At 46.4% G+C, this 68,685-nt stretch overlaps 6 protein-coding genes across 12 annotated transcripts in view; 1 reads left to right on the forward strand and 5 right to left on the reverse strand.

Moving 5' to 3' along the window:
• The first annotated feature begins 26,592 nt into the window (after positions 1–26,592).
• On the forward strand, positions 26,593–28,022 carry LOC120709391 (glycine-rich RNA-binding protein 5, mitochondrial-like). 3 transcript variants are annotated; one of them, XM_039995024.1, is made up of 5 exons: positions 26,593–26,724; positions 26,808–26,967; positions 27,225–27,293; positions 27,374–27,480; positions 27,631–28,022. In XM_039995024.1, the coding sequence occupies exons 2-5, from the start codon at positions 26,832–26,834 to the stop codon at positions 27,676–27,678; spliced, it is 360 nt and encodes a 119-aa protein (XP_039850958.1). In that variant the 5' UTR covers positions 26,593–26,724; positions 26,808–26,831; the 3' UTR covers positions 27,679–28,022. The 3 variants fall into 3 exon arrangements, with proteins under 3 accessions (XP_039850958.1, XP_039850959.1, XP_039850957.1); XM_039995025.1 differs by lacking the exon at positions 26,593–26,724 and having other exon boundaries at positions 26,732–26,967; positions 27,220–27,293; positions 27,379–27,480; XM_039995023.1 differs by lacking the exon at positions 26,593–26,724 and having other exon boundaries at positions 26,732–26,967.
• Positions 28,023–28,289: 267 nt separating this feature from the next.
• LOC120709392 lies at positions 28,290–29,300 on the reverse strand. 2 transcript variants are annotated; one of them, XR_005689658.1, is made up of 3 exons: positions 29,073–29,300; positions 28,815–28,980; positions 28,290–28,459 (listed from the first exon to the last, which is right to left on the reverse strand). XR_005689658.1 is itself a non-coding variant. In XM_039995026.1 (2 exons), the coding sequence occupies exons 1-2, from the start codon at positions 29,157–29,159 to the stop codon at positions 28,882–28,884; spliced, it is 186 nt and encodes a 61-aa protein (XP_039850960.1). In that variant the 5' UTR covers positions 29,160–29,300; the 3' UTR covers positions 28,290–28,881. The 2 variants fall into 2 exon arrangements, 1 of the variants encoding a protein (XP_039850960.1); XM_039995026.1 differs by having other exon boundaries at positions 28,290–28,980.
• An 8,317-nt stretch (positions 29,301–37,617) lies between these two features.
• On the reverse strand, positions 37,618–39,697 carry LOC120709395 (probable aquaporin TIP1-2). Of its 2 annotated transcripts, XM_039995032.1 has the most exons (3): positions 38,671–39,697; positions 38,447–38,565; positions 37,618–38,320 (listed from the first exon to the last, which is right to left on the reverse strand). In XM_039995032.1, exons 1-3 carry the CDS (start codon positions 38,676–38,678, stop codon positions 37,695–37,697), a joined length of 753 nt encoding a protein of 250 aa, XP_039850966.1. In that variant the 5' UTR covers positions 38,679–39,697; the 3' UTR covers positions 37,618–37,694. The 2 variants fall into 2 exon arrangements, with proteins under 2 accessions (XP_039850966.1, XP_039850965.1); XM_039995031.1 differs by lacking the exon at positions 38,671–39,697 and having other exon boundaries at positions 38,447–38,664.
• Positions 39,698–39,954: 257 nt separating this feature from the next.
• On the reverse strand, positions 39,955–46,733 carry LOC120709394 (vacuolar fusion protein MON1 homolog). Of its 2 annotated transcripts, none has more exons than XM_039995029.1 (14): positions 46,292–46,733; positions 46,142–46,221; positions 45,970–46,041; positions 45,859–45,898; positions 45,635–45,736; positions 45,382–45,503; positions 45,157–45,289; positions 44,504–44,595; positions 44,346–44,427; positions 43,565–43,629; positions 43,168–43,455; positions 43,002–43,093; positions 40,346–40,410; positions 39,955–40,193 (listed from the first exon to the last, which is right to left on the reverse strand). In XM_039995029.1, exons 1-14 carry the CDS (start codon positions 46,661–46,663, stop codon positions 40,098–40,100), a joined length of 1,701 nt encoding a protein of 566 aa, XP_039850963.1. In that variant the 5' UTR covers positions 46,664–46,733; the 3' UTR covers positions 39,955–40,097. The 2 variants fall into 2 exon arrangements, with proteins under 2 accessions (XP_039850963.1, XP_039850962.1); XM_039995028.1 differs by having other exon boundaries at positions 45,820–45,898; positions 46,292–46,731.
• A 761-nt stretch (positions 46,734–47,494) lies between these two features.
• Positions 47,495–55,686, reverse strand: LOC120709393 (ABC transporter B family member 20-like). Its single transcript, XM_039995027.1, has 11 exons — positions 55,071–55,686; positions 54,898–54,952; positions 54,627–54,802; positions 54,335–54,535; positions 53,422–53,681; positions 53,014–53,324; positions 52,705–52,925; positions 52,272–52,612; positions 50,547–51,325; positions 49,964–50,205; positions 47,495–49,223 (listed from the first exon to the last, which is right to left on the reverse strand). Exons 1-11 carry the CDS (start codon positions 55,455–55,457, stop codon positions 47,994–47,996), a joined length of 4,203 nt encoding a protein of 1,400 aa, XP_039850961.1. The 5' UTR covers positions 55,458–55,686; the 3' UTR covers positions 47,495–47,993.
• Positions 55,687–67,713: 12,027 nt separating this feature from the next.
• LOC120709396 (probable LRR receptor-like serine/threonine-protein kinase At1g67720) overlaps positions 67,714–68,685 on the reverse strand; it is a 4,411-nt gene continuing 3,439 nt past the window's right edge. For both annotated transcript variants that reach the window (XM_039995034.1, XM_039995033.1), the window contains exons 9-10: positions 68,480–68,663; positions 67,714–68,387 (exon numbers count right to left, since the gene is read on the reverse strand). In XM_039995034.1, the coding sequence (XP_039850968.1) occupies positions 67,838–68,387; positions 68,480–68,663 (734 nt within the window). In that variant the 3' untranslated portion in view covers positions 67,714–67,837. The remainder of the gene's footprint in view (positions 68,388–68,479; positions 68,664–68,685) is intronic.

Below are 68,685 nucleotides of genomic sequence, written 5' to 3' on the forward strand. Positions count from 1 at the left end.
ATCTCCGAGTTCCCCGGATGGGTGAAACCTTGAGATAAACGAAATCTCCTGGGTCGAAACTTATTTCCCGTCTTTTCTTGTCCGCGTAGCTCTTCTGTCGAGACTGGGCTGCTTTCGGCTTTTCTCGAATCTCGGCAACTCTTTCTTCTGCTTCCTTTATGAGTGCGGGTCCAACTAGAGCACGTTCTCCCACTTCTGACCACATTAGGGGAGTTTTGCATTTTATCCCGTAGAGAGCTTCGAATGGTGACATGCCCAAGCTTGCTTAGTAACCATTGTTGTATGAAAACTCAACATAGAGTAAACTTTGCTCCTAATCCTTGCCATAGGTAAGGACACATGCTCTTAGCATATCCTCCATGATCTGATTCACTCTTTCCGTTTGGCCATCCGTTTGCGGGTGATAGGTGGAGCTAAAATCCAATTTGGTGCCCATGGCTTTATGCAAACTTTTCCAAAATCTAGAGGTGAATTGGGTCCCTCTATCTGAAACGATTCTGCTAGGCAAACCATGCAACTTTACTATATTTTCCACATAAAGCTTTGCTACCTTTTCTCCATCGTAATTTGTCCGTACGGGTATGAAATGAGCCGATTTAGTGAGTCGGTCCACTATTACCCATATGGAGTCATGTCCCTTCTGTGTCTTGGGCAAACCCACTACAAAGTCCATCCCTATCCCATCCCATTTCCAAACCGGAATGGGTAGGGGTTGGAACAGCCCTGCTGGCTTCTGGTGTTCGGCCTTGATCCTTTGACAAGTGTCACAACGGGCGACAAACCGTGCAATATCCGCCTTCATTCCATTTCACCAATATTTTTGTCTTAAGTCCATATACATCTTGGTGGATCCTGGGTGGATGGAGTAGGCTGAGTTATGGGCTTCATCCATGATTATTTGTCGGAAGTCTCCTTTCCGGGGCACACAAATTCTATCTTCATACCATAAGGTTCCCTCATTATCCACTCTAAAATCTGGCGCCTTATTTTCTCCAGTTTGTGTTCGGATTTCCATCAAGTCCTTGTCCGAACTTTGAGCCTTTCTGATTCTATCTTCTAGTGTGGATTGGACGTTCAGCACGTGGTTGGAGCCTCGAGGGACAATGTGCACATTCAATCGTGCCATTTCCTCTCGCAGATGATCATCCTTTGGTCCATAGGATTTCCGGCTTTAGGCATCGGCTACCACGTTATCCTTGCCAGGGTGGTAATGAATTTCCACATTATAATCCTTAACCAATTCTAACCACCTTCTTTGCCTCAAATTCAAATATGGCTGGGTGAAAATATACTTCAAACTCTTGTGGTCGGTGTAGATCTCACACTTATTCCCAATCAAATAATGACTCCAAATCTTAAGGGCATGCACTACGGCTGCAAGTTCCAAATCATGGGTTGGATAATTCTGCTCATGCGGCCTGAGTTGGCGGGAAGCATATGCAACAACTTTCCCGTCTTGCATCAATACGCAACCCAATCCTTGTCGGGATGCATCACAATAGATGACAAAATCCCGATGAATGTCCGGTAGGGTCAACACTGGGGCGGTCGTCAACCTATTCTTCAATTCTTGAAAACTTCTCTCGCATGACTCTGTCCAGGTGAATTTCTTCTCCTTCTTGAGCAGCTCTGTCATGGACCGGGTTATCTTGGAAAATCCTTCAATGAATCTCCGATAATACCCAGCTAATCCGAGAAAACTTCTAATTTCACTGACATTGGTTGGTTGCTGCCAGTTGGAGACTGCTTCGACCTTCTCGGGGTCCACTGCTACTCCTTTCTCGGTCAGAATATGACCAAGGAAATCTACTTTCTCCAGCCAGAATTCACATTTGCTGAATTTGGCATATAGCCTGTGTACTCTCAATTTTTCCAGTACTACCCGCAGATGTTGCTCGTGTTCCTGAACACTCTTGGAGTAAATAAGTATGTCGTCAATAAAGACTACGACAAACTTATCTAACTTGTCCATAAACACCTTGTTCATGAGGTTCATGAAATATGCAGGTGCATTGGTGAGTCCAAAAGACATTACGGTAAACTCAAACTGTCCGTAGCGAGTGACAAAAGCTGTTTTTGGAATATCGCTTTCTCTGATCTTAAGCTGAAAATATCCTGACCTTAGATTAATCTTGGAGAAGTACTTGGCTCCTTTTAGTTGATCATAAAGGTCATCAATTCTGGGATGGGGATACTTATTCTTGATGGTAACTTCGTTCAGCGCTCAGTAATCCACACACAACCTCATACTCCCATCCTTTTTCTTGACAAATAGGACTGGGGCTCCCTAAGGTGACGAGCTTGGCCTGATAAAGCCAATTTGTTGTAATTCTTCCAGTTGCTTCTTTAATTCTGCCAATTCGGAGGCTGCCATCCTATAGGGTCTCTTGGCTATAGGGGCGATTCCAGGGACAAGGTCGATAACAAACTCTATATCCCTATCTGGTGACATTCCAGAAAGTTCTTCCGGGAAAACATCTGGGTACTCATTTACTACTGGGACTTCTTCCAAGGACCTGGTTTCCATGCTAAACACCATTGGGTCTGACCCACTTACCCGGGTATGGCAGGTCACTCGTACTCCTTCCGGATTTGTTAGGTGTACCACCTTGTCAGTACAACCTATGAGACCATTGTGTCGGCTTAGCCAGTCCATTCCAAGGATCACGTCTATTCCCTTAGACTTAAGTACTACTAAGTCTGCTAAAAATTCTACCCCTCTTAAATTGATCCTTACCCGTAGAAAACCTAGTTGACACTTGATGTCACCTCTAGGCGTCCGGGTTATTAGGGGTGTTTTTAGTAGTACTGTAGGTATGTTGTGCTTTTCCACAAAACTCGAGGATATGAATGAGTGTGATGCTCCAGAATCAAATGATACTGTTGCAAGAGCTGAGCTGACTAGGTACTCACCGAGCACTACGCCCTGAGCTCCTTGAGCCTCCAGTGCATTGATGTGGTTGATGCGGGCTCGTCCAAATGAATGCTGGGGCTGCCTCATCTGCCGATTGTTGTTGTTGGTGTTGTTGTTGTTGCGGATGGGCACTCGGTTGGCACCTGATAAAACTGGCCTTGGTCCATTCACTGTATTGGAGAAGGCTGATGTAGTAGGCTTGTTCTTGGCATATGGGCAGTTGGCAATGAAATGCCTAGTCTCTCGGCAGTTGAAACAGACCCTAGCATTGTTGTTGGTGGTGGTGACCTGGCTTGCATTGCTCTGCTGGGCCCTCATGGTGTTCTGGCTCCTGAGCTGTGTGTTAGGGGCCTGTGGGCCTGTCACCTGAGATTGAGTTCTATACTGTATTGGGGCCTGATACCTTGGTGCAGTGTAGCTGAAGCTTCTTGGTTTCTGGAAGCGATCCTGCTGGTGAGACTTGCTTTCCAGGAACTTGCGCTTGTTATCCTTCCTTTCTTCCATTTTGGCCCTTTCTGTAAGAATCGCCTTGTTCATCAGGGTGTTGAAGTCCAGATAGATCTGTGGAGTAAGCAAGGTCCGGAATTCTGGGTTCAGTCCCTTTTTGAACATGTCCTGCTTCTTCTCATCATCATTCACTTCTTCTGGTGCATATCGGGCCAACTCTATGAACTGATGGGTGTACTCTTCCACCGACATGCTTCCTTGCTGTAGTGCGCGGAACTCATCCGCCTTGCGCTTCATGGTGGCCGATGGAATATGATATCGGCGGAACTCCTTCACAAACTCTTTCCATGTGATGGTGGAGGCATCTTCGGTGGCGGCACAGTAATTCTCCCACTAGGCTAAGGCAGTCCCAGTGAGTTGGTGTGCTGCCAGAAGAACTTTGTCCCAATCTGGGCATTCAAACGGCTCGAGCTTCCTCTGGATCACTCGAAGCCAGTCGTCTGCATCCAAGGGGTTGCTGGATCTGGCAAAGGTGGGCGGCTTGGTCCTCAGAAAAGCTGTCAGCTTGTAGTTCATGGTTTGCTCTCGAGGCCACTTGTTGATGAGTGCATTGGCCAGTGTTTCTAATATGAAGGTCTGGTTGTGGATTATTTATGCCAGGTCTCCGAGGGGTGGTGGTGGTGGCAGTGGCACTTCTCCTTGATTTTCTCCTCGGTTCTGGCTCACTTCATGTTCATCCTGAGGAGGGTTCTGTCCATTAGGCTGTACTCCCATACCAGTGACTGTAGGGTTCCGAATGCGGGAGGCCCTCGTAACGCTTCGGGAAGCCATCTGTCAATTGGGTAGAGTTTTTGGTGAGATTGGGATTAAGTGATGTTTAAGTTGTTTAATTCGTATTTTTGAAAAGGCAGAATCTACCTTCTCCCGATAAGCACACAACCAACAAGCACACAAGCATAGCAAACAACAAGCACACACAACTTTATTACCGTAAGGGAGGGTACAACTCTGGGCATGACTAAAACACATACTACACGTCCAGGTACAGGTTCACACTTAAGTTTACAACTTAAACCAGTGGGGCTGTGAGGGTGCAACACTAGGATGGCGTCGGGCATTCTACTCGCGGGGCGAGCCTTCTTCCCGGGCGGTGGGTGCAAGTAGTCCTTGCTCGCCGTCCTCTAGGTTTCCATTTGCCAGGGGTTGCGTAGCAGCTTCTCCTTCGACGGCGGCAGTACACCCTTCGGGGTTCTCGGGTAGGGCTTGTGGGGTTCCCAAGAGTGGTCCCCATCCTATGACAGGCGTCCCGAGTAGAATATGGCCTTCTCCTATTGCCGGGACTGGTGTTCCACTTCTGGTCCATTCTTGCAAACGCCAGTCTCGGGCTTGCCTAAGGCTCTCCTGAGCAACTGTTTCACTGCTGACTGCAGCTGCGGCTCTTGCCTCGGCTTGGGCTGCTCGTATCTGTTGCAGTCTCACCGCGAGCTCTGCTTGCTCGGCTCGATGGGTCTGCTCTCTCTCAGAATGTTGGCTTGCTCGTCAAAGAGCTGATCCAGGGAGGCTAGGTAAGTAGCCACCTGGTACAGTGGGTCTTCTTCATGGCGACGCCGTTCCAGACTTCTCATGCGTGCTTCCCAAACTGGGGTTCTGATGGCCGGCGGGAAGAATCTCATTGGTGTGGAAGCGAGGTGTCTTTCAAAAATTCGGCACAGGTAACGGAGTGCCTTTTTGATGGCCAAGGGATAGGTGTCTTGGTGCCTAAATCCTGTAGCGGTCACTCGCCATGGCTGGATGTCGGGGTAGCGGTCACTTCTGGCGATGACCAGGATCACCCTGCAGCGGAGGGTACCTTGGTGCTCGTACTCTCTACTGTAGTACTTTGGGCATTCCATAACACCAAGGCTTTCCAGGGCGTTGATCAATAGGCTGGGGAAGCCAGGTGCAGCTTGGCAAATGCCCTGGGTCCATCCTTCCTCAGCCATCTGAAAACAAAGATAGGGTGAACCAATTTTGCACGAGTACTTGGGTACAAAGGGGACAGATGATATTTATTACTGCAACATGGGGAATACAGATTTCATGGATACACGATTATTAGGATAGGGTTCTAGCTTGGAGTGCTACTCCTATCATGGGGACTCTTCCTCGACCCTGATAGGGCACTTCTTCAGTGGAAGACACTGATCCATCATATCATCTTCAGTCTGAGTACCCTTATCCCAATGGGTTTCTTCGGGTTCTTCCTCTTCGGTCTGAGTGCCTAAATCCCAATGGGTTTCTTCGGGTTCTTCCTCTTCGGTCTGAGTGCCTACATCCCAATGGGTTTCATCGGGTTCTTCCTCTATCCACCCACCTATTCCACTGCGAGCTTTGTATTCTTGCATTTGGGCTTGGAGAGTGGCTAGGGAATATTCGGCGCGTGCGGCTCTTGTCCGTTGTTCCTCCAGTTCTTGGGTTGCCTTTTCTGCCATGTGGATTTGTTGCTCCAATTGCGCCGCCTACTCGCGGCAAAGTTCATCCAGGCCAGTGAGGTAGATGGACAGGTGGGAGACCGTATCTTCCAGGTCTTCTTCTTCTCTTCCGAGTCCTCTCATTCAGGCAATCCATGTGCGTCCTCTTCCTTCGGTAGGCGGGAAAAATGCCATAGGAGTCTGCTGAAGGTGGTGCTTGTAGATCACACGCAGATGTCGCAGGGATTTATGAGCGGCTTTTCGGTAGGTGTCAGGGAAATGAAATCCAGTGGTGGAGATGAACCAGGGATCCACATCAGGGTAGAGGGTGCTTTTTCCCACGAAAATCATTACGTCGCACCGAAGAGTGCCCCTGGAGTCGTACTCCCGGTAGACGTACTCTGGTGGGTCCACCACTCCAATGCATTCCAGGCTGAGTATCAATAACTTAGGAAGGCCGGGCTCTACGTGACAGATTCCGCCAATCCATCCATTGCCAGCCATCTGGAACAAGGCAAGAACCAGTGGTGAGTGTTTGTGTGAAAGAAGGATTAAGGAAGGAAAAGTCCTAGTGTGAAAGGGGCTGAAAAAGGGTTTCGCTCCTAGGGTCACGTCCTACGGCCAACCTATGGCGTCCCCTCATAAGAGAAGACTTAAATGTGATATCAACATCAGTCCCAGGAGGCTGATAACACATTTATTACATCAGATGGTTCATCACCGTACAACTCTACGCGGTAATGGGCAGAGAAGCGCCACTATCGCGAGGATTACAACCCACACCCACACAACGATATTAATTATAAAAAGGGGGTCATCAGAGTCTTGCGCCATGCGGGATCTCCTGCGGGTGACCCTAATCCACAGGCAAGGTTGGGTGCAGGACGGTACCCTACTCGACGTCCTCGGGAACGAAGTCTGGGTCTTCCTCTGTAAAGATTAAAAATAGGGTGAGTACAAACGTACTCAGCAAGTCCAACCACACCCACGGAGGGGGAATAAACAGAATATAATACACATGGTAATTCAAGGATAAGGTTAAGGTTTACTTTTGCGGAAAGCTATATTTTATGCATGGGTTCATTTGAAAGCAAGCATTTCCAAAACCAGTTTTCCTGTATCGAGTAACACGAGGGGTTGATCCACACAGGATCCAAGTTTTAAGCTGCTACCGGACTCCTCATCCGTCGTAGCACACGGCACAACTGCCGGACACTTTTCCAAAACAACTCACGCCAACCCATCCCAAAATAAACACTAGTTATGTGACCACACCATAACTCGCCCAGTACCGTGGGCACGGCTATTCGAATAGATTTTAACTCTGCAGAGGTGTGCAACTTTACCCACAAGCGGGGTACCACAACTCGATCACCATAGTGTCAGTGCAGATCCCAACAAAGCCATTACCCACCTTAGCTAGACCTGACTAACCATCACGGGATGCACCAAGGGGTCATCGACCTATCACAGAGGTTTTAACCAGGGCATATGTCACACAGAGCTAATCCCTTCTCCTTGATCACCCGCTGCTCTCAGCTCTCCTGATGGCTATCAGACTAACTAGTGGGGTTTATGCTAAGTCGTTGCTCATTCAACAATCGAGTGATTTGCACGATAGTGGAGTTAGGTGAGATGACACACCAACTCGGTCCTTAATTGTGACAATATGGATATCTCCCTTCCTTGCTCTGCCACACAGGCACAAGCACACCAATCGGCAAGTCACACAGAAATGCCATCCATCCCGTCTAAACTCATCTTTCGAAAATTCACATTTTCCCCTTCCCACACACACATTTTCTTTATAAGACAAATTGTATTGTGTATAAGGTCCTAAGCGTTCTAGCAGCGATTAACGTCCAAACAAAACACATTCATGTATTAATCTAGGTGGTCAAGGAATGGTTATAACAAATCAAGGGGTGGCTATCCAACCGTGTTTTCAGCAGGCAAAACATATGCAATTTTATAAAATAGGCCAATAGGTTGTGTTAATAAAAACTGGGACAAAACATGCATCAAAGGGCGGGATTGAACTTGCCGTCTTCAAAGCCTTCCGGGAGGTCGTGGTCGAAGTACTGTCCTTCGGGCTCGGGGTCACGGAACTAGTCCTCATTCGCTTGCTCGCAGTACTGCTCGTTGACGGGCTCTCCTTCATTCACACCATGATCTACGACGTATACAAACAAACACACAATCAAGAAAAAGAAATAAAAGCTTTATCGTTGAGCTCGAATTGGAAACAATTAAGATATGGAGATAGAAGTAATATTTTAGGGCGGTTTCCTAATGGCATGGCCAAAACTATGTTAGGAATGACGTGGTAAAGTTTCAGGTCGATCGGGAGTTGTTTGGCGCATGAAATGATAGGTTACAGGGAGGTTTAGGGGTTAAATAAGGAGTCAGGGACCTATTTGTAATTAGTGAAAGGACTTTATTAGAATTTCGGGGAAGGTTTGGGTTACTCTGGAAAAGAGTAGGGTTTTACTTATAAATAAGTTTATATAGTGGGGGTTTTCTTTGTAAATATTATAAAGGGTAGGGCTTAATTAGCAAAAGGGCTAAAGGGTGGAGGGGTTCTTAAATAAAAAACGACAAAGGGCAGGGGGTATGGGCATATTTGCCCTGTCTTCTTCCTCCCCTCGCACTGAGAAACAGGAGAGGGGGTGGCATACGCCGGCGGCGGCCCTGGACCGGCGGCCTGGGGCTCGAGAGCGGCTCTAGAGTGAGAGAAAAGAGAGAGGGAGGAGGGAGGGTCCGATCCCCGGCCGCGGCTCGGCCAGAGGCGGCCCGAGGTGGCCTAGCCACGACGGCCGGCGGCAGCGGGCGGCGGGTGGCGCTGGGCCAGCGCCCCAGAGGCGTGGTGGCGGTCAAGGGGGTGGGGGAAAGCACTGGGGAACTCGGGGGCTCGATTTCCCCTGCTCACCTTGGATTGGAATGGAGCGGGGAGGTTGGTCCACGGGAGGCAGGCGCGGCGGCGGAGCAAGCTTGCGGAGGCGGCGCTGCGTGGCTTGGGAGAGAGCTAGAGGCGGCGGAGGTGGCTGTGGGGTGGAGGAGCGGCGCGGGGGGGGTCCCTTTATAGGGCGAGTAAGGCGGTGGAGCGGTGCGGGGCAGGTGGCCGGCTAGCGAGCATCGCGGGGTGCCATTAATGGAGCTCCAGTGTCGCGTCGCGGCGTGCAGTGGCGAGGATGACAAGATGGCTCAGGCGCACACGGGGAGGGCGGGGCACTGTGCAGGCACAGGAGCGACGGCGCGAGCGGCGAGGGCAGGGCGCCAGCGGCGGGCGGCGTGGCGTGTGGCGTGGCCACGCGGTTCACGTGCGCACGGCGGGGCACGCGGCATCGTGCCTCGGGGCGTCAGACACGGCGAGCGCGTGCAGAGGAGGCAGATGCAGTGCGGGTGCGTGTGTGCGGGTGCGGTGCAGGTTCGGTGCATGGGCAGGCGGCCGTGGCGTGGCTCGGCGCGCCGAGCGTCGCGTGCGCGCGTGCGCGTGCGTGGGCAGGCCAGGGCGCGCACGTGCACAGGGCGGGGAGCGGGCGGCTGCTCTGTAGCGCGCGGGAGAGGGGAGGGGGAGCCAGGCCGGTCTGCGCGTGAGGAGCGGCGGGGCTTGGAGAGCCGGGGGCCGAACGGTGCGGGCCGGGCGGCGTTCGGGAGCAGAGGAAGGAGAGCGGAGAAGGGAGGAGGGAGGAGAAAAGAAAAGGAAATAAAAGAGAAAATGGAAAAAGAAAAGGAAAAAAATAAAAAGGGAAGGAGAGAGAGAGAAGAGAGGGAGAGGGAGATTCGCGCCGCGCTGATCGCGGCGTCGACCGCGGGGCCGGTCGGCCGCGCTCAGCGGTCGCGTGCGCGCGCTGACGAGGCCACAGGGGTCGGAGGTGTTGGAGATCAAACGTTTGGAACAGAGAAAGATTCCGGGAATTGGGGTTCAGGGTTTTAGGCGGATTTTGAGCTCAACGATGAAAAGTTTTTGGAAAAAAATATTTTAGCGCGTGATTTAATTTTGTTAGATTTTTGGGATGTCACACCGCGCGTGTCGTGGAGTCGCTCCCTTGCGGGAGTCTTTCCGATGCGGTCGTGCACCAAGGGTGCCTTCGCACCGTGCGCTGTGGCTGCCTTTCCCTTCCCACCTAGTGGAGTGTGCACCAAAACCTCGTGGTCCTGCCGTGCAGTCCCACCGGGTTGCTTCGGGACTATCGAGCGCATGCGAGACGCAGAGCTCTCAGCCTGCTGCACAGTAGCTTGCTCGATGAGCACTTGTGCCTCGCGGCGCAGGTTGCGACCCGAAGTCGTCGACGGCTCGGGCATTGCTTCGAGTAGGTAGGCCGCAACGACGAGTTTTTCGCCGGCCATTTTCAGTTCCGGAGGTTTGTCGACGTTGTCATCGGCTAGGATCCGCTCCCGAGTAACGCGTGCCGCCGCCTGGACATGTGCACCACACGCGGTGCGCTGCTGCTCGAGTGCGGTGCGCAGCTCCTGTGTCTGCCGACACTGCTCGTTGAGCTTGGCTCGAAGCTTCTTGAACTGCGCCAGCTATGCCTGCCGCGCCGCCGAGCTTGACGAAGAAGGGGTCACGGCCGGCACCACTGGCTGGTTTGCCTGCGCGTCTGCCCCGCCATTCCCGTCATCGCCCGGAGCGTTGTCGTTTTGCTCGTCCGCGAGCTCGGCCATGAAGCACTCCCGAGTGGGATCGTAATCCCCCTCGCTGGAGTCCTCGGAGCAGGTGAGGCAGTAAGCCGCCGCGAGCTGGAACGAGCGGAAAGCGTCGTGGTCTCGGACCCTAGAGTAGTCCTTGGCCTCCTCGGCCGTGAAGTTGTCCATGAAGAAGCTGATGTCGTCGGCGATCTAGCTCGCCGTCTCGGGGTAGGAGTCATCAGGAGATGATGCGATGAGGTTGCAGATCGACAGGAGGCGTACTTGGCAAAGTTTGTGCTGGACGAAGAGGCGTAGGTGGCAGCGTTGCGCATCCCGAAGGGAAAGGGCGACGGCACAGTCGGGCCCCCCTTGGAGGCACTGGGGCTGCAGTCGATGATGGTGCCGGCGTAGATGACGCCGAGGCACGTGATGACGAAGCGGTGGCCTCGTCGGCCGCGACGCTGAGCTGGGACATGGCAACCTCAACCCACATGGGGGAGCTGAGGCGTGCCGCCCGGCGCCGCTCAATGCGCGCTTGTCGCGAGTGCTGGCCCGAGCGCCTGTTGCGCCGGGTTGGTGAAGTCAGAGTGTTAGGATTGTGTCTGGGCGAGAGGAGCTCCATGAGGTAACCGTTGCCGGTTGCTCTGAACTCAAGACTCCCGAACCAAATCACATATCCCGCTGGGAGCGGATCCGAGGCGCTCATGGGGTGTAGGATCAAGAACACCGACTAGAGGGGGGTGAATAGGCGGTTTAAAATCTAAAGCCAACAACACTAGAGAAATTTGATTAGTAACAAAAGAAAGCCCTATGTCATGCTATTGCTTATTTCTAGATGGGTTTGCAACCTAAGGTGACTCGATACAAATCAAGCTCTAGTAAAGTAAATTGCTCAAAGTAAAAACAAGAATTAAAGTGAGCAAGAGAAGTAACCAAGCTTGACACAAGAATTTATCCCGTGGTGTCGATGACTTGCCGGTCACCCCTAATCCACGTTGAGGTGGATTCCAAGAATCAACCGCTCCTCTATCAAGAACCTCTTGATCTTGAGCCGGCTTGAATCAAGGAACCGCTCCACACCTCGATTCCACTAGGGTTGCTCTTCACCACTCCGGTGAGGTGAGCACAAGACCTCTCACAACCGAAATCGGGGCTCCTCAACAATCTCCTTGGAGGAGCTCCACGAAATCCTATTCTCCAAGCTGTCTAGGGAGCGGCAACTCCCAAGAGTAACAAGTCGATGACGCTTGCTTGAAGTTTCCCTAGTGCCACAAAGCTCAAACTCTTGATGCAATGCACTAGGAAGCCCTCACACCCTCAAGAATGCAATCTCCAAGCAAGTGTGTGTGAGAGAGGGATGCCTTAGCTCTATGGTGTCAAGAATGTAGTCCAAATGGCCAAGAGCAACACCCAATGGCCGGGCATTGGGTATATATAGACAGCCCTTCAAAAACTAGCCGTTACACTCTTTTCTGCGAAGTCGCGGACCGTCCGCGGTTCAAAAACCGGACCGTCCGCCGCTAAAAAACCAGTGAGTAAGAGTGCATTTAATGCGTGTCAAAACTAGCCGTTAAACCCAGGCGGACCGTTCGCTCCCCAGGGGCGGACCGTCCGCAGTTAAGAGATCTGACTACCCAGAGACAAACATGCTCTCTGGTACAACTTCGAATTAGCCTGTGGACCGTCCGCGCTCCAAGGGTGGACCGTCCGCGCTCCAAGGGCGGACCGTCCGCAGTACACTTTTTATCCCAAACCAGAGAAACAACCTCTCTGGTACAAATCTGAGATTAGCCGGCGGACCGTCCGCTCCCCATGGGCGGACTATCCGCCGTTCAACTTTGAAGCCCACCAGAGAGACACCCTCTCTGGTACAGTTTTGGAATATAGTGGGGAACCGTCCGCCCACCTGGGCCGGACTGTCCGCCAGCCCACCAGAGCCTCTACAAGCTCTCTGGAACAGGCGCGGACTGTCCGCCTCTCGGGTGCGGACTGTTCGCCATTACTCAGTCAGCTCTCAAGCTTAGTCTTTTTCAAATCTTTTCAAAACGCCGTTAGCCCTCATGCATGCAACTAGACATTTTGAGTAAAAGGCACTAAGGACCTGTCAAGCATGAGTACTCGACCCCTCTTGATAGTACGGCTATCTATCCAACAAATCCGGTCACTTTTCGTCCTCTAAACTCCTTGTGACCGGTAAAATACAAAACCCCTATTTTATACCTTTGCCTTGAGCCCAAGCTTTGCTCATCATCTCCAAAAACTCCACACGTTCACAACCAAATCTCTTTCATCCGTGGATCAACCTATACTCATTATCTCAAAAGAAATCGTTAATCCACAAACCGTTGTCATTAATTACCAAAACTCGAATTAGGGGCCTAGATGCTTTCAATCTCCCCCTTTTTGGTAATAGATGACAATACTAAATTTTGGAGTGATAAAAGTGTTCAAGTCAACTTTATACACTAGGCATAAGGTGGACTTGGAATTGAACTATGGAAGAACTTACTCATTTTTCTTGAAAATTCAGAATATGGTATGAATAAATTCACCAAGTTCGATGAGTAGAGAGAACTCCCCCTTGATATGTGCATATAAATTTGCATGAATACCAAGAGCACACATATATATATTTGAAAATTTTGACGGAGCTTTCCCTACAAGTGGAAATCGAGGCATACAAAATACAAGATATATATGATATGAATTTTAGCTTGGTTAGCACAACCTCACAACCACAAGATGAACATAAATAGATAAGAGTAACACAAATCAACATAGTTCATCACACATTACAAACCAAATGTTCAAATCCAAACACAAGTCTCAAACCGAGTTCATGCAAGACTCAAATCATAAACATGTAACGCAGTAGTTCAACACAAATAATCATGAGTGGCAAGCGAAAGCCAAATGCGAATGAAGTCCATAAGAAGTCCATGAGCTCCCCCTAGATCCAAGCACTCCAAAGCTCCTTCTCCCCCTTGGGCATCAATTGCCAAGAAAGTCAATCCATCGGCGGCGGCGGAGGAGGTGGTGGTGGGTAGAACGGCTGGTGCGGGTAGAACTCTGGAGGCGGCACTGGAGCCGGAAATACTGAGTAAAAATGGTCAGAAAATCCGGTGAAGGCTGTGCTGAATGTATCAAAGCGCTGCTCTAGCTGCTCCTGTCTCTGCTCAAGCTGCTTAAACTGCTCAGAAGAGGGCAAATCCTCAAAGCGTGAATCAAGAGCTGCTATGTCTGAGTGTAAACTCTGCTGAACCCCCTGCATCTGAGCCATCATGGGCTGGAACATTTGCTGCTGCATGTTCTGGAAGTTGAGGTTCATCTGATTCTGCATCTGATCAGCCAACCCTGCAATCTGAGAGGACATGCTCTCCTGCATGGATGCAAAGTAAGGGTCAAAGTAGCCAGCTGGAGGAGCCCACTGCTGCTGTACTGGAGGATGCGGTGGTGGCATGGCATGCTGAGCTGCAGCTGCTCCCATATGAGCATCATCATCACTATCATCATCCTACCCCTGTGCTTTAGCATCCATATCATCTCCAGGGAAAGGAGTCAAAGGCCTCAAAAGAAAAGCATTATCATTCTTGAATGGCCTGAAAGGAGTGTGCTTGCTTTCACATATCCCTCTGAAGCTAGACTTAACCTTGATGATGGACATAATATATGGAGCAAAATATAAGTTCATCTCCATGTTAAGCCTTAAATCTGCAAGCTGATCCATGATAAGAGCAATGACATTTATTCTATTTCCGTTCATGACATGAGATATCACATTCCAATAGTGCCCTCTAATCTTGTCCTTGTTGCCACTCTTAGGCATGAATGTGACTCTGACAATCTTATTAATCACTGCAGGATGATGCCTCAGACCCTAAGTGCCCCCAAAGCTTCTAGCAATTCCAAGATGTGCAGGCTCATAGAACATGGGGTAGTCATTCTCATCTAGAGGGTTTTCTAACACAATATTCACACTTTGCTCACTAGTGATGAAATTATAATACAACTGATTTGCCTCAGCAAACTGTGCAAATGTAGCATAATAGGTTCTCTTGCCAGTTGTCCACCAAAATGTTTCCTCAACCATGTTGATCTCTAGAGTGGCATAGAACTGACGTATCACAGTTTCATTCCAATCACACCTATGCTGCAGAAAATTTGCTAACCCCATTTGCTGAAATCTATCTACTAGATCAGACATGACTTGTTGTTGTCTCATATAGCCTAGGTCAATGGTCTGATGTTTGAATACATTCTTCTTAACTAGATGACCAAAGTAAGCATCTTTTTGTACCTCAGTTTTGAAGAAGAGAATGTTGGTGTCACGAGGCAAGCTGAACTGATCCACTGCTCTTGCATTGGCATAGCTCTCTGCAGTCCACTGTCGGCTAGGTAGATCTAGCCCCATCAAATATGTAACATCATCCTCAATTCCCTCAGTCTCTTCCTCTGAAGATTCATCACCTGCATCTCCTACTGAAGATGCTGCAGCCATCTCACTGAGATTTGGAGCATAGTCCACATCATCGGAGTCATCACTGTCTCTTTGTCTTTTGGAAGTCATAGCCTTCTTGATTTTAGAAGCAGTGACCTTCATGATCTTCCGGGGGGGCCTGAGATCAAGATTTAACCATAAGAACAATTACTAAAGCAATAGGACCAATCCATAAGATATAAGTCAGTTCAGCATTCATCTGAAAAATCTGACACTGGCGGACCGTCCGCACTTCTGAACGCGGACTGTCCGCAGTTCATGAACTACAACTGTGGACCGTCCGCGTCCAGCAGGCGGACTGTACGCGACCCATCTGTTCTGCGCAGGAATACAAAATCGCCCTCATCTTTGATTTACCCATATTTTGAGTTTCGATTCAAATCCACCAACCAAATTTTAACTAGAGCATTTCCTCATCACTAGGAACAAGATCCCCAAAGTATTTTCAAGAATCCATGGTCCAAAAACACATCGGAGCATCTAACCCTAACTCTTTCCAATAAAGAAATCCAAGAACAAGAGTTAGGGATTCGTCAAAATACCGAGAGGACATGATGCACAATCTTGAGAAGAGTCCGGGGATGTTCTCGGACCGTCCGGGAACCATGCCAAAAAGCCTTGACCTTGTCGTCTCCCCCACGTGCTTGAGAGAGAAAGAGAGAGAACTTTTTGGATGAAGTGTGCGGTTTGGTGGGGGTTGTGAGAGGGACACCCATTATAAGTCAAGTCTGGCCGACCTCACCTTTCTGTCCATTCGCGGACTATCCACGATATCCTGGAGGACCGTCCGCCTATGAATTTTAACACTGACACCCGACTGAAACTGCCTCTAGAAAATTCTGCCCAACACATGCGGACCGTCCACGGTCCTTTGGCGGACCGTCCGCAGTGTATTTTTGCGGTTGAAAACTTTTCTGCAGAGCCTCTGGTGGACAAGTCTCATGAACGGCGGACTGTCCGCCCCTTACCCGCGGACCGTCCGCTGTACCAAATTTCAGACAGCCCTGAGTTTTGCCAACTTTCTCAATTCCAACTTCAATTTGGGATCATTGCTCATATAAAAATCCAAAAATCTCAAATCTTGCATGAAAACCTTCAAAAGACTCATATGAGCAAATTATAACAAGAATTCAAAAATAAATCGAGTAAAATCATGAAAACTCATAAATGGCTCAAAAATACCTCAAAAATTCAGAAAAATAAAATAAGGAGTGCATGAAAGAACCATATGCCACATGTGCTAGTTTTCAAGCCACATTTGAGAAGTCAATGATATTTAACTCATTTCTTATCTTGCAAAACTGAGATTCATCTAAAGGCTTGGTAAATATATCGGATAATTGATCATCCATGCTAATACCATCAATCTTGATATCACCCTTGTTCACATGATCTCTAAGAAAATGATGGCGAATATCGATATGCTTGGTTCTTGAATGTTGAACTGGATTAGTAGCAATCTTCACGGCACTTTCATTATCACACAACAAGAGAATTTCATCAAATTTCACACCATAGTCAAGAAGAGTTTGTTTCATCCATAACAACTGTGCACAACAACTTCCGGCCGAGATATATTCCGCTTCGGCGGTTGAAAGAGCCACGGAATTTTGCTTCTTTGAAGACTAAGAAACAAGAGATCTTCCAAGAAATTGGCAACCACCGGAAGTGCTCTTCCTATCAACCTTGCACCCCGCATAATCCGAATCCGAAAATCCAACCAAATCAAAATGAGCACCCTTGGGATACCATAAGCCAATATTAGGAGTATATTTCAAGTATCTCAAGATCCTTTTGACGGCGGTCAAATGACATTCTCTAGGTGCGGCTTGAAATCGTGCACACATGCAAACACTAAACATGATGTCGGGCCTAGATGCGGTCAAATAAGGCAAACTACCAATCATAGAACGGTAAAGCTTTTGGTCAACTGGGTTACCTCCCTCATCTAGGTCGAGATGCCCATTGGTGGCCATAGGAGTCTTGATTGGTTTTGCATCTTCCATACCAAATTTCTTCAAGATATCCTTCACATATTTTGATTGACACACAAAGGTGCCTTCCTTGAGTTGCTTGATTTGAAGTCCAAGAAAGAAACTCAATTCACCAATCATTGATATCTCAAATTCCCTAGACATCATTTCACCAAATTCCTCACAAAAACTTGGGTTAGTTGATCCAAAGATAATATCATCAACATAAATTTGACAAACAAACAAATCCTTACCAATTTCTTTGGTGAACAAAGTAGTGTCAACCTTACCAATTTTGAAGCCCTTAGAGATAAGAAAGTCCCTCAATCTTTCATACCAACCTCGTGGAGCTTGCTTAAGACCATAAAGAGCTTTTGAGAGCTTGTATACATGATTTGGCTTCTTGGGATCTTCAAAACCGGGAGGTTGCTCAACAAAAACAAGTTCACTAATCTTGCCATTCAAGAAAGCACTTTTCACATCCATTTGAAAAAGTTTTATGTTGTGAGAGCAAGCATAAGCTAATAAAATTCTAATAGCTTCTAATCTAGCAACGGGAGCGAAAGTTTCACCAAAATCCAAACCTTCGACTTGAGTGAAGCCTTAAGCTACCAATCTTGCCTTGTTTCTCACGACCATTCCATCTTCATTTTGCTTGTTTCTAAAGACCCATTTAGTGCCAATAACATTATAATTCTTGGGCCTCTCAACTAGATCCCAAACTTGATTCCGGGTGAAATTATTTAATTCTTCATGCATAGCATTCACCCAATCCGGATTTTTCAATGCTTCATCTACACAGTTAGGTTCAAGAAAAGATACAAAAGAATAATGTTCACAAAATGAAGCAATGTGAGATCGAGTTTGGACACCCTTACTAATATCACCCATGATTTGATCCACCGGGTGATCCTTTGCAAGAATATGATGAATTCTTTGAGGAGCAATGGGTTCTTGAGTTGATGAAGAAGGTGCATTAGATGAACCAACTTGATCTTGTACTTGAGAATCATCATTATTTGAATCTTGTACAATTTGTTGTGCTTGATCATTTGAGATAGAAGTTGAAGGATTAACTCTAATAGAGATAGAAGGACCATCTTCATCTTCATCTTCTTCTCTTGGTCTAACATCACCAATTGACATATTTTTCATTGCATTTCCCAAACCATCACTTCTCACATCATCAAGATTTTCTTGTTCATTATGAGAACCATTTGTTTCATCAAACTCAACATCATATGCTTCTTCAACAATGCCATGAGTTTTGTTGTAGACCCAATAAGCCTTACTACAAGATGAATATCCAAGAAGAAAACCCTCATCACATTTGCTTTGAAACTTTGATAACCGAGTTCCCTTCTTGAGAATATAGCATTTGCAACCAAACACTCTAAAATATGAGATATTTGGCTTCCTTCCAATGAGCAACTTATATGGAGTCTTGTTATGAAACCTATGGCAATACAATCTATTAGAGGCATGACAAGCCGTGTTGATTGCTTCGGCCCAAAAGCTATCCGAAACATTGTATTCAGAGAGCATTGATCTTGCCATATCAATCAAGGTTCTATTTTTCCTCTCAACAAGACCATTTTATTCCGGAGTGTACTTGGTTGAGAATTCATGCTTGATTCCTTTCTCATCACACCATTCCTCAACTCTTGTGTTTCTAAATTCACTTCCATTGTCACTCCTCACTTTCTTCACCTTGAGCTCAAATTCATTTTTGGCCCTTGTGAAGAATTTCTTGAATGTGTCATATGTATCGGCCTTGTCATGAAAAAAGAAAACCCATGTATATCTTGAGTAATCATCCACTACCACAAGACAATAGCAATTCCCACCAATACTTCTATATGTTGTAGGACCAAATAAATCCATATGCAATAATTCCAATGGTCTCTCGGTTGACATGACACTCTTAGTGGGATGAGTATTTGCAACTTGCTTTCCGGCTTGACATGCACTACACAACTTATCTTTTTCAAACTTCACATTCTTCAAGCCAACTACTAAATCATGCTTCAAAAGTCGGTTGAGTTACTTCATGCCAACATGACCAAGCCTTCTATGCCATAATCAACCCAAGGATGATTCAGTGAACAAGCAAGTAGACAAGTTTGCCTCTTTGGTAGCAAAATCCACAAGATATACATCCTCATGTCTAAATCCCGTAAAGATGTAATCTTTTCCATCCAATCTAGTCACTACCACATCATTTTTAGTGAAACTACACTTATATCCAAAATCACAAAGTTGAGTGACCGCTAAGAGATTAAACTTGAGAGAATCTACCAACAATACTTTTGAAAGAGAATGATCACTTGAGATAGGAATTGTACCAACTCCTTTGACTTTGCCCCGGCTATTGTCACCAAAGATGATGTCACTATAGCCACCCACATTCTCATCTAGAGAGGAAAACATCATTGGATCTCCGGTCATGTGTTGAGTGCATCCACTATCAAGCACCCAATGTCTTCCTCCGGACTTGTAATTCACCTACAAAAAGGAGGTAACTCTTTTAGGTACCCAAACTTTCTTAGGTCCTTGAACGTTAGTGACCACGTTAGTGACCAAGACTTTTGACACCCAAATGACATTCTTTTTAGCACCATTTATAGGTATCCCAACAAATTTTGCACTAACATTGCCATTTGAATTTTTCATAAGCATGTAACTTGAATCAAAGGATATGACTTTCTTGTTGGTGCAATTCTTCTCAACATGACCAACCTTCTTGCATTTTTCACAATATGGCTTACCACTACTCTTCACAAAAGTAGTTTTGGTTTGCACAAAAGCCTTCTTCCCTTTCTTAGGAATATATCCAAACCCTTGCTTGTTCAAGGTGAACTTTTGGCTTACCCAACAATGATTAAACTTGGCTCTACTATCATAGCACTTTCTCAAATCATTAGTCAAGTAAGTAATCTCTTTCTTTAACAAATCATTTTCCATAATAAGAGATTCATTGCAAGATGGGTTATCAATTTTGGTGCAAGAAGAACTAGTAGAGCTAGAGCCACAAGATTTATCATCAATTAAATCACAACTAACACCAATGTTCAATGTTGCTTTTCTTTCATGATTAAGCAAGGTATTGTGAGCTTCCTCAAGCTTTTCATGAGTTTCTTTGAGATTCTCATGAGAAGTCTTTAGCTCCTCATAGGAATCTTGAAGAGAAGTAAACTTCAACTTCAAGTCCTTTAACTTAGCCTTTTCTTTTGTCATGAATTCATCGGCATCATTAAGCATTTCAACAAGATCATCATATGAAAGTTCATCAAGTTCACCATCTTGTTGTACCTTTGCACCACCCTTTGCCATAAGACAATGTGGTGTAGAGAAGAGTGATGGAGCCTCCTTGATGGCGATCCTGGCAACTCCCTTGGATGGCTTATCATCATCATCGGAGCTTGCATCAGAATCCCATTCAACAAAATAAGCTTGGCCATTCTTCTTTTTCTTAATGAACTTCTTCTTCTTTTCATCATTTTTCTTGTCCTTTTTCTTGTTTGGACAATTGACAATGATATGACCTACTTCACCACATTGGAAGTAAGTCTTGTCCACAAAAGGATTTTTTTCTTGATGATTGACCTCTCTTGCCAAAGTTCTTCTTGCTCATCATTCTATTGAATCTCTTGACAAAGAGGGCCATCTCCTCATCCGATTCTTCTTCTTGGCACCCACTTTCTTCTTCATTTTTGCTATCTTGAGCTTTGAATGCCACACTTTTCTTTTTCACATCAATTTCTCCACCATGAGCTTCATCTTGAGATTTCTTGAACATGTCATGGGTGAGAATTTCTCCCAATATTTGTGTGGGAGTTGCGGTCTTCACATTTGACCTTACAAGTAAGGTGTCATATCTTTCCGGAAGACATCTAAGAAACTTGTGGTTGAAATCCCCATCCGGTACCTCAAATCCAAGTCTCTTGAGGTCATTCACAATGTCATTTAGCCGGTTGAACATCTCGGCTATACTCTCATCCTTCTTCATGGTAAATTCACTAAAATTGCCCTTAAGCAAATATAACTTGGCCTCTTTCACACTTGATGTGCCCTCATTAATTTCCATGAGCTTCTTCCATATGTCATTTGCATTTGTGAGGCTCTTGACTCTATTAAATTCAGTCACATCAAGAGCACTAAAGAGCACATTAACCCCGTGATCATTTAGTATCTCATTTTCCTCATCTAGGGGTGACATTTTTGTTGAGTTCAAAATGACATATCCATCACTTACTACTCTCCATAGCTTTCTACTCATTGCTTTGAGATGAGCCGACATCCTAATCTTCCAATAATCACAATTATTCCCATCGAAGAACGGTGGCTTCCCAACATGAATCCCATTATCACTAGTCATTATTCTACTCCAAGATGGTTAAATCCGTAATTAATGGAGTACTTAGCTCTGGTACCACTTGTAGGATCAAGAACACCGACTAGAGGGGGGTGAATAGGCGGTTTAAAATTTAAAGCCAACAACACTAGAGAAATTTGATTAGTAACAAAAGAAAGCCCTATGTCATGCTATTGCTTATTTCTAGATGGGTTTGCAACCTAAGATGACAAGATACAAATCAAGCTCTAGTAAAGTAAATTGCTCAAAGTAAAAACAAGAATTAAAGTGAGCAAGAGAAGTAACCAAGCTTGACACAAGAATTTATCCCGTGGTGTCGATGACTTGCCGGTCACCCCTAATCCACGTTGAGGTGGATTCCAAGAATCAACCGCTCCTCTATCAAGAACCTCTTGATCTTGAGCTGGCTTGAATCAAGGAACTGCTCCACACCTCGATTCCACTAGGGTTGCTCTTCACCACTCCGGTGAGGTGAGCACAAGACCTCTCACAACCGAAATCGGGGCTCCTCAACAATCTCCTTGGAGGAGCTCCACGAAATCCTCTTCTCCAAGCCGTCTAGGGAGCGGCAACTCCCAAGAGTAACAAGTCGATGACGCTTGCTTGAAGTTTCCCTAGTGCCACAAAGCTCAAACTCTTGATGCAATGCACTAGGAAGCCCTCACACCCTCAAGAATGCAATCTCTAAGCAAGTGTGTGTGTGAGAGGGATGCCTTAGCTCTATGGTGTCAAGAATGCAGTCCAAATGGCCAAGAGCAACACCCAATGGCCGAGCATTGGGTATATATAGACAGCCCTTCAAAAAATAGCCGTTACACTATTTTCTGCGAAGTCGCGGACCGTCCGCGGTTCAAAAACCGGACCGTCCGCCGTTAAAAAACCAGTGAGTTAGAGTGCATTTAATGCGTGTCAGAACTAGCCGTTAAACCCAGGCGGACCGTCCGCTCCCCAGGGGCGGACCGTCCGCAGTTAAGAGATCTGACTACCCAGAGACAAACATGCTCTCTGGTACAACTTCGAATTAGTCCGCGGACCGTCCGCGCTCCAAGGGCGGACCGTCCGCAGTACACTTTTCAGCCCAAACTAGAGAAACAACCTCTCTGGTACAAATCTGAGATTAGCCGGCGGACCGTCCGCTCCCCATGGGCGGACTATCCGCCGTTCAACTTTGAAGCCCACCAGAGAGACACCCTCTCTGGTACAGTTTTGAAATATAGTGGCGGACCGTCCGCCCACCTGGGCCGGACTGTCCGCCAGCCAGCCCACCAGAGCCTCTGCAAGCTCTCTGGAATGGGCGCGGACTGTCCGCCTCTCGGGTGCGGACTATCCGCCGTTACTCAGTCAGCTCTCAAGCTTAGTCTTTTTCAAATCTTTTCAAAACGTTGTTAGCCCTCATGCATGGAACTAGTCATTTTGAGCAAAAAGGCACTAAGGACCCGTCAAACACGAGTACTCGACCCCTCTTGATAGTACGGCTATCTATCCAACAAATCCGGTCACTTTTCTTCCTCTAAACACCTTGCGACCGGTAAAATACAAAACCCCTATTTCATCCGTGCCCAAGCTTTGCTCATCATCTCCAAAAACTCCACACGTTCACAACCAAATCTCTTTCATCCGTGGATCAACCTATACTCATTATCTCAAAAGAAATCGTTAATCCATAAACCATTGTCATTAATTTCCAAAACTCGAATTAGGGGCCTAGATGCTTTCATGGGGAATGGGTTGGATCTATTCGCCATCCCTGGAGATCAAATGGGAACAAAAGAGAAATGTCACGCAGCCCCCCAACCTGGCGCGCCAACTATCGGTATCCTGACCCGGCGGTCCGGACCCAACTAGTAATGATGCTACGTGTTTCTCATCCCAGATGATTGATGCAAGAGGCAACACAGTAACGCACGGGTTTATCCTGGTTCCGGCCGCGGGGCCGTACGTCCAGCAAAGGGGTGTGCGAGAGCACTATACTGTCTTGCACCGGGGGTGCTTGTAGTAGGGGGTACAAGCGAGGCGAGAGAGGGAGGGAAGCTCCCAGGTCTCTGCTAGAGAAGGAGTTGATTGAGGCAAGTGCCAATATCGGAACTCAGAAGAGCATGTGTGCTCTGTGAGTGGTGCTAAGTGTTGTGTTCTACCGAATGGGCCGACCCCCTTAAAGGAAAGCCCGCCTCCTCCTTTTATAGACACAAGGAGGGACGGTGTACATGCACATGGGATCGTGGAAGTCGTCGTCTTCTCCCCGAATCGTGGGGGTACAGTGGTCGAGCACTGTGGGAAGTACACTGTGGGGTATGGCGCCGGGCGTGGCAGTCGTCCTGGGCATCGTCCTTGGTCTTGCGGAGATCGCGCCGGCGTCCTGGCGGCTCCAGCGGGCGGCGTGGTCGTTGCTGTGGGGGTACCATCCTCCAGGCGTGGCGTCGCGGTGTTCCGAGGGTCCTATAGGCCAGGGTCTTGTCCTGGTCAAGGCCAGAGCCGCTTCCGATGGTCGTGCCCATGCTATTCGAGGGCTCCGCAGAAGGGAGAGTATGAAGGAGGTATGGGGAGTTGACAGTATAGTGGCTGGAGCAGTGCCGAGCACGTCTTGCACTGCGTCGCAGGTTCCCACAGTGCCGCCACAGCGTCCGGAATGGCGGAGCAGTGACCGGAGTTGGCGGACGAGACTCCAGTCACAGCCACTGTGGGGAATGGCGGCCTGACGCCGTCTGACCCGGGCACTGTGGAAGAGCGGTTGGCATTTAATGCCTCTGTACGGCGGACAGGTGAGCGGAAGAGCCGTTTGTCCTTTCCATCGAGGGGTGGCCTCGAGCGAGGCGGAGATGGCTTGCCCCTCCGAGGGTAGGCTCGCTATCCTCGAGCGAAGCGGAGGCTCGGGGCGCGGTCGAGGGCTTCGGCAGGGAGCCCTCGAGCGAGGCGGAGATCACCCCGTGGGTCCGAGGGGGGTGCGGATGGGCCGTACTGCGTACGTGGGCCGCGTGTTGGGCTTTTTAAGTCATTTCCTTTCTTCCAGATTGGAAGGAGGCTGTAGGCTTTCGTGGGCCCGGTTGCCGAACACGTGTTTACGTTTTTAGGGCGATTTTAGTCTCCTGATTAGGGTGCCACTAATCATGGTACCCGACAAGTTCTAAGCCTGACATATTTGTACCAATTAATTATGCAATGAGGATATTTGTAAAATAAAAGGATATACGACAATTACAATCTTTTTCTTTATTTTGCTGATGTATACCTTCCAATTCTCTGTATACTGTTCACCTCCTCCCATCGTCTGGTTCGTGGCCGCCGGCGCTGCTGGAAGCTCTGACCCAGGTAATTATGAATGCAACATTTGAGATGGAATATGCAAGATGAAAAGAAAACTCTACTGCAAATCATGAATGATTTAAGACGAAAAGAAAAATCTACTGCTGGAAACTCTATCTGCTTTATTCTATACTGAACAATTGTTACCTATATTATTATACTAATTGTATTATTTTTATATTGGAGCATGTAGGGTTACCAAAGTATCATAGATGGCTTTGGTGAAAAATAATAGGGGTCGCACTCCACTTGCACTTGTGTTTGAAATTTCAGTTCACTATACTGAGTTCTCATTAACACATTGTGTAGGTACTGAAACAGCCATTGCATACCTGTTGAAACATTAGAAAATTGAATTAAATATGCTGCAGGTTTGCCAAGGTAGTCGAGGAGGCAGAGAGCAGTGGGATCGCAGCTGCCCGTGTTCTTGCGACAGACCGACCTAAAGATTCAATTCTATTGTGGGATGTAAATGTGTAATACACACCAGCGGGACGGGTGGATTCTTTTTTTCCCCTGCTCGGTGGATTTGGATTTTCTCATGCTATAATTCTTTCACTTTTGTGCTTGCAGTGCGCGCGAGCCTCGACGAGTATGTGGTCTACTGGTTCGGGCTAGATCATTCATCTGGCATCCCATACAGACACTGACCATCCGGCCAAGGTACCAAATTCTCAATCTTGTACAGTTGCGGTGTAGTTTGGTGTTGCCATTGAGATACATACAGATACATGCTTAGTTTTGAACTTGCAGCATATAAAAGTGCCAATATTAATCTTTTCAACCAGCTGATATATTGCAAATTGCATCATGAGACACCCACATCTAAAAGAATAGTTAGTGGAACAATATTTTCTTGATATCACAATATAGAAACTCATGATAAACAATGTTAAATTGTTGAAGATTAAATTGACTGGTTAACGTTCAAAAAATTCATGCATAATTAGGAGCCAATAGCCCCAATACGATCGTTGTTGAATTGGCTGCATCTGGTTTATGATTTAAGAGTGTGTTGTGATCTGGAACTGGAGATAGGAATTGTTTCAGGTTACCACATTGCATAGTGGATCATTGATTAGTTTGGGGACAGGAATGACCGAATAAGTCGGTTGTTGTTGAATTGGCTGCATCTGATTTATGATTTAAGAGTGTGTTGTGATCCGGAGATAGGAGCTGTATCAGGTTACCACATTGCACAGTGGACCATTGATTAGTTTGATAATATGAATGGCCGAATAAGAGAGTTTTTATTCCTTTAGTGGAGGTGGAATATACCTGTTGACCCATAAAGTTCAGAAGCTGAAACCTTTGTGTGCAAATGGCCTAAACTTAAGTGGTAGGGTGGCTAACTATTTTGTGTTGAGCATTCTGCTAGGACGATGTCGTTATTTCTTTTGGCAGATGCATGGAACCTGAAAAACTACTGAAATATAGTTGCTAATATTTCGCATGGAAACTATATGAGGAATAGGTTTGATCTGTTTAAATACTTCTTGCAGCAATTTCTGTTTTGGTACTATCACTTAGCAATACTGATTTAAGGTCTGACACAATGTATTCTGCTTTGGCAGGACCCATCCTCCTTGAACCCATGCTGCCCATCCAAATACACAATTCGCTTTGATCTGTTTAATTTTAAAACTACTATGTATATGATTCTGTGTGGATACTAATAGACCTTAAATGCCATGCCATATGTGTTCTGATAATCTTTGTATTATGCGAAATTATTTTTTTATCACCCGTAGCAACGCACTAACACACACCTAGTAGAATAAAATAATAGTAATAATAACGATGCGAGCCCCTGGTCCGACGGACGGCGGCGGAAGCGGCGCCCCCGCAGCCGCAGCCGGTACTGGTGCCGGTGCCACTGCCCGCTGCCGCCCAATTGAGGACCATGGTGCCCTCCCATCACAATTGCAAGGAATGGAATGGAATCCCCGTTGGATTGGCAGTGGCAACGAGGATCCGACTATGGCAACGAGGATCCGACTAGTACTCATTTTTGTCAGCATTGCATTGCATTTATCAGACAAGACAAATCCTCTGAACCAAATTCTCAACGCACAAAAAAAAGCATCCAAACAAACAAAGCATATGGATGGGCGGCACGGCGCTGTAATAACGAGGTTGCACTGGGTGTCAACTGCAAAAGGGGACGTTCCCGATTTGGGGATCAGATTCAGATCAGGGTTTCGTTCCTTCTTTGCAGAGCAGAGAAGAGAAGACACAAGAGATGGCACTACTGAATCGGAGAGGATGGACGACGCTGCGCTGTGCTGCGATTTCGTTCCAGTTCGGGAAGCTGTTTAATCGGACCGCCGCCGCGTCTTCATCTGGAACTGGATGCACCTCCAAACTGTTCGTCGGTGGTAAGTAAATGTAAATCCTTAGCTCTCCTTTCCCCTCCTCTCTGATAGTATATGATACGACGATGATGATTTCTCCGATTGCGGATTGCTTGCTGCTACCGGTACCTGAATCATATATACTATGACTATGACATGTAGTAATCTTCTGCCAGAGTCTAGTAGTAGTAAGTTGCTAATCGCTTAATCTTCTGCCAGAGTCTAGTAGTAGTAAGTTGCTAATCGCTGCCTTCCGTTTCTTGTACCAAATTAAAGTGCAGGTCTTTCTTACGATACTAATGAAACAGCTCTCAAGGACGCTTTCTCTCAACATGGTGCTGTTATTGCAGGTAGGTATTCTAGTAGCTTAGTGTTTCGTTTGTGTGGATCACGAGTCGTAATCTGAATGATTCTTGAATTTGCACGGCAGTGAAGGTTGTATGCCATCCAACGACGGGCAAGTCAAAAGGGTTTGGCTTTGTCACGTTTTCTTCACAAGATGAAGCAGCAAAGGCAGCGCACAAGATGGACGGTGAGGCAAGTCATCTTCTTCACTGCTATATATCTCTCTGTTGATTTTTTTTTTCTCTCAAGCGGTCAAGCCCATGCACTTTGCCTCTCTGTAGTGTAGTGTAGTGTAGTGTAGTGTAGCTAACACACATTTGTACTGCAATAATTGTTGAACAGGTGCTTGATGGGAGGAATATTCGGGTGCACTACTCAAACACTGGATGATCTGCCACTGCTTATGTTAAGTCCAGCCTACAAATAGACAGTCTGCTGATTTTTCAGCACAGCATCAGCACAAGGTTCCCTGAGCTGAGTTGTTCCTCACTTTATTTTGAGACTTAAAAGATCGCAGGACCACCTCATCTTTAAACCGTTTTCTTTCACTGGCACGATTGCATGAACATGTAACAGTGATATTCCTAGATCAGCATGCGCTAGTTTAGGCCTCAGGCCCTATTTAGTTCGCGAAATTGTTTGAGTTTTGACACTGTAGTACTTTCGTTATTATTTGGCAATTAATATCCAATTATGAACTAATTAGATTTAAAAGATTTGTCTCGTGCTAATCAGTTAGACTGTGTCATTAGTTATTTTTTTCAACTTACATTATTGTTCCATGCATGTGTCAAAAAATTTGATGTGACGGGTACTGTAAATTTTTTTTAGAAACTAAACAGGGCCTTCAGTGTCACCAATAACACACTTGGATATCCGCCAACATCCTCGAGCTAGCGACCAGATCATGGAGCAACAGCCTATCTTCTCAGGCGGCCTTCAACAATTCAGAGATGCCTGTAAAGCAAAACGGTACCACAAGAGCTAGAGCTCCATGCAGATAACTCAACATTCAGTTGTTGACAGTAACAACAATTCACACATAATTGAGAATCATAAGCAGCACTAGCAGGTAGCAAGTCATTCACTAGCCTTGTTTTTTATTTTCCCGGTGCATGTACTAACTCAGAAACAGCAGCTGTTGTGAGAGCCAGCTATAGTAGAATGCTAGGGGTGTGTTTAGATGAAACGCAAAAAAAAATTGCGACGGAATCTTACTAATTTGAAGTACTAAATGAAGTCTATTTACAAAACTTTTTGCACATACGTGTTGTAAATCGCGAGACGAATCTAATGATGCTAATTAATTCATGATTAATTAATAATTAGCGAATGGTTACTGTAATATCACTGTTGCAAATCATGGATTATATAGACTCATTAGATTCGTCTCGCGATTTACAGCCCATCCATGTTAAAAGTTTTATAAATAGACTTCATTTAGTACTCCATACATATGTCGAAATATTTGATGTGATATTTTTTGCGTTTACGGGGTTTATAGAGTGGGAACTAAACATGGCTAGATAAGGTAGCAGAGGTTCAACAGACAGACTGACAACCCCTAATCTGGCGCATCCGGTGGTAAAATTGCTAGGTAGAGGAGGAATCCAAGGAGGAAGAGGCGTCGGAGGCGTCTGCGCCAAACTTGTGCTTGAAGGCTTCCTGGCGCTGCATCCACATCATGTGGCCCTGATGCCGAGGAAGTGGAATTTTTGGATTAGGAATCGGAGGCGGATGGGCGATTGAATTGAAGGCAAATTTCTCGATAGGAAGCTAGGTACCTGCAGCGCGGCTGCCCATGCGACGAGGAAGGAGGCCACCCAGAAGCGCTTCTCCTTCACCAGCTTGGACAGATCTACCGCCGCCATCGAGGGGGGATTGGATTGGACTGGGCGCCTGTACCTTACCCTACCTTCCCTTCCCTTCCCTTGGTTGAGGTCTTGAGGTTGAGGGCGACGACGACCATAGAGGAGGAGGATGTGCTCTTCTACGGTCCACGGGCCAGGCTTGCCCTCGTGACGCGGGTCGGGCCTTTGTTCACGTTTTCTGTTTATAGTTGTCCATTCGAGTCGCCCGGCCCGGCACGGACCCAGGCTGGCCCGGGCACAACTTGATCGTGCCTGGCCGGGCACGAGGAGGCAATTGGGACGTGTTGTGCCGCCCGGTGTGCTGGGGAGCCTAGGCACAAGCCTACGGGCCGTTTTCGTGTCGGGGCCAGCCCATGAAACACGGCCGCAAAAACGTGCCCAAGTTGACCCATGGCCTGTTGTTTCATCCAACATTTCACCAACTTCACATTTCATTTTACATTAAAAAAATGGACAGAAAAAATCACAATCACACATAATTACAATCACAATCACACAAGCAACCAAATAATCAAAAGTGCACCCCTTCATAATATTAAGTTCATAACAGTGGTGTTGGATGAATTATAGATCTGTTTTAACACTTGATCTATGTGATCAAGTGTAGGTGCTTCATTAAAAATCTTCCAAGATAAAACTCACCCTTGTGAGAAACCCTAAGAAAGAAAAAAGAGTACAATCCAGATCTATAATTCAAGCTCATTTGTTCATTACATTACATCACATAATGAGTTTATTACAAGAATGATCAATAGAGGCACACTCTCTCTCACAAATGCAATCATGTAATGATCAATGATGCAATGCAATCTTGGTTCTTGCAATTTTGCTTCCCATTTCCCAAAAGCTCAAAATGCCATCACTTGTTCACTAGACAGACGGCGCAGACCCAGTGATTATAGTTGTCCATTCGGGCCGCCTGGCCCGGCCCGACACGGACCCGAGCTGGCTCAGTCACGACTTGATTGGGCCTGGCCTGGCACGAGGAGGCAATCGAGCCGTGCCGTGCCATCCGGCGTGCTGGGGTGGCGGCCCGGGCACAAGCCTACGGTCCCATTTCATGCCGGGTCAGCCCATGAAGCACAGCCGCGAGAACATGCCCGAGTCGGCCCACGTCCTGTTGTTTCATCCAACACTTCACCAACTCCACATTTCATTTTACATTCAACAATGGACAGAAAAAAACACAATCACAATCACACAAGCAACCAAATAATCAAAAGTGCACCCCTTCATAATATTAAGTTCATAACAGGGGTGTTGCATGAATTATAGATCTGTTTTAACACTTGATCTATGTGATCAAGTGTAGCTGCCTCATTAAAAACCTTCCTAGGTAAAACTCACCCTTGTGAGAAACTCTAAGAAGAAAAAAAATAGTACATACCAGATCTATAATTCAAGTTCAATTGTTCGTTACATTACATCACATAATGAGTTCATTACAAGAATGATCAATAGAGGCACATGCTCTCTCACACATATGCAATCATGCAATGATCAATGATGCAATGCAATCTTGGTTCTTGCAGTTTTGCTTGCCATTTCCCAAAAGCTCAAAATGCCATCACTTGTTTCATACCAAACTTGGTTTCATACTTGTTAAAAAGTCTGTACATTTCAATTCTTACCTCATTGAAGTAGTTGGAATAATCAGTTCCAATGGCCTGAGAAAGAAGCCGAAGAACATTATGAAAACCTCTCATTTTGGCTCTAGAATCCAAAATAAAAGCAAAGGAATACAAAAGAGGTATGGCGTGCCAGTACTTGAGGAACTTTAGTTTCATACGAATAACAATGTTCATTAGCAATGGATGAGTCTCTTTGGCATGTAAACGACCAGCAACGTCAAGAATGTGGTGCAGCATCAAAGGACTGGTTGGATAGCAAACACCAGATAAAGCAACAGTTGAATCATAAAACAGTTCAAGAAACTCCATAATCTTCTCAGCAACAGCCCAATGACCATCACTGAGTAGTGGCTCACCATTAACCAAAACATAATTAGCACCAATAAAGATAGAGAAGGTGGATCTTTATGGTATAAGGTGCTTCAACATGATATAAGTAGAATTCCACCTCACATCCATATCCAAAACAAATTTTCGAGGGGTTACCCCCCTTAACAATGCAAAAGTTATGAAATTCAGCAATACGTTGGTTTGAAGAGTTCAAATAAGAAATTTCAGTCCTAAAGGCCTCAAGATAAGACTTGATTTTCTTCAAACCAGACTTGACAATAAGGTTTATAATGTGCCAAGTACAGCACTGGTGCAAGAGACCACGCATTGTTCTCTCTCTGCCAAGTGGTTCAAAGTCAGGGCCAAGTTAACCAAGAAATTTGGGAATAAGACTTGCCATGGCAGAAGTATTTGAAGAAGCATCAAGTGTGACAGAAAATACCTTATACTTCAAACCAAACTCAGTAAGCACAGTCTCAACACGTTCACATTATACTTCAAAACAATGCCTCGCCGCCAGATGCCAGCTCATCCTCATCGTCGCCGGGGAGCCCACATGCTCTGAGGTCATCGTTGATGGTGTACTCTTCCATGTCATCCATCACGACGACCCCTCGGCTCCGTTCCTCAATGACGCGCGGCCCCGCGCCGCGCCACAACAGCCAGCGGCAGCACAAGACCTGCAGCAATGACCCATGAAGGGGGATTAGGGGGAAGGGAACTCATGATTCAAGATCCAAGAACACGAACAAGACAATCGATAAGTCGAGATCTAGATCGAAGAACTAGGGTTAGGGTTACCTGCGTAGCCGGAGCCCGAAGGCGAAGAAAGATGAGAGGGGTAAGGCCGACGGCGGCGAGATGTGTGCATGTGGAGGAGAGGACAGGGGACAGGAGGGTGGTCGGAATCGGAGTCGGCAGAGGGTCGACCATTAGGGGGAGGGGGCAGCGGGCCTTTACCGGGCCGCCCTGCTCCTCCAGTGCCGGGTTGGGTCGCCCGGCGTGCTGGGGTGGCGGCCCAATCCCGACACTACCTAGCGGACCGGGCTAGCCCGGGCCCGAATTAGCACGGCCTGTGCCGGGCTTGGGCCGGGCCCAAAAACCTGGCTTTCGGGTGGGCTTGCGGGCTGCGGGCCAAATGGAAATCTATAGTTCAGGGGTTCTTATATCATTGTATGAAATATAATTCTTTTTTTATATAAAACTAGTTGAGCACGTATTTAAGTTTTCTTCCATCAAACAACGATGCCATTTATTTTCCTTTCAAAAATAATACACATCATTTTTTCCTTTCATATACAAAGATGTCAATTTTTATCTTCCAAAACAAATAATGACACGGGTATAAGAGGTGGGTATAGAAAATTGCTGGTGTAAAAAGTATTAAGATTTTGATGGAAAATATTGACGAAACCAATCTTCTCCTGCTTTTCGTCAAACCTTTTGGCCTGTGTCGGGTATCAATATTATGGATCCCCGAGGAATGGGGATTAACAGATAAGCAGCCTATTTATCAAAGGTGCATTAGCCGCAACCAAGCAGATTGGTGCCACCGAAAGGAGTCCGTTTTGCCCGACCTAAGGCCAGAACTCCAACTCACCTGACCAAAGGCGGGAGCTCCACCTCCCCCGATCGATGTCCCACCAAAGGAAGTGTGCCTGACCAGAAAATGGGCCACCACAACCCGTGCCGCGAGGGCTGACAAGCGGCGTGGGATGGTAGGTGATAAGACGTGCCCTGACGCAGCAAACATCCCTGTCGTATCCTACAGCGGGTAGGAGCAGGGTAGGGCGTGCCGCTGTATGGCAAGGACACCCCCGCAAACCGCGAGACAAGGTGTGCCCGCCCGTGGAGGAGGAGGACGGCAAGGCGACCCCACGGAGAGTTGACTCCTCTCTCTCTCTCTCTCGTGTGCGTCGGGCCCTTCCTTTACATATAAAAAGGAGGAGACGGACCCGAGGGGGGTTGGGGGGGCTAGGAGATTTCTCACACCCACACACACACCAACACAATCCTCTGGCCTAGACGCCGCAGGTCTCTGCCCGACCAGAGCTCCCCGACCGTCCCGATCAGACGCTACATTAGCAAATCCATGCTCACGATAGAGACTTGGGACATCGATCCCCCTCTCGCTCATTTGTAACCCCTTACTGCAAAACTGATGCATGATACACAAGCTGTGGCGAACTGTACGTAGGGTATTACGCATCCTGACGACCCAAACCAGTATAATTCTTGTGTCTTCGTGCATACCGTCCGTCCCTAAACACACAGTCCACGAGAATCACTAGTCGGTGGTAAAAAAACACCGACAACCTGACAAGTGGAGCATCTATGAGGGGTACGGTGGACCTAATCTTGGTGATCGATGATCGAGAGAGAAAAAAAAAGATTTCGACCCAACAATAACTTGCCACTGGTAAACAGTAATAGCAGATTTGTGCATACTCCACACATATATATATTTCTTTCTCGAGACCAAGAAAACAGATTATATATAGGGAAAAGTCTATTTTACAACATCGAACTGGTCCAGAAGTCCGTTCTTCAACCTCCTACTACGAAACTGGGTAACCTAGGCCCTCGAACTGTCAAAACCGTCCGAATCACCCCCTCGAGCACTGTAGCAAGCTGTTTTGAAGGTGGTTTTGCACACGTGGCACGCGGGGCCCACAAGTCAGTCCATGTCAGCACCTCCCTCATTTCTTCCCTCTCAATGACAAGTGGGTCCCACTGGCACCTCCTCCCTCCCTCCCTTCCTCAGCCATGGAGGCGTAGGCCGAGCTCACCCCGCCGCCCCACCCGGCCACCTCGCCCCGGCACCTCGCGCCCCAGCGGCGCGGGCCCGTTGCCTCCTCTCCCTCTACACCAGCGGCGGCCCCCGCGCGTGCCGCCTGCGCCTCCTCCGCGGCCTCCTCCCTTGTCTCCCTCACGCCCGCTCCTTCCATCGCACTGCCGCCCGCTCCCTCCGCTCGCACAGCCGCCTGCTCCCTCCGCCGCCGCCCGCTCCATCGCACCGCTGCCCACTCCCTCCGCCGCCGCCGCCACCCGCTCACACCGCCGCCCGCTACCTCCGCCGCCGCCCGCTCCCTCCGCCACCGCCACTGCCCGCTCCCTCCGCCGCGCCTCCCGCGCGTTGCGCCGCCACGCGGAAGGAGCCACCTCCCGCCGCCGCCACCGACGCTCGCTTCCTCCTCCTCCGCCGCCGCCGCCCGCTCGCACCGCCGCCCGCTCTGTCGGCGGCGTAATCGCGCCCGTGGTCCGCGTCCTCGACGCGGGCGCTGGGAGCGCGGCGGCCAAGGAGCGGGCGGCGCGGGTGCTCTGCAAGCGGCGGCGGAGGAGGGAGCGGGCGGCGGTGTGACGGAGCGGGCGGCGGCGGAGGGAGCGGGCGGCGGTGCGAGCGGAGGGGAGGGGCAGGCAGAAAGGAGGAGGGAGTGGGTCCCACCTGGCAGTGTGGAACGGTGTGATGACGTGTACTGCCATGTGGCCCCATGATGCCACGTCACAAAACAGCCCTAGGAAACCGCTTGCTACAGTACTTAGGGTTGTATTTCGGACGGTTTTGATAGTTCGAGGACCTTGGTTACCCGGTTTCGTAGTTCGGGGTTCAATTTCGGACGACCCGACAAGTTCAAGGTCTAAAAATAGACTTTTCCCTTATATTGTAACACCCGTATTTTCAAATTAGGAACCTAAGTAAATTTGATTAGGTTTATTGTAGGCTCGATAAGGTTTCATCTAATTTATCTTGAATTTAAAGCATTTATCGCGAGCTTAAATAAATTATTTAGCCATAAAATAAATATAAGGAAAATAGGTGTGTGCATTTCATGCTGGTTTGCATCTTTATTTGCTTGTTGTTCAATTTAAATTCAAATCTTTGAGTTGAATTTAAATTGAAAGTGTTTGCATCGTTTTGGAAAATAGAAAACCATTTCTTCCTCAATCTCTCTTTCAGCACATCCCTCACCTTTTCTCTTTTTCAATTCCCGCGGCCCAGAAACCACTGCCGCCGGCCCGTTTCCCCGCTCCCGGCCCGTTCCGGCCCAGCGCCCCCTCCCCCCTCCCTGTCTCGCTGCCAAGGGGGTCCCGCCTGTCGGGCGCGTCTTCCTCCCCGACCGAGCCGGACTCTGGCTCGAGTCCGACCCGGCCACGCGCGCCGCCGCGCCCCCCTCGGGCCCGCACGCCCAGGCGCCTCGCCCGCCCCTATAAAAGCAACCCCGCGCGCACCCCTGGAACCCCAAACCGGAGTCGCAGCCGCCGTTTTCGCAAAGACCTAGCTTCCGCGCCGCCGCCATTGTTGGAGCTTGGAGCTCCAAGTCGCGTCGCCGTTCCTTAGCCTCCCGTCGACTTTTTCTCCGCGCCGAAGCTTCGCGTCGAGGTGAGGGAGCTCTCCAGCTCCGTTTTTCTTCTCCCTCTCGCTCTGTTCGCTCGCTTTAGCTCACCGGCGCCGCCGCTCCGCCATGCGCCGCCGCACGCCCGCTCCGCTCGCCTATGTCCCGCACAAGCCCCGCCATTGAGTTCGCGAACACGCGAGCTCGCTAACCATGCAACCCGCACTCGAGGAGAGCCCCGGATGGCCGTTTTGGCCTACTCCGGCCATCCCGCCGCCGCGCGCCGCCGCTAAGCTCGCCGCCGGCCGTTTACCGCCGCCGCCGTTCGCTCCAAAGAACCCTAGCCGCTGGATCTAAATCGCACGGTCCAGATTAGATTGGATCCGAGTCAACTAAGTAGAAACCGGTCAACCATGGTCTTTTTGCACTTAAGCCCCTCTGTTTTTCCAAATTTAACCCGCAGTCCACTTCTGTTGAAAGATATTTATAAAACAGCCCCTGTTTTTATGTTTTAGCCCCTGCGTATAAGGTTTAATTACGTTTCAGCCCTTAGATCTTGTTTTAGCCTTAACTTTCTCGTTTTAGATCCGTTTTCGATGATTTTTACGCTCACGCGATCGTTGCATCGAGTAGAATAGTTTAGTAACCTCTTTTTGTACTGTTTTTGTTGTTTGGTGTACTGTTTCTTATTGTTTGTACTTGTTTGCTTGCATGTGCGTGTGTGATGCGTTAGACGATCCGCAGTTCGAGGAGCAGCAGCAAGATCAAGGCTTCGGAGGACCGGATCAGCAGCAGTTTGAGGAAGGCAAGTGGATCCTTGACCATATTTTTGACCCATGAAATTACCAAAACTATCACATTTACTTTTATGTTCATGCATGTGTCTATAATATGATGGGAACCGAGTTAAGGACATACCTAGTATTGCTTACCATATTCCTTGATCAACTTGGGTTTAATTTCATGTTGGGTAGCTATGCTAGTTGCTTTACCTTGGATATGGGTGGATAATATTACAAATGCTATACTTGTTACTTCATGTTCATGATGGTTTAATATTGTTAATCAAGATCATATGTGTTAATTGGAACATGGAGAACCACCCAAGAAAACAGTACAACCACAATTACTATATGGCTCTGGTCTTGGCTGATTAATTAGAAACTTTAGCTTGTGACAATCTTACCGAAAGGGCAAGAGGGGATGCATTGATGGGATATAGCTCAGTCCTCTTGGGGCAATTGGTATTGTTTTATGATCCTTTGGTAAGGTATCACCTCATTAGGACAGTGTTATGACCACTTTGGCTTGAAACCTTAGCGGGTTGTCATAGGTTAGGGGATCTTTGTAAAGGCCTCGTAGCGTCCCTATGCAGTCATACCTAAGGAAGTGTGATATGGTGCTTGGCCCGCACTTGCATGGTTGGGTTTAAAGTTCTTCGGAGCTTTTACGCGGATTGTGGTGAAAGTGTACAACCTCTGCAGAGTGTAAAACTAACCGGTTAGCCGTGCTCACGGTCAAGAGCGGCTTGGACCCTCACATGATAATTGAACTTGAAGTTGATCTAAATCGATGCTTTTACTTATGGTTATGATGTATATCTTCATATATGCTTATCTTATGGGTTTAATGGTATATATTTATATCTAGTTAATGCTTGCTAATAAAATATGATCAACTAAAATTGATGAGTGCAGTTAAACCGTGTCAGCTATTCCTTGAATTAGCCTTGCATATATTATAGTTGTTTCCCTACCACTTGTTGAGTACCAACCATAAGTGTACTCACCCTTGCATACTTGCTGCTCAGACAGTAATAACAACTGCCCGGAGTTTCCAGAAGACTTCGAGGATTTCTAGGCGTATGTCTCCCAGTCATCTGCCTGTGCTGAAGAAGATTCCGCTGCTACTCTATAGACGTTTATTTATTCGTTTAAGACATTCGGATTTTGTAATAAAGTCTTTAATACTCTCTTTACGCTTGCACTAGTTGTGATATTCACTTTATGTTTAATCATATGTGTGTAAACTGATCCTGGCGCACATATGAGATGCATTCGGTTTGCCTTCATAAACCGGGTGTGACATATATATATATATATATATATATATATATATATATATATATATATATATATATACTATTAACAAGGACGAGAAAAGGATGGACAAGAGTTGAATGGAAGAGAATCAACGATTGGAATGCATGCATCCATGGTGGTGATCGTCCGGCGAGGCGATCAGTAGTCGGTGGCGGGCAGCTGGTCGTGCGGGCGCTGTCCGATGAAGATGATGTCATAGACGAGCGCTGCGATGGCCGCGCCCACGAAGGAGCCGAGCCAGTACACCCAGTGGTTCTCCCACACGCCGGTGACGACGGCTGGGCCGAAGGCCACGGCGGGGTTCATGGCGGCGCCGTCGAATGCGCCGCCGGCGAGGATGTTGGCGCCGACGATGAAGCCGATGGCGATGGGCGCGATGACGCCGAGGTCGCCCTTCTTGGGGTCCACAGCGGTGGCGTACACGGTGTAGACGAGGCCGAAGGTCATGACGATCTCGAAGACGACGGCGTTCCAGGCGCCCACGCCGGCGGACAGAGATAGGGCGCCCACAGCCGCCCCGCCGGTGGCGATCTTGAGGAGAAGGCAGGCGACGACGGAGCCGAGCAACTGCGCCACCCAGTAGACGACGGCCTTGAAGAGGGTGATGTTGCCGCCCACGAAGGCGCCGAACGTGACGGCCGGGTTGGCGTGACCGCCGGAGATGTTGGCGCCGATGGAGACGGAGACGATGAGGGCCAGGGCGTACGCCAGAGACGCGGCGATGAGGCCAGCAGGAGTGGTTGCGCCGCCGGCGGTGAGCTTGCCTGCACGTGGTAATAATTATATATATATATAATATGATTATTATAGAAAATGACAGGCATGACAGGCAATACAATGCAAGATGGGAGCAGATCGAGAGAGATGGATGGATGGATGGAGGTTCTCACTGAAGGCCATGCCGGATCCGGAGCCGGCGAAGATGAAGATGAGCACGGAGATGAACTCGGAGACGGCAGCCTTGGCAGTGTCAGGGTGCGACAGCTCGCCCGGAGCGCCCACGGCGATCCTGCTCACCGGCATTATATATGTTATGGTTTGCGAAAGAGTAGTAGTACGTGCACCCGGCCGGTGTGTGGATTGCTAGGAAAGATGATGAGCTGTGTTGTGTTACCTGTTCATCCACTGGCCAACTCAGTGGCAGCTATATATATAGCGACCCCGGGCACCCGAGACCGGGATTGGAGGCTGGCCGTACGTGGCCCAACGAAGGATGGGATGGAATGGGATGCAATACAAGCTGATGCTGGATCCAAGATAGGAGGGAGCGGCCGGATAAACTGCCGGTGGCGACACGCACGACCGCTTTCGATCCGAACAAAGTAAAGGCAGCCACACAAAGAGGATTGGGGTTGGGGATGCTTGCTCTGCAATTAGCTTATAGGAGTAGTTTGTCAGTGGCGGCACTAACCTTGATCAGCATTGATGTGAGGATCAAAAGAGGAGGGATGACAGGGTTGTTGAAGGAGAAAAGGGATGGACGGCCTCGAGCCAAAGGAACAGCAAATTGTGGCTCCTCCAGCTGCTGCCTGTAGAAGCTGGCGGGAGCCGCACCAAACCGGCCCCTTGTCCCTGTGCTACTGCTGATCTGATACTGCTATTTTGTTGTACTAGTACAGTGGTAAAGTCACTCTTAATGAAGATTCCATGAAAAGTTTCGTGACATTAAATATCATCAATTTTACTGACATGACAAGAAAAAAGAAGGATAAAGTTTTCTGAAATGTGAGGAGAGTTTAATCACTATGAAATTTATCTAGCATAATTATTTAGTTCTCAGTCTAAATAATTGTGCCCATAAAATTTTTACTGAGACTGGTCTAACAAGCCCACATCCCAGCCAACAGCAAAGACAACAATACCAGCAGAGTGGAGTTCAAAAAAAAAAAACAATACCAGCAGAGTGCAAATGACCGGGGCGGGTCTCCCTCCCAACAATGCCAAGATGATAGCAGGCCTCCTGGCCAGTGGGGTACGGCCACATGGACGAACAATTGACGTGGACTGCTTTGTCTTCCTCCTGCAGCATTCGCATCATCTATTTTGTTCAATTTTCTTCTCTGCTCCGATTTTTAGGATGAGTGGTCGGCAACGTATTTTCCGGACGCGGCTTTGGTTACAAGAAATTCGCTGTGTTTACTTAAGCGAGCGAGATGATGAGGCATTGTCTGGAGTTGTCTGATTATGAGGCGCCCACAAAGTTTAGCCAAACAACTCAACGACCTGCCTACTACATTACAGAATCTGCGTACAAAACGCAGCCATAAATAAAAAAGAAAAATATCCCAATTCACAGCCCCAAAAAAAAACGATACCTCTTCTGAGAAAATGTCAAAGACTGACACACCCAGTCCCTCATTTACCTCCCCAACAATGATGGTATACGAATATACGAATATAAAACATAGACAATAACATAGACATATACGAATATAAAACGATACCTCTTGTAACCCCAGTGCCGGTACAAGTACATCAATCATCAAAACTTTCAATAAAAGACATAACATAGACATATCAACTTACACACAAGACAATATATCACCAGGAAAGGGCGCTTTCCCCATATACGAATATCTCATTCTCTAAATCCCTCACCCATTGGCATACTCTATTGCACATCTTAATTGCTTGGGTCTGCAAATAAGTATAATCCAAGTTAGATCACTAATGACACCACCTGCAATTAATCCACAAGGACTACCACCCCCCCCCCCCCCCCACCCCCCAGGCCCCAACACACACACACACACAAAACCATGTATTAAAGGCTGCATACATGCACCAACCTTATCAGCCAGTGGATTAAAGGCTGCATACAGCTCAAAGTCCTGAGTTATCCAGCAAAATAGAACTGCAAGAAAAGGGTAAAGACAAATGAACTGGTTGTTACATTACATAGCCAAATATTATGAGCAAGCAAATTTGACATCTTTGGCTCCGAATGTACTCTATCGATAGTATATCATTTCTCTGGCGCATCATTAGTACCAATAGTTGATATCAATATGCACAGGATGAACCATGTAATGCTACTGTTCATCTCACAATTATGATGCACACTAAGGTATTATTTACCATTATGGCGTTATATGCACCTATGTTACACGGATACTGGTACGGGTATCGGATACGATACGTATCGGATACGCGGATACGCACTTTCCCAAAAAACACTGATACGCACTTTCCCAAAAAACACTGATACGGGGATACGGCTAGGATAATTAATAATTATATATAAATATCACATAGATATTCAGCAAGAGATTTTACTCTTGAGTAACTTCCCCTATACTCAAATGTGCAATACTTGCATGTCCATATAACATTACCTCTATAACTAGCATTCTCTAAAAGCACAACTGATTCCAAAGGGGTTCTTCAGTTGTTGCTCATCTAGTTCTACAGTTCTATTGAAGCAAGTTCATCATTTTGTATCATCTCTTACTACCAAAACAGCATTTGGGTGGGCTGATTACTGCTTTGAGCTGTATCCTATCTAGCACAAAAGTATCGGATACGCGTATCCGAACAAATACGTATCCATTTTTTCAAGATACGGCTAGAAACGTATCCGAGGCGTATCCGGGGCGTATCCGTATCTGATACGTATCGGATACGGATACGCCACCTCCTAGGAGTATCCGCGTAACAGAGATATGCACTGACTAGCGTCAAGGCAGAAAAGAACAGCAACCTATAAATTTGGTATCTATTTACAACTATCCCCTAGATATGACATCATGGTAGCAACTAGGCATCCAGGCCTGCTCGGGGTACGCGTCCTCCCTCACCTTGCCAGGATGCCTATGGCGCTCGCCTCAGGTACAAGGCATCCAAAGACATCGTCTAAGCGTCCTGGAGGATGAGGCAGGCACCATACATGGGTAGCGTGGGGGAAATCAAGCGGGACAGCAGGAAATTGAGGGGTGGATGGAAATCAGGCGGCAAATCAAGAGACGGGCCGAAATCAGGAGGAAATTGAGCGGGAAAACCTGTCCAATCCTGGCTTAATCGTGAGAGGGAAACAGAGAAGGGAGAGAGAAATAGAGAAGAGAGAGGGAAGGAGAGGGAGGCGGGAAAACTCATGTGGCGGTGCAGACCCCCTGCAATACGGCAACGGGTGAGCCCCACGACCCCGCACGTCTCCGCCTGTCCTCTACGAGGCCACGTCCCCATGCGGCTCTGCTTCTGCGCCTCGGTGCAGAGCCACCTCTGCTGGTCCAGCCTTGTGCGCCCTCACTTCCGTGCGCTTCCTCTGCTTGTCCGTGGCCCATGCGACCTTCTGAAATACTGCAATGGCCAGGCATCTTCAATCTCCAATATTCTCTAGTTCCCTTCCCTCTGCTCCGCTGCTCGTGCTTCCTTCCCTAGTTCCCTCTACTCTGCTGCTTGTGCTAGCTCTACTCTATGCCTCTACTGCCTACTTGAGTAGTGCATGGCTCTGGAAAGGGGTGAATATATGGTACAAGAGCTCAATAAAGGTATGTATATGCTACTATGTTTAGGATATGCTACTAAATTAAAGGAAAAAAAGTCCAATTTACTTTGGCTATAGTTGAGGGGAGTAATTTAGACTTTCCTAAATTATACGCCTAGGCGTTTTTTTTGGGGTGGGGTGGGGTGGAGATTGCCACGAGTCGCCTTTAGCGCGTTAAGAACCATGTATGACAGGCTCCCTATTCTCCCGCCCTATATTTCTGCTCCCAGGACAATCCATGTTGATATCAGCACTTGGGAGAGGGTAGAATCTATATGGCTCCCACAAGGACGTACTTGAAGTGGAACAAAATACTCCACTTTCCTCCTCTTATGTAGAAACATAACTGACATATAGAATGAATTCAACATTTCAATAAGCATCCACAAGCCTAACCACTAGAAAAACGCACTATGTACAATGTCAGTCAATACAGAATTTTACTCCATCCCAAAAAGAATGCAACTCTCGCTTCTCGAGGAGTCAAACAATTTCAAATTCAACCAAATTTATAGAAAATAGTATTAATATTTATGTTACAAAATAAGTATAATTTGATTAATCATGTATTTTCATAATAAATCTATTTGGAGACATAAATTTTAAACTTGAAATTGTTTGACTTCTTAGGAAATGATAGTTGCATTCTTTTTGGGACAGAGGGACTAAGTCTTCTTCAGCTCTATACGCAGACACTGACACAAATCAATGCACATGTGTACTGTATAGTGCTCACAGTTTTGTCCATAGTTATGTCACTATGATATAACAACTTCATCTGACCTTGATATGCAATCCTGGTATAATGTGAGTGGATACTAGAATGCGTATGCTTTATAGAATAGCTTGAGCATCCAGAATTACTATCAGTGAATCACAATTTTTCGATACTATGGAACTATTTTGTTGCTTGTGCTTCTGAATAATGGGACTTCAGATTTTGGGTGCTAAAGATGACTCACCATAATCCTCGTCTCTTCTGAATTGAGTTTTGTGTGGATCTGTTGCTTTATCGTGCATGGAGGCATACAGTTTTTGGTAAGCTTTGTACAATCTGCATATATGAAGTTGCCTTACAAAGAAGATTGACTACTATGGAAATGAATATATAGTCATCAATATACATACCTCTTTTGCTGCTTTTGATTGCTAATGGATGAGGGGAATTCAGATGATACATACTGGTCAAGGTAAACACTTTTGTATATAAAATGCCAGAGTCCAGCCGGTCCTCCAATTGCCATTTCAGAAGTTAAAGATTGGGAACTCATGTCTCGAGATGACTGCGGAGGCTGGGATGCAGATTGAGAAGATGGATCGATTGGGAGATCCTCAACATGCAGCGCACTCTCATGTAAAGATCTTTGGACTTCGGTGAGGACATTTGACTTCAAGAGAACATTTTGAATGCGGGCCCTAAGACATTGTTAAAGAATAGTTGATCTCAGTTCAATTTTAAGCAACACGCACACTCAGGCACCTCGTGACATTAGAATCATGCCGAGTCATTTATTTGTTAACTCACCTGGAATCCTTGAGATCATAAAAGGCATCTGATTGCGTAGTAAGCAAAGTCACGTATGTATGTTCCTGCCAAGAATGCACTCACATTTAAGCTCCAAATCAACCCTCAATACAAGTCACACAAAAGAAGAAAAAGTGAGTGCATATGAAATGCCTGATGTCAAATTCCTAGTTACTACTACATTTTGTCAAAGCTCCATGTTCCTCTTAAAAAAAAGAGAGAAATGTCTCGATGTGCTCTTATATGTGGTCTGCTATTCATTCAGATCCTCAAGGACTTCTATTTTAATTGTCTCCCATAACATCTGTATTAGTTTCTTTTCAAACCCTTATCATCTCCTCATTGCCAGCCATGTAAAAATAAAATCAGACAAGGCATACAAAATACCTGAGCTCAAATTCATAGTAACTACCTACATTTTTTTTTCAAGATCATGTACCCCAAAAAGAAGAAAATTTTCTATGTGCTCCTATTTGCGATCTGCTACTTGTTCAAATCCTCTGGGATTTTGATTTAGTTATCACCCTTAACCCTGTATTCTTTTATTTTCAAACTCTCATCTCCTCACTGACACCTGACAGTTTCACGGTGCACACTCAATTCCCCTCAAACTCTGGTTTTCAACAGATGCATAACTGAGAGAAGGCTTTGATCAAGCACCATACTGATCAACTATAGAGAGTAATACATCGTCATCAGTCATCATTGACAATTTGTAAGCTAGAATTTCAACGAAAATGATAAACCAATACAGTTATTCAGATGTATAAATTTCACTTACATCGAAAAAGTGAACATAAGCATACAAGAAGGCCATAGGATTGTATCTTGGCAAACATATGGGTGAAAATGACTCTGACGTTCTGCATAAAAAGACAGAAACTGTAAGAACAATGGTTCAAGGTTGCAATCCTTCATTTCAGAGTAAATCATGGTTACCTAAAAGATTCAGAGGACAGTATGAAATTCGCAAGTAATAAAATATCATCAGGATGCAAAGTTGCCTTTTGTGCTCCCACAAGACTAATTACCTGAAAATAATAAAGAATGATATTCATGAAACATAATAAAGCAGGACTAGGGGACTGGAAAAGGAAAATTTCCCTAAAGATAGCATGCTCTTATAGTAAGAGCAAGATCATAATCCTCATATCCATCATCATATCACAAGTTATTAACTTGGTTGGAGAGACTAGAGATGTCAGATGCCATGGTAACACGAGTCGCGAGTCTTAGACAGGACTTCCCAGAAATTTAGCATGGATACATGTGAAGGACATATCTATATGGACAGCAGGCAGAAAATGAGTTCACCTATGTATGCACCCCCAGAAGGTGCATGTGGAACCTTTGTGCACGGATAACTAGTATCACAGTAGAGAAAGAAGTGTATCTATGTCTGTGAACCTGTTGAAGAGGTGCAAGTGGAACCTAGTGTGAGCTAATAAATAACTAATATGGGAATGTACTTTACATTACATATTAACAGTCAGGATTTGATAAAGCAAAGTAACTTTAACACTTAACATACGGCTAACAAGTCTTATGTAGTAAGAATCACAGTGCAAGTTCTGGCATGAAGTTGGACAAACCTTGTGCTCACACATCAACAGTGCAAATAGAACCCCTGAATCAGCAACATCCTGCAAAACTGCGCTAGCTGCCTGCCTTGTTGATTGCGCGAGAGGGAGGCATGTGTATGCATGAAGAAACGTCGCTGGATTCCTGTCCAGCCGTTTGATGGGATTCCCAGTGAGTGCTTCCAAACATTTATTCAGCATAAAATGAATCCCAAGCAGAGAAAAAATTGAACTGACCAGCTGAATGCGTGTATAAGAGATAGGAAAACTGCATCAGTGCCACCAAGCAATGGTGCCATATCGAATTTGGGATTCTTCTCAAAGCACCTATTGACCGACTTTGTCAAAATAAGCAACAACTGCAAAATCATGTTTCCAGAGAGAAGTCAATACAAGGATGGAGAAGGCATATATGCAGAAATATAGTCAGAGCTGAAAGTCTGTAGAAAGAAATAATGGTATTGAGAGATGAATGCAGCAGTAGAAGCACCTGACCATACATGAGCTCTAATTGCCCCCTCAGTCCTTCATATGACTCTTCCGTGCAGCTTATACAGACTAAATAGATTGGTCCTTTCACAAGGAAAACTATCTGAAAGACAGTGTGCAAAGCATTTTGGAATAAGAGGATGGGTTAGTAGCATTAATTATTCAAGTCTCAAGCATGGCTTTTACAGTCTGAAATAAGATCGAATAGGCTTCTCGGTCTCCGACCTGATGTTTGCCAGACCTCACAAATTTGATATGGTCACCACTGGAATGAGATGAAATAAGGTGAGACAAGGGTGAACAAATGAACAAAGTCACAAATGCCACGATGTATACCTGTTCTCAACAAAGGAAATGATTGCTTGCAGTGTAGCAGAAAAGCCAGCTAGCTTGTGCTCGTCTCCATACCTGCAAGTTGTGAAAATGCTAGCAGTGTTATGGTCTTGGTTCAGAAAATGCTTAGCCGTAGTAGTGGTGGAATGAATTCCTGGTGCACAAGTGGTCTCACCTGGAATATATTGGCTTGCCAGAATTGCTCAAGATGAAGAAATGTTTTTTCCTCTTCCTCCACGAAGATGAGGCATCGTCCTGAAAAATGGGCGCGGCAGGCTCAGTGATCCAGTCCACTGGGAAACGTCAGCCGTCCTGACGAGCTCACCTCGTCGAGATGCTTCTTGTCACGCGGCCAATCCTGGGCAGGTTCGGGTTCGGGGTCGGGGTCATCGTCGAGGCTGCTTCCCCGCTCGCCGGCGTAACCGCTGCTGCTGGGGCTGGGCGGGGAGACGTCGTCCCCGTCCCTGTCGTCGTCAAGAAGGCCCTTCCAGGCACAGGTGCTGCTCCCGCCTCTGGACGCGGCGGTGAGGTAGCCCTCGTCGTCGTCGTCGTCGTCGTCGAGGTGGTGCTCGTGGATCTCGAAGTCCGGGGGGAGGTCCCTGCCGCCGCGAAGAGAGAGGGCGGCGAGCCTGGCTGCAGCGTCGGCTTGGGGCTGGGCGTTGGTGGGGTTGGGGTTAGGGTTTGGTGGTGGATCCATGGCTATCTTTCCCTTTGCTCCAGCACCCTTGTTCTCTTCCCCTCCTCCTCCTCCTCCTCCTCCTCGGCTTGGCTGCCTGGCTAGATCAGAATAGGATCCGCTGCTCTTCTCTGTTTGACCGGCTGTGGGCTGCCAGACCGCGGCCCAGCCAGCCCGAGAATGAACGGTAACGGGCTCAGAATTGCTTGCATCACCAAATCCAGCAAGGGCAGTAAATTGGATGGTAAAGAAACCAGCCTAGATCCAGCCAGCCACGGTTTGGTACGGTACAGTACATACCAGGCACTACCTGACAAGCTCAGAAACAGCCACAGCCAGAGTTTAGCAGGATTTGGCCTAAGCACCTCGCAAAAAAAAAAAGAAAGATTAGAGTATCTCCAAGAGTTTGGCATATCGAATTGCTATCTTTGATTTTTGGCAAAAATGTTAAAAATACTCCAACAGTTTGACAAAAGACTTGGCAATTTTTGACAACTTGGGAAAAACCAGCCTCCAGCACGTAAATATACGCGCGCGGCGCGCGGTTGGCATCGTTCTAGTCAGGTGGGAGGGTGAAAAAAGAAATAAATAACAAAGAAGGGTTTCTGATTTAAGTTTTCAAGAAGTGGAAGGGCATAAATATAATTTTGTTTCTCTCTCAAGGTTTCTGATGTAAGTTAGATCTGGATAACTGTTGGAGATAAACTCTTTTTTTACTTGGCATATTTTTTTAGACGTTTGCAAAACACAAGATATGCCAAGTAAAATATGGCAAACTCTTGGAGATGCTCTTAGTTCTAAGCAGGATGCTTCGACACATTCAACAAGTACCCCCATTATTAAAAAAAAAGGTATTGGAAACAAAAAGCAACATCTCCAATCATCATAGCAAGTAGACAGTCAATGCAAAACAAAAACCCCCTTCCTCCACTGCTCCAATTATAATTACACTTCCAATCCCAAACTACACCTCACACCCAGCACCACCAAGAATCTGATAGTCTAACGGGTCGCGCAAAAGAAGAAAAGGAAAAGAAAACTACACCTACAAGTAATAATCAGACAAAAATTAGCCATATGGCATCAGATAGCATCTCAATCTAAATGGCATGCCACCAAGCGGCGCCTCAGCTATACGCAACCACAAGTCCTGAAGTCCAGGCAGCAAGTTCTGGTAGTACAATATATATAAAATATCATACGCCCAGAGCCATGCCTGTTCTGTTAGCTCACAACATCTGTAACATCTCTCAGTGTGACTGGAAGCTACCTTGCATGTTCCCTGGGGGTCAGTCAAGCAGAGCCAATTAGTTCAGTCCCATGGGTTAATGTACACAATCTACCAGACCGGCTATATTAGTCTTCGCTGACGGAACCCTTTGCTGAAGTGAGGCTGCATCAACTTCACATACAAACCATTCAACTGCACCAGCAAATCATGAGATCCCTGCTCAACGATCCTACCACCATTCAACACGACAATGTTATCCACATGTTTCATCATCGCCGCCCTGTGTGCAATGAGAACCGTTGTCTTGTTCCCCATGATCAATGTGTCAAGGGCTTCCTGGACCACTCTACTCGACTCAGATTCGATAGCAGAGCTGGCCTCATCAAGCAGTAAAATGGGTGCATTCTTCAACACCACACGAGCAATGGCAATCCGCTGCTTCTGCCCAGGAGTCAAATCCACCCCGCGCATTCCCACATGTGTGTCATAACCATGAGGCAGGCTGCTAATGAAGTGATGGGCATTCGCGATTCTGGCAGCTTCTTTCATCTCAGATTCGGTTGCATTGTGCCTTGCATATATTATGTTTTCTCTTATGGTTGTCGAAAATATAACAGGGTCCTGAGGAACCAGCCCCATGTGACTCCGCAGCCATCTCAAGTTGAACAATTTCAAATCACGGCCATCCAACAAAACTTGCCCGGCAGTTGGATCATAGAACCTCTCGATCAAAGAAACTATCGTGCTCTTCCCAGACCCTGATACACCTACCACGGCAACGGTTTGTCCTCCATTGACTCTGAGACTAAAATTACTCAAAACCGTCATCTCAGGGCGTGTAGGATAGAAAAAATCAACATTCCTGAACTCAATGCTCCCATACACGTTAGGGGGTTTTAGGCCACTGGCATCATCTGGATCAATCTTGGGTACACGATCAATAATCTCAAATACTGAGGTCAGGGATTTCCGGCGTTTCAGAATATAAGGGGCAAGACCAAATGGTTCCACCAGTGCAAAAGTCGCAAAAGAGAAGACAATGTATTCTTTGAGAGCAGTTACCAAACTAAGATGTCCATCCTTCACAGCAGCGGCTGTATACCACAAGAGAAGTGCATTGCAAGCGAAAAGAAGGAACTGAGAGAAGCCAAAGGCAAAACCAATGCCCATGCCATGAATAAAGCTTTTCGTGAGAATATCTCCAAGCTGCAATCTATAAAGTTCCATTATTTTGTTACCAGCACAGAATGCCACCACAGTATAAATATTCCTCACAGCATCTTCAAGAACCAAAGAAGCTTTCCTGTGCATCTCCTGGATTCCCCTGGAAAAGCCAGAAAGCCACATTTTCTGCAAAAGAGCAACCCAGGTATGAGGCCAATTAAGCAGTTATAAATGAGAAAAATTACTATCTTCTCTAAAGCAAACATTCAAGATAACTTCATGTTATCCCATTGAGACCAGATGTGGACCTTTCCTTTTCAAGTTATTGGGAACGTATTAGGTGCAAACCAATCTCTCCGTGCAAACTATGAAAACTTCAATCTGGATCATCGGATCAACATCCAAAGGGCATGGGGGATTGGGTAATTTTACAATCTAGACCCGCCCTTGGATTGGGTAATCACGCTTTTGCAAATCCCCCCTCCCACCCCCCTACGCCCCTCCCCTTGGATGTTGATCCGATGGCCCAGATTAAAGTTTCCATAGTTTGCATGGAGAGGTTGGTTTGCACCAAATATGTTCCCATAACACAGAAAGTGCAGGTGGACTTCTCACAATGGACTTAGATCGGCAATATGTGTAACTGTGCAAAAGTTTTGATGCTATTTGTTAGAGCCCATAATACTATAGGCCCATATGGCCCATGAGGTCACCTATATACTGCTATCTCCACTAATGGAGATCTTCATCTTCCCAAATCCCCAAGGATAGTGACACTATTCTATTCTACATATAAAGTTCCATTGAATACATACTTCAAAATTTAGATGAGAATAGAGCTATATAAAAGTACATCCAGACATGTAAGAGAAGGATTATTCCGCATAAAAAATCATGTTGAATGTTGAAAATAGAAGAGAGCTAACCTGTGCAACCGCAGAAATGATAAGGATGGGCAAAGTTGCCAGTGCAACAAGAGCAACACGCCATTGTAGTAACATACCAAGAAGAAGTGCGACAAAAATGGCTGATGTATCCTGAATGAATATAGAAAGCCTGTTGCTGAAAGCAGCGCGAACAAATGTTGCATCATTTGCAAGTCTCATTGACAATATGTCTGCACTATTGTCCTCGTCATCAAACCAGCCAACTTCGTTGTGCAGAATTGCTGGAATACAGTAAACAGGGTGTCACAAGTCTGATGTTTCCACAGAAGTTTTACTGTAATCCATCCACAATAGGATTTAACAGCAATCATGCTTTGTGTCAGATAAACAGGGTGTAATAAGTCTGATGTTTCAACAGCACTTTACTATAATATATCCACAATAGGACCTAGCAGCGTCATGCTTCGTGTCAGATAATGTGCTTTATGTACAGATGTTGAATTAGATAGTTTATAAAGGTAGGTTGCGCCATCAAGAATACTATGATGGGATTATACAGGTAATAGATCTTTCAAAAAAAAAAGATTATACAGGTAATATAAAAGAAAAGGCAAAGTCATACCTGAAAACATCATCCTTCTTACACGCTCAGTCATTTTCTCTCCCATTATACCAAAATAGAAGTGCTGCAAGAAGTTAGCTAGTACAGTGATTATACCCATGCCAACAATGAATGAGCAGTACTTATTCACTTCATCATGTACATCACGGACACCTATTTCGTAGTACGCCACTACTATTAGAGATATCGTATAAGCAAGAAGAGGATTAAATGAACCAAAGCAAGAAGCACCAGCACTTCCTAACAGAGCATAAAAATATTCTGCAAGACTAAGCTCTGCAAGCCTCCAAAAAGATGGTGCTTTTGTTTGCGGCTTTTTGGAATCCTCGGCGTGGAAACTATCGAATATATCAAGAGGGCGACTGAAAGTCTTCGAGTGAGAGCGCTCATTTTTGGGATCAGAAGTCAATAATGGTGATATTGGTGATTCTGGGTCTGACGTATTTGAAGACTGTCGGTGCAGTGGGACATCAATTTTGGGAAGATCAGGCAATTTCATTTCAAAACTGTCCTGCCTTTTGATGGATGGAGCTCTCTCAGAAGCAACCATTGGAAGTCTGGCTTCTGCCATTTGCTCTGAAGGAGGGCTTTGAATATTTGGTGATTCATGTGAGTTATGATTGGCATCTGAATTTCGAAACATGAGAAAGCCATGTGTTTTCTGAAGTGACGGCGATTTTGACATGTTTGGAGAAGATGACTCTTGAAAGCTGTGACTTGCTGATGAATCCCTTTCAATTTGGAAGGAACTCGGCTCTTTGTAGTTTCTGATTGGTGTCCTGAAACAATTCGGGAGGAAATAAGCGCTTCAATTAGCCCACAACTAATTTAGGTGCTATCAGTAAATCAACAAACAAAGTATTAATTTCTATATACCAAAGACCTGAAGAATAAATGTTTCATGCTAGTTGCAGCTAGGTGAAATAATAGCAACAAGTCTATAGGTGCATTCTAAAGAGCTGAATTAAATTGAAGACGACATAACATAGCATAATAATAATCAAATTAGTGCTAAATGTGAAAAAAATAATATATATTAGAAGCTAATAGCACTTTTACAAACTTTACTGTCCATTTAGACATAATGCTTGACACAAACTGCTCAACTAAATGCATGAATAGATGTAAGGTTAACAAAGTAAATCACTTACAACGAAGTCGTTAAATTGCAAACAAGTCGGGTAGGCAGGCTAACGCAAGACACTTGTAAACAAAAGTATTTAAAGAGAAGCAAATGCACAGATGATTAAAGACCACCGATGAAGGATTATGCATGCCAAACCATACATCTAGTTTAGCGTAAATAGTAAATGGTAGCACTAGTGTAAATGATGTTACCACATTTACTGGGTAAACATAAACTCAACGATTGCAACGGCTAAAATGAGGAAAGTATCACCCATATCGGAATACAAAAACAATCAAACCAAGCATGATATGATAAGGAACCAGAAGAAAAATAAAGTAAAAAAAAACAAGTAGACAATTGAAGTATTTAAATCACCAATATAGGGCAAATCCGTTATTCCTTATTCGAACATGTGGTGGTACCAGTTAAGAAGAATTATTTTCTAATTCATGTCTGCATTGGCATTGAAATAGACTAAGCAAAGGCAACAACTATTGACAGAGAGAACCAAGAAAGTTCTGTAGCATTCAGACTGGCAAAAAAATAATTAAGTTGTTTTTAAGGAATCAGCAGAATGCTGGTTGAAATGGACTAACCTCTTCGGAAGTTTAGCTGCTTCTTCACACCTCAGAAGTTCTGCATAAAGGCCATCGAGGTTTAACAATTCTTCATGTGTCCCCATCTCAACAAGTTGACCTTCCTCCATTACTGCTATATAATCAGCATTCCTGATAAGACTCAGGCGCCGAGCTATGATGATGGTAGACCTCCCAAGCATTAAAATGTCTAGTGCTTCCTGAACAGCTTTCTCAGCCTCAAAATCAAGACCACCAGTGACCTCATCCAGTAGAAGAATTGATGGATTTGAGAGCACAGCACGAGCAATGGAAAGCTTTATCTTTTGTTCTTCTGTCAGAGAAAGGCCAGCTCGACCAACCTATCTCACATTTAGTTTTAATCAAATAAGCATGTTACAACATAAAAAAAATGTAGTTTCAATAGATGACTGTGATATAGCTGGTGCAGAACCTGTGTTTCATATCCTTTTTCTAGTGAACTGATGAAAGCATGCACATGAGCTGTTTTGGCCGCCTCTTCAATTTGGTCAGTTGTGGCAGATCTACCATATGCAATATTTTCCCTAATGCTCAAGCTCAGCAAAGCTGGTTCCTGAGTCACAAGTCCTATTTGGCTTCTTAACCACTCTAGCTTCAAATTCTTGATATTCTCCCCATCCAAAAGCACTTCACCTGCAACATATAAGCATAGCCCCACAGGTAATGATAAACCACGATCAAGGTAAAACAAATATTAAGTAATAGATTGCAACTACAATACCTAAGGTTGGGTCATAGAAGCGTTCCATTAGAGGAATTATGCTGCTTTTTCCTGAACCATTTCTTCCTACTAGAGCAACAGTCTTTCTAGCAGGTACTGTAAGGTAGAATCCACTTAAGATGGGGATTTCTGGGCGGGACAGATAACTGAAGTAGACATTGCGGAACTCGATGTTGCCTTGCACTGAAGATAAGGTACGGCCATCCTGGTTTACAGTAGATGTTGAACGGCTGATCATTTCGTATAGTCTGTACGCAGCAATACGTCCTTGCTCAAAGGAATAGAAGTTTGTTGCTGCTTGATTAAGTCCACTACAATCAATTTCAATTCATAGATTTGACTAAGATGAATATCAGGGTAAACTTTCAAATTTAACTAAAGGAAAACACTTAAGAGCTAGAAGCTTACAGTCCACTCAAGATGATAGCAAACAGAGCTACTACAACTTCACCACCATTAGCTCTTCCATGTGAGATAAGGAACCTCCCAACCCAAAGTTGTAAGGCACAAGAACATATGGCAAGCCCATATGTAAATCCAAGACCAAGACCTTGCACCAAACTTATGAGTATTCCATAGCGCAGTGTTGCCTGAAGTGAAGTAGCATAAGAATATTTTGCAAGGGTCTCATTTGTGAAGGAGTACAAAGTCCTAATGTACAAGATTGCCTGCAAAACAAGCATTTGCGCATGTTTTATTTCTCCCAACTTCCAGTAAACCAGTAGAACACAAACAAATTAATTTTTCCTAGTTGAAGCCATGCACATAGTAATTGCCTAACTTAAAACAGGTCTTCAGGTTTTCAAGACTTAGGTGCTCCATGTTGACATTATATTAACAAAAAAAATTATATGCTTTCTATTTGTTTCTATTCCCCTAGTGGTGCTTCAACTTCAAGAATTCAGATGCCATCTTGTGACGAACATAGGCTAATGATTTAATGATAGATATTAGATAGGATTATCATTTGGTTCAATCTCCATGCTAGATTATGTAAATCCTATTACTTAATTATACACAGTTTGCATTTTAGTACATTTAACTTGCCAGCATTGCATTACCTATCCCAATGGGCTCTTCACTAAAAAATAACAACAGTCTGGAGAAATATAATCAGTCTATCCTATAAGTTTACTGTTTACCCCTGCTTAATGACCCAGCATTCAAACTTTTCTTTCTCGGGGAAAGTAAAACATTCAAACTTGATTTGGGCAAGTCTCGTGTTTTTTTGGGAAGTCAAAAGAAACAAGGTTATTTATAGATGGTATGCGAGCATCCTGTGGAAGATACAACAAATTACGAAATCGGGCAAGCTACACACCTGTTCAGCAATGCTTGCTGCCTCACCATAAGCATCCTGGATATTTTCTGCAAGCCTGTGGAGAAATATGTTTGATATTCCTCCTGCAGCAACAATGAAGGGCCCGGTTGCTAATGTCAATAAAGCTATTTGCCAGCAGTTGACCAAACCAATGACAAGACCGCCAAAAAACGTAGCCATGTTGTGAATATAGTTTCCAACCTAAAAGCAAGAATATTACAAAGCAATCAGTACACGATATATAAATATATAACAGCAGTCAGAAAGATAATCAAGCATGGGTGGAACGCACCTTCTCACTTAGAGCAGACTGAATGAGTAAGACATCACTCAATACTTGACTGACAATATCACCGTTGTTGCCGTAGGTATCAAAGAAACTCATGTCTTGGTTCAACAGGACTTGAACATACTTGGATCTAATCACTGCCGTCTGCCTTTCCCCAGTCAAAATCCAGCATGAAACCTCTGCAGTTATGAGAGAATTGGGTAAGTTGGCTTTCACCCTTGTTATAGCGCGCACGACCTGGGTACGGGGAGTTGATTGGGAGGACGCATCCTACCTATCCATCCAGCAAAGAAAACGCCAATGGCTATATAGAGGAAGTATAAGGCGTGCTGCATAGGGAACAAGAACCATGTAAGACCTGTGTGTTGTGTCTGTTGGCAAGTAGCAGCAGCAAGACAAGAAAGGCCTGAAAGTTAGCAGCGGGGGACGAAGACAGAGAGCAATTGCCTGGTTGATGTTGTGGAAGAGGCCGTGCGTGTGTCGGCCATGGAGCGAGTTGATGGCCCTCCCGAAGAGGTGGAGGTAGACGACGAGCGCGACCCCGTGGGCAGCGGCTGCAAGGCTGCCGGCGGCCATGAGCGCCCAGTCGAGGCGGTCGGCGCAGGCGAAGAGGCGCTTGAAGGGGACGGCGGCGGGCGGCGGGTCGGGGTCGTCGTCTGCATCGTCGAGGGGCGGTTGGGCGTCGTCGTCGGGCGGCGGGGCGCCGTCCCCTCCGTGGCCGCCGAGGTCGGCGGCGTAGGGGGAGGGCGACTCGGGCGGCTCGGAGGTCTCGGAGACGGGCGTGAGCGGCTGGACGTGGGGCGGGGACCAGCCGAAGAGCCCCCGCGACACCATGGAGCTGAGCTAGGGTTGCTGCTGGGGAGGGGTCAGTGGGTGGCGGCGGCGCGAGATTTGAATGGCATGCGACTTGGGGAGGGAGGAGGTTTGTTTGCCGTGTTGGGTGGGTGGGGTGGGATCAAACAAGGGGAGCTCCGCTCCGCTCTGCTCAGCTAGCTGCTCCCTCCGGCAGACGAGGAGGCGGCGGCAGCGGCGGCGGCGGCACACTCCTACTCGGGTCGGGCTCGGGGGGGGGAGGGGGGGGGGGGTGGGCAGCGGCGGATCGATCAGGCCGTTGGGGGGGGGGGGCTGCCTGCGTGCTGGGCTGGGCTGGGCTGTACCCCACCCTGAGATCTTTTCTCTTTCTTTTCTGACCTTTTAATTATTTACTTATTACTTACTTGTCCTAGTCCGTCCCCCACCCGCCCAAGAAAAAAAGTCCAAACAATGAAACAAAGCTTCAACTTCAGCAAATCAAGCCTTTCGGAAAAAAAATACTTCAGCAAATCAAGAACATTTAGTAGTCCTCCTGTGGATGAAGAAAGATATTGATGGCCCTAAAAAAAGAAAGAAACAATTGTCGGCTCGAATCAAAGGTTCTAACTAGCCAACCAAAATAGCGAGGTATATATATATATATATAACACTGATCAAGGTTTATTTCATAATACATTATACATGAACCTCCGAAATTAGTCTAAACTTCACCTTCCTCTCTCTAGCTAGTTTTGCAAGAAATTTGAGTTTGCGAAGAGAGTGAGTGAAAATTAAAAATTAAGTGCTAGTAAGCTAAACTCCATCTCTGAGCACTTGGGTTCATCGTCATGCCATTCACCGCGTTCGGCAGGCTGGAGCTGGAGTGGTGTGAGAGAAAACATTGTTACCTGGCTGATGGCTGGAGCTGGAGTGGTGTGAGAGGGAATTACTGTAGGGCTGGAGGGCTACCCACCAGCCGAACACGGTGATTCTTAGGATCTATTTGGTAGGCTCCGATTTTTTCAAAAACGGCTCTGACTCCGGCTCTTTTAGTGGAGCGGCTTTTCTAGTGGAGCTGAAACTGTTTCGAAAAATATTTGACAAAACAACGTCACCTACTTATCATGAATGGATTGAAGAGGTGAAATGTCGAATATGCCCTGATCTATTTGAGGTGTTTGTGCGGCTGAATCTAAGTTTGCACTAATAACTTTTTCATTTTATTTTAATTTATTTTTTCTCCTTTTTCTCTCTCCTCATTTTCCACGTCCTTATTCCTCACCCCTTGGGCTTATCCAGCTGCTTCCTCTGCCTTAGTGCCGAGGTAGGGCAGCATATGCGACAGCCGAGGGCCCGAGCCAGGAGGGGGCTCAAGCCCAGATATGTATATGTACTACCTTTGTATTGGTAAAGGAAGTCATTTTAAGTTTGTCTTAAATTGAATATTTTAAACTTTGACTATAAATAAATTCATTTGGATTGAGTTTGAAAATATGAAAGCGATATAAGTAGATTTATTTTGAAATGCAGTTTCAAAAAGATAGTGGTCAAAGTTGTTTTTGAGACAGTGTCGATGTCCGAAATGAATTTCTTTACCAACCTAGAAGGAGTATTATGTATACATAGCTACAGAGTACAGCCCAGCCCAAAGACTAAGAGGCGTCGAACCGTCGTCGGAGGGCAGCGGAACCGCGGAAGTCAAATCGTTGCGGTCTCGCGGAGCGCTCGCCGCTTGCGGTCAGCATCCACATTGCAATCGCATCGGCGGCTCGTAGCGGTCTCGTGGAGCGCTCGCTGCTCGCGATCATAAGATTTTATATAAAGTCTAGACTCTAGAGAGACTATTGCGATGAGTTCGCATGAGAGGCTGCAAAATCCTAGGGTTGGCACTGCTCCACCTCCATCTTCTGCACGCCTCCGCGTCACATCGCTGCCCGGCTCGCAGGGACCTCCACGCGCCCTACTCCTGGCGGCCACAGAGCAACCGGCTCCCGCACGCCTGATACCTCTGCGCGCCGCCGGCCGGCCGGCTCCCGGCGGCTTCCGCACGCGCCCAGGAGCAGTTATTTAGAGCATGGCTAGTAAATTTCTCCTGCCGCCGGCGGTAAAGTGGGCATGTGGCTGGCAGACCCGCTGCTATTTAATGTGTTACTGGCTGCTCACCCTATAGCACCTCACCGGACGTGTCTTCGCCGGCCCAAGCAGGCGTTTTGTGAACCGTCGGCTTCTTTCTCTCTCTTGCGGCCACGTCGGGCGGCCTCCGCCCGCTCCGTGCCGGCCATTATACTTGCTCTTAGTGGAAGTAATTAATAAACACACTAAAAGGCCATGTATATACATCCTGACAGGCTCACAAGCAGACCGGGAAAGCAGATAAAGTCATAAAGAGGGGTGTTGAGTCAAGCTTTCCGTTACAGTAATTAAGTAAACTACACTGATCACATTATCTCAATTAAGAGACCGCATAGTGCAGTGGATTAGCGCGACTTCGGATCAGAAGGTCGTGGGTTCGACTCCCACTGTGGTCGCTCTTTGTTTTAATTTTATTTTTCCCGGTTCATTTCATCCAAAACAGCAGGACAATATTCCTATTTTCGTTTTCAGCATGATGATGATAGTAGTAGTATCACATAAGTTCTATTATTTTTATACACACATAAAACCTAGCTGGAGTCGTGAAGTTATTTACTTTCTGAATTTGAAAGTGCCAGGCAATCTTTCTGCAGCGAGACGCCGTTTGGCTCAACCGCCTCCCACAGGTTGTGAGCCTGCATCTTGATCTTCATCACCAACGACCACTCCATGTAGTTCGTTTTGGTGAGCATGGAGATGGAATGGAACCCTAATGACTCTAAGAGTCGCCTGCGTCCGCTCCTGTGTGAATTGACCAGAATGCCCCCCTTTGCCGACCTGGACTCGGAATCTCCACGGGTCTAGTTCTCGCTGCTGCTGGTTTTGGGCCTGGGCCTGGGCCTCAAGAGAATTAATTAATTTCGAGGTTTTCTTTCTTTTTTCTTTTTATAAATTATAAAAGAGAGAGAATAATGCATGTCGTGTCGTGTATTACAGGAGCATCTGCTGGCCATCAATCAATGCAACAAAAATTGAATCAACTCCAGACATACTGAAGATTAACTTTGAGGGGGCTTTTCGAGCGGGCGAGAAGGATGGGGCGTGGGGTTTCTGCATCAGAGACAGCGATGGCAAGGGTATTTTGGCGGGCTCTGGACGTTTAAAGTCAGGGCAGGATGCGCTTTCGGCTGAGGGAGAGGCATGCCTTGCAGCACTGAAAGCTGCGATGGAGCTTGGCATTTCCCGTGTCATTGTGGAGACTGATTCGACAAGCCTGGTGAAGGCTCTCAACTCCAATACGTTCGACCAAACCCCGGGTGGAGTTATCTTCAGAGAAATTCGTGCCCTGTTAGCTCTGTATTTTGTTCCTGCAAGTATTGTTCATGTAACACGTACGTGTAATAGGCCTGCTCACGAGCCAGCTCATTCTGGTCTACAAAGGGACCCGGATCACTGTTGACAGCCAAATTTGACACTTGCTGAGGCCGACCGTCTGACCGGTTGGGCCGACCGGTCAGACCGGTCTGGTCTGTATAATCCGAGTAGAATTAGAGTTTTTTTTAAAGAGTCTATGTAATCCTACTCGTGAAGAGGTACGTCTTCCCCGACCTATAAATATAAAGGCTAAGGCCGATTGAGGTTATTTCCAATCGAATCAATCAAAATATCGCATTACTTTTTGTCTCTCAAACCCTAATCTTTTCCAACCCTAAATTGCTTTCTTCCTTCGTCTCTACGGCGTTTGAAGACGTTCTGAGTGGCCTGCCGACTTCAGGACAACCCTACGTTCACGAGCTCCGACGGGGTCCCTTCCGAGCTCGTTGTTCTAGGTTTCCGGCGACGCCCTGCTTACACCGGTCAGACCGGCCCGCCCAGGGTTTCGCAGGTGCTGATCGTTTTGACGATCGTTCGCGCGTTCTAGCGCATTCGAGTGTGTTGGCGCGATTCCGTGTCAACATACTTTTTGGCGACTCCGCTGGGGAACAGATTAATCTTGTTTTAAAACCGATCTAATCTAACTTCTCCGAAAAGATGGGTACTCATGGTGAAATCCACAACGACAACGTCATCAAGGCGACCATGGAGGAGCTCACTGAAGACGAGCGCAGGGCCTACCTCATCGCTGAAGAGCACCTGAAGGAGCAGTTCCTTCAAAGATTCAAGAAGGAGCGAGGAGGCCTATTCAAGAGGGTCGGGGAGTTCGTGATGCCATCATTCAAGCTGAACCAAGACAAGGTCGAGGTACTTCCTAATGATCCCTCTGAATTAGTCAAGCAATTCTCTCTTATGGTAGATTCGAAAATATCTGCCGCGCAAATAGCTGCAGGAGAGAGTTTTGATGGGCTCAATGATCAGATTGAGGCACTTGAAAATGGCAAAAGTGTCGAGGATGGCACTTATATTCCAGAAGCGAATTCGACTGGCACATCTGCTACCCAGGATCAATTCTTTGGGATGCCGCCGAACTCGTTCCCAGGGCAAACACCATTGCCATCTACTGTCCACGCGCCACCGGTCCCACCGGCCTCCTCGACCGGTTAGACCGGTGCAGGCGGTCAGACCGGTTACACGATCGGTAAGACCGGTCCAACGGGACAATATCCAATGCCCTCTGCACCGCACGCTTTTATTCCCGGTTCGGCCATCCCTAGCCGAACCAATGAGATAGTGATGCATACCGGGCTCATACTACATCACAGCAGGAATCTGGACCTCACCGAGGGCCGATTCCTAACACAAACATGCCTTACACCGGTCCTACCACGCAACGTGTTTCGTCCTCTTCGCATGCATCGGCCAGCGGTACTTATCAGGCCGATTTCAACAGGTTTAAAGAGGATTTGGCCGGTGTGCTTAAATCTAAACTTGGGATTGATATGGGTGGGTCGCGTTTATATCAAAAGCCGTATCCTCCCGAGTTTGATTTCGTTTCATATCCTGCTGGTTAGCGCGTTCCCGAGTTTGTGAAATTTAATGGTGAAGATTCTCGTACGACTTGGGAGCATGTTGGCCAATATGTCTTGCAATTGGGAGAAGAGGTCTTAATGATGCTTTGCGCGTTCGCTTATTTTCTTTATCTTTGACCGGAACCGCTTTCTCTTGGTTTTCCTCGCTTGCGCCGGGATCGATTTTAAATTGGAATCAATTAGAGCGCAAATTTCATGATCACTTCTTTAGTGGGGAAGCGAAGTTAGATTGCTAGACTTAACATCGGTTAGACAAAACCGAGATGAATCGGTTTTGGATTATTTCCAGAGGTTTAAAGCTTTGAAAAACCGTTGTTTCAATTCGTCTCTTTCAGAAAAAGATTTGGCGGATTTGGCATTTAATGGCTTGCATTCTTATTTGAAAGAGAAACTTGAAGGTTTTGATTTCATTACGGTTAATCATTTGCAAATGCGAGCTGTTGGTGTCGAATTTAAGTATAAAAATTCTAAAGATTCCTTTAAGCCTCATCGGTCCGACACGCATATTGTTGAGAATGATTCCGATTGTTCAGACGATGAAGAAAAGGGAGTGTACGCTGCTGAGTTTGTTTGGCCATCAAAGGACAAACCTTTTACGTGTCCTTCGCTTAAGCCGGTTCAAAAGAATCGGCAGAATGGGATGAAGTTCACTTTTGATGTTTCTAAGTGCGATAGGATTTTTGATGAATTACTTAAGCATGGAAACATTCGTTTATCTCATACTATACCACCGCCGGAAGAACTAAAAAGGCATGCATATTGTAAGTGGCATAATTCTTTCTCGCATGCTACTAATGATTGTAATGTTTTCCGTCGACAGATCCAATCGGTTGTAGATGAAAGACGATTGGTGTTTTTCTGAGATGCAAGTGGACAAGACTCCTTTCCCTGTCCACACTTTAGAGTTAAACAATCCAAAGGTTCTCCTTCGGCCGGAGCAAGCCGAAAGGGCTCCAGGGAAGAATGTGGTGATTGGAGATCCGAGGCCGATGAATGCAAATGATAAGATTCTGGCCAGAGAAGTCGTCGCTGAGAAGACTCCTGATGGGAAGCCGACTTTGAGGATTTTTGTTAATGCTCCTAAGCCCGGGGGGCAAACGAGTTCATCCAGTCAGCCTGCTGTCCAGGCGCAACCTGTCAGACCGGTAGCATCAACCGGTCAGACCAGTCCGACCGGTCAGACCGGCCCAGGGAGCAGCCCCGGACTTTCAAGCCGAAACATCCGGAAGAGGGTACTTGGAAAACGAACGTGCCGAAGATACAAGGAAGGCGTGCAAATCAAGGACCTACCTTTGGGTAGTTGCTGAACAAGTACACTAAGGCCGTTCAACAAGATCGGCCGCTAAAAAAGAGACCTCACTCTCCGCCGCGTCGGGGTAATGATTCACCTCCAAGGAGGGATTTCATCAGGCGCAGGGGTGATCGTCTGCAGTTTCCTCCACAGAAGGTATATGCTACTATGCCTTGGTCTCCACCGGCGTTGAATGTAGTTAACCCGATGTGGGAACATTAGGGGATTTGGCTCCAGTGCTTTCCAATGCCATACCCACCACCATATCAGAGGGAGGAAAGGTCCAGGACGCCAGTACACGACCGATTGGGAGCACACCAATCTGGTCCGGCTCGGCAGGCGCCACCGGTCGGACCGGTCACTTATGACTGGTCAGACCGGTCTCAACAGAGGCCGGCACGATTTGTTCCTCCACGGGTTGAGTACCGCGTGAAGGAAAAGAAGTCAGAGGTACAACCAGAAACTACTTCAGAGAAGGTTAAAGCCGATACTGTTGTCCAGATCGGCGAGATTAAAGTGGTTGTACAAGATAAGGGTAAGGAGCCGATGATGATTGATAAATCGGCTACTTCTTCTGCTTCTCCTGTCCAGAAATCTTTTACTGCTAACAATCATGAAGCTGGTGGCAGCAAGGTGGCGAACAGGTATCATCAGCCCTGTTGGTGTCCTGAGGGGTTGACGCATACCCAAAAGAGAAAGCTCCAACGTCTTCGCAACAAGGAAAAATGGGAGCAGGAAGCAGAGAAGGCGAGGGATGAGTACTTCAACAAATGCAGGCCCATGATCCCTCAAGGCAAAGTATGGCAGGCCAAGATGATTGACCAGCCATCACAGCAACCGGTCAAACCAACCTCGACGACCGGTCAGACCGCTCTGAGCCACCGGTCAGACCGTTTGAGCCCAGTGCAGAGAGCACAGTCGAATCAGCGGTGCCTGTTTCGGTTTCTCGTGTTGATGAGGTGGAACTAGCTCCTTTAGCAAAGGAAGATGAAGAACTGGTGGATTATGAGGCGTCTCCGGAGCGCAGCAATTTGGAAATTAATGTTGTGCATATGTCTTCGGATTACCTCATAATTCCCGAAGAGGAGGTAGCTCATCTTCAGTTTGGGCCTCGTGATGCTGTGTTCCAGAAACCCAAGGAATCGAATAACCACTTGAAGGCCCTCTACATGAGGGGACATCTTAATGGAAAACCAATTTCTCGTATGTTGGTGGATGGTGGGGCTATTGTAAATCTTATGCCCTACTCATTGTACAAGAAGCTTGGCGAGAAGGATGAGGAGCTAATCAAGACCAACATGACGGTTAGCGGTGTGGGTGGAGGTGATCCCATTGGTGCTAAAGGGGTTGCGTCCATGGAGTTAATCGTTGGAAGCAAGACGCTCGCCACAGCCTTCTTCGTTTCAGAAGTGCAAGGTAATTTCAGCTTAATACTCGGGCGTGATTGGATTCATGCTAATCAGTGTGTTCCATCTACCTTGCATCAGTTCCTTATTCAGTGGATCGGCGATGAGGTCGAAATTGTGCCTGGTGATACTTCTTCCTTCATTGCTACCGCCGATTCCAACTCTATTGGTGCCAATGATAATGTTAAGTGCTTATCGGGCTTGGATCTTTCCGATTATGAGCTTATCAGTTGCACCAAGGAGGGTTTTGTTCCTGCTACTGTAAAGCCGATGGAAAATCGGCTAAATCATCTGATGCTATAAATATGAGTCTAGCAGATGACGCAGTTACAACCGGTTAGACCAGGTCCGCGACCGGCCAGACCGGTCCTCTTCGGATCGGCCGCCAGAGCTGGCAGGTCAGACCAGTCAGACTGGTCCAACGCAGAGTGGCTTCAGCAGCGCATTGAGCACTATCGGGCGCATACGAACGATAAGTGCGAGACTATTAAAGAGTCAGAAGATATGGACAAGCTGGGCCAAGGTTTCACGTCGGCTGATCCTTTAGAAAAGGTAGATCTAGGTGATGGTACTATTCCTAGGCCGACTTTTGTAAACAAGAATTTATCGGTTGAGTTTAAAGCCGATTTAATAAAGTTATTAAAAGAATATATCGATTGTTTTGCTTGGGAGTATTCTGAAATGCCGGGATTGAGTCGTGATCTTGTTGAACATCGCTTACCAATCAAAACTGGTTTTAAACCTTATAAGCAACCGGCTAGGCGTTTCAATCATAATATTTATGACCGAATTAAAGAGGAGATTAATCGATTATTAGATGCTGGTTTTATTCGGTCTTGTCGTTATGCGGATTGGATCTCTAATATTGTGCCCGTTGAAAAAAAAGATTCGGGCAAGATTCGTGTTTACATTGATTTTAGAGATCTCAATAAAGCTACCCCTAAGGATGAATATCCTATGCCTATAGCTGATATGCTAATTAATGAAGCATCGGGACATCGTGTTATTAGCTTTCTTGATGGTAACGCAGGTTATAATCAAATATTCTTGGCCGAGGAAGATACATCTAAAACGGTCTTTGTGTGTCCTGGATTTGTTGGTTTGTTTGAGTGGGTGGTTATGACTTTTGGCTTAAAGAATGCCGGTGCAACTTATCAGAAGGCTATGAATTTAATCTTCCATGATTTGCTTGGTGTTATCTTGGAAGTGTACATTGATGATATTGTTATTAAATCGGCTGGTTTGGATTCTCATTTAGTCGATTTAAGACTTGCTCTTGAAAGGATGCGTCGGTATGGTTTGAAGATGAATCCACTCAAATGTGCTTTTGGAGTATCGGCGGGAAAATTCCTTGGTTTCATCATTCATGAGAAGGGTATAGAGATTGATCCTAAAAGAATTGAAGCTATGAGGAAAGTTGAGGCTCCTACTTGCAAGAAAGACTTGCAAAAGTTTCTGGGCAAGGTAAATTACTTAAGAAGATTTATTTCTAATTTGTCCGGAAAGATTGATGCTTTTATTACTATTCTTCGTTTAAAGAATGAAGCCGAATTTACTTGGGGGGCAAAACAGCAAGAGGCATTTGAGAAAATTAAATACTACTTGTCTTCGCCGCCGGTTCTTAAAGCACCTAGGAGAGGTGTTCCTTTTAAACTTTATATAGCGACCGAAGATAAAGTTATTGGAGCTGTTTTGACTCAAGAGACCGAAGGAAAGGAGTATGTTGTTACTTATATTGGCCGACGACTTATTGATGCGGAAACAAGGTATACTTTTATTGAAAAGTTGTGCTTGTTTTTATATCATGCTTGTACTAAATTGCGACACTATCTACTATCTAGTACATGCATAGTAGTATGTCAAACCGATGTGATAAAACATATGTTGCAAAAGCCGATTTTGAGTGGTAGAATCGGCAAGTGGGCATATGTTTTGATAGAATATGATTTGGCTTCTGAACCTTTGAAATCTATGAAAGGCCAAATTGTAGCGGATTTCATTGTTGAGCATCGGATTAATGATGAGCATGATTTAGAAATTGACCATATTTTTTGCATACCATGGAAGCTTTATTTTGATGGATCGGTTTGTGATGATGGGAGAGGAATTGGTGCTGTCCTTATATCTCCAAGTGGTGCTGTTTTTGAGTTCTCAAACCGATTAGAAGAATATTGCACAAATAACCAAGTTGACTATGAAGCATTATTATTTGGCTTGGAAATTTTACAATCCATGGGCGTGAAGCATGCTGAAGTTTTTGGTGATTCGCTTCTCGTTGTGCAGCAAGTATCCAAGGTATGCCAATGTTATAATGGTTCATTAAATGCATATCTGGATAAGTGCCTCAAATTATTTTTTCTTTTGATGAATTCGTTATAAGACATTTGCCAAGAGAAGAAAATGGACAAGCTAATGCTCTGGCTCAGCAAGTATCTAGTTATAATGATAGAAAAGAAAATTTTAACATTAGAAAACCGATGCAGATAATAGCCGAGTTGCAGGTTCTGGATGAACCGGTCAAACCGGTTGACGCGACCGGTCTAACCGGCCAGACCGGTCTGACCGGTCCAGAGACCGGTCTGACCGCTCAGTCGGTAGGAAACACTGATTCGGCTTTGGAAAGGGCCGAAGATCAGGATTGGAGGGTTCCTATAATCTCCTACTTTAAAGATCCTGGTCGTAGTGTAGAGAGAAATATTCGGCATGCAGCCTTCAAATATGTTTTGATTGATAATGAGCTTTATCGTCGAACCACCGAAGATTTGCTTCTCAAGTGTTTGGACTCGGATCAGGCCAGAGTTGCTATGGGAGAAGTTCATGAAGGCATCTGTGGTACTCATCAATCGGCTCCTAAAATGAAGTGATTGCTTAGGAGAGCCGGTTTCTATTGGCCTTCCATGATTTCGGATTGCTTTAAGTATTATAAATGATGCGAAGAGTGTCAACGGTTTGGAGATTTGTAATTGGTACCTGCTGCATCGTTGCATCCTATTATTAAACCATGGTCGTTCCGAGGTTGGGAGTTGGATTTTATTGGACAAATTAATCCTTCATCTTCAAAAGGGCATCGCTTCGTGTTGGTTGCTACGGATTATTTTACTAAGTGGCCCGAAGCAGTTCCTTTGAAGAATATGACACATAGAGAGGTGATTGAGTTTATAACTGAGCATATTATTCATAGATTCGGTATTCCTCAAACTTTAACTACGGATCAAGGTTCTTCATTCATATCAAAGGAGGTACGTGCACTCATCGAATCTTACAAGATCAAGTTGCTCAATTCATCTCCGTATTATGCTCAGGCCAATGGACAGGCCGAGTCAAGTAATAAGATTTTGATCAAGCTTATCAAGAAGAAGATAGAGGAAAATCCTAAGAGGTGGCATGAAGTGTTATCTGAAGCATTGTGGGCTCATCGTATATCTCGTCATGGTGCTACCAAGATTACTCCTTTTGAGCTTGTGTATGGTCAAGAGGCCGTTTTACCCGTTGAGATAAATCTGGATGCTTATAGATTGGCTAAGCAAAATGATCTTTTTGCTGTTGATTATTATAATTCAATGATGGATAATATTGATGAAGTGACCGACAAGCGTATGAAGGCTTTAAAAGAGATTGAAAAGTACAAGCTTCGGGTTGCTAGAGCTTACAACAAGAAGGTAAAAAATAAATCTTTTCAGGTTGGAGATCTAGTTTGAAAGACAATATTGCCTCTTGGGATGAAAAGCAATAAGTTTGGTAAGTGGTCACCGAGTTGGGAGGGTCCATATAGGGTTGTTAAAGTTATCTTCGGGAATTCCTACATGATGGAGATGCTGCAAGGAGATCGACTACCTAGGGCTATCAATGGGAAGTACTTGAAGAAATTCTACCCAAGCGTGTGGCAAGATGCATGAAGAAAAGATGCATGAAGAAGAGTTGGCCGATTCATGAAAATCGTCTTTAGCAGTGTTTTTAGGCCCTAGTGTTGTGTAGAATACTTATGTTTTGCTTTTCAGTTTGTAAACTCACTAAAAAGCAGGGGGCATATGTTGACAGCCAAATTTGGCACCTGCTGCCGTCCGGCCAGACCGGTCTGGTCTGTACAATCCGAGTAGAATTATGGTTTTTGTAAAGAGTCCTTATGTAATCCTACTTGTGAAGCGTCTTCCCCGGCCTATAAATATAAATGCTAAGGCCGATTGAGGTTATTCCCAATCGAATCAATCAAAATATCGCATTACTTTTTGTCTCTCAAACACTAACCTTTTCCAACTCTAAATTGCTTTCTTCCTTCGTCTCTACGGCGTTTGAAGACGTTCTGAGTGGCTTGCCGACTTCAGGACAACCCTACGTTCACGAGCTCCGACGGGGTCCATCCCGAGCTCGCTGTTCTAGGTTTCCGGCGACGCCCTGCTTACACCGGTCAGACCGGTCGGCGGCACTAGTCAGACCGGCCCGCCCAGGATTTCGCGGGTGCTAATCGTTTTGACGATCGTTCGCGCGTTCTAGCACATTCGAGTGTGTTGGCGCGATTCCGTGTCAACAATCACCCAGTCATCTGGTCAGATCCCCTCCCAACCTTTGTAAGCACTCTGTTGGATCGCGATCGAGTTGATCCCACGTTTGTTGGATGAAAAATACTATCTAGTGCAGTACAGCACTAAATAAAATTGCAGCTCAAAACAAAACAAACAAACAACAATCTTAGCGCAGCTCCGGGTATTTGAGCTTGCCGACGGAGCCGGAGAAGGAGGTGGCCGCCGAGTCGTCGTCGTCGTCGTCCATGAGCAGCAGGTTGTCCATGACCATGTCGTGCGACCTCATGGTCCCGCCGGACCTGACGCTCGCCGCCGCAGGGGAGAAGGGGCACCCGCCGCCGGCGCCTCCCCTCATGGTCATGATGGTCTCCGACGCCGACGACCGCTCGAGCGCCATGGCGTCCTGGATCTCCTTCACCACCTCCGGCATGCACGGCCGCTTCCGGGGCTCCGCGTCGATGCACCGCACCGCGGCCTCGGCGATCTTCCAGATGGACTGCACGTCCTGGTACCCGCCGGAGCCGGAGATGGAGGGGTCGATGATGGCCTCGATGTCGCCGCTTTCGTAGTACCACTTGGCCCATGGCCCGATGCTGCGCAAGTGCTCCCCGAAGGAGATGGTGGAGATGGGAGGCCGCCCGGAGATGAGCTCCAGAAGGATGATGCCGAAGCTGTACATGTCGCTCTTCTCGGTCAGCTGCTGGGAGGTGTAGTACCTGCAGGCCGGGCAGCGCAGCAGTATATGAATATGTGTGTGTGTGTGTATCCTACATATACATATACAAGCAGCAGCTAGCTTAGCACTCACTGCGGGTCCAGGTAGCCTAGTGTCCCTCTCACGTTGGTGGACGCGTGAGACTCCTCGGCGGCCAACTTGGAGAGCCCGAAGTCGGACACCTTGGCTCGCATCTGCTTGTCAAGAAGGATGTTGCTCGTCTTGATGTCTCTGTGGATGATGGATGGCGTGCATCCAGTGTGGAGGTACTCGATCCCTGCATGCATGCATATATGCAT

Source organism: Panicum virgatum, chromosome 5K, assembly GCF_016808335.1.
Source record: "Panicum virgatum strain AP13 chromosome 5K, P.virgatum_v5, whole genome shotgun sequence".
Classification (NCBI taxonomy): Eukaryota; Viridiplantae; Streptophyta; class Magnoliopsida; order Poales; family Poaceae; genus Panicum; species Panicum virgatum.

What these genes read in the sequence shown, in the direction of transcription:
- LOC120709394 (XM_039995028.1), bottom strand. Translation starts at nt 46,663, where the DNA reads ATGGATCCACCACCAAACCCTAACCCCAACCCCACCAACGCCCAGCCC. An exon ending in GGCAAGCCAATATATTCCAG is followed by an intron (nt 46,042 to 46,141) that starts GTGAGACCACTT and finishes CACAACTTGCAG; the next exon opens with GTATGGAGACGAGCACAAGC. An exon ending in TAGAGCTCATGTATGGTCAG is followed by an intron (nt 45,504 to 45,634) that starts GTGCTTCTACTG and finishes ATGATTTTGCAG; the next exon opens with TTGTTGCTTATTTTGACAAA.
- LOC120709392 (XM_039995026.1), bottom strand. Translation starts at nt 29,159, where the DNA reads ATGGCGGCGGTAGATCTGTCCAAGCTGGTGAAGGAGAAGCGCTTCTGG. An exon ending in CATGGGCAGCCGCGCTGCAG is followed by an intron (nt 28,981 to 29,072) that starts GTACCTAGCTTC and finishes CCTCGGCATCAG; the next exon opens with GGCCACATGATGTGGATGCA.
- LOC120709395 (XM_039995031.1), bottom strand. Translation starts at nt 38,579, where the DNA reads ATGCCGGTGAGCAGGATCGCCGTGGGCGCTCCGGGCGAGCTGTCGCAC. An exon ending in CGGATCCGGCATGGCCTTCA is followed by an intron (nt 38,321 to 38,446) that starts GTGAGAACCTCC and finishes TACCACGTGCAG; the next exon opens with GCAAGCTCACCGCCGGCGGC.
- LOC120709393 (XM_039995027.1), bottom strand. Translation starts at nt 55,457, where the DNA reads ATGGTGTCGCGGGGGCTCTTCGGCTGGTCCCCGCCCCACGTCCAGCCG. An exon ending in TCTTCCACAACATCAACCAG is followed by an intron (nt 54,953 to 55,070) that starts GCAATTGCTCTC and finishes TTCCCTATGCAG; the next exon opens with CACGCCTTATACTTCCTCTA. An exon ending in AAGAAGGATGATGTTTTCAG is followed by an intron (nt 50,206 to 50,546) that starts GTATGACTTTGC and finishes ACTGTATTCCAG; the next exon opens with CAATTCTGCACAACGAAGTT.
- LOC120709391 (XM_039995024.1), top strand. Translation starts at nt 26,832, where the DNA reads ATGGCACTACTGAATCGGAGAGGATGGACGACGCTGCGCTGTGCTGCG. An exon ending in CTCCAAACTGTTCGTCGGTG is followed by an intron (nt 26,968 to 27,224) that starts GTAAGTAAATGT and finishes ATTAAAGTGCAG; the next exon opens with GTCTTTCTTACGATACTAAT. An exon ending in ACATGGTGCTGTTATTGCAG is followed by an intron (nt 27,294 to 27,373) that starts GTAGGTATTCTA and finishes TTTGCACGGCAG; the next exon opens with TGAAGGTTGTATGCCATCCA.